General features: G+C 41.6%; 1 protein-coding gene across 1 annotated transcript; it reads left to right on the plus strand.

The window, feature by feature from the left end:
• The first annotated feature begins 4,843 nt into the window (after positions 1-4,843).
• On the plus strand, positions 4,844-25,566 carry LOC147633475 (uncharacterized). Its single transcript, XM_086806561.1, has 2 exons — positions 4,844-5,679; positions 25,413-25,566. The coding sequence occupies exons 1-2, from the start codon at positions 5,516-5,518 to the stop codon at positions 25,564-25,566; spliced, it is 318 nt and encodes a 105-aa protein (XP_086662687.1). The 5' UTR covers positions 4,844-5,515.
• The last annotated feature ends 46,523 nt before the right edge of the window (positions 25,567-72,089 follow it).

Below are 72,089 nucleotides of genomic sequence, written 5' to 3' on the forward strand. Positions count from 1 at the left end.
ATATAATATCTTCCTCGACATACGCATGGATGTCCTCAGCACCGCGAGCCCGTGCATCTCCTGGTCAAAACTCTCCAGGATCCTCCTTAGGTGTCCTGGCACTTCACTCAAGGACCGCTTCGTCGGTCCTCGTCCATCGTACTGAAAGCGCACCATTTTAACCATACCGAGGCTGGTCAAGACCTAGGCAGGCTTTGCCGCGTCAGCTATCCCTTGAACACTCCCCGCCAGTTGTTGCGACCGAACTTCCCTTAGAAAACATAAATGCCAAATGCTCCCTCTAGCATTCTGGCGTAAGATAGTCCTTTTAAGAAAAACAAGGTTTCTATGCAAGTTTTCAGTTTAGATTTTGTTTGAAAACCATGAATAATCTTAAATCCGTATCCCAATACTTCTAGATCCAGGTCTGAATTCCAAACAGAATTCCTCGAATTCTGTTAACTTGATCCTCAGATCAAAATAAAAGTCTTAACTAGTTTCTTTTGAGTGCATTTTTCTTGAACTGATCACATCGTCATTGACGAAGGAATTAGGTCTTGATCAATAGTCTGAATCAGAGTTTGGGTCTGAAAAGGTTCTTCCTAAACTATCTTTCTCGAAAGGTACTATTTCAATTTCTCTTTTTCTAAATTTTATTCCGACGAATATTTGCTTACAGATTTCTAAAACATGGATTTCTTAAGAGGAATAAAATAATCATTTATCTCGATCTCCGACTTCGATAGTTTAATTGAATTTTCTCATTACCATCTTAGTGAATATAAAATGGTAAAATTTTCTCTCACATATTATCTACCTATTCATTTTTCCAATTTTTACGAAAATTAACAGAAGATTAAAGAGAATCCTTAAAGATTCTATATGCATCTAACTATGCATAGAATCCAATTCTGATGAAAGTCACACTTTTATCATCATAAAAATCATTTATGATGGAAATCACTCTTTTAACATGAAAGAATTTCTTTTGTACATATATTTATGCATACAAATCATTTATGATGAAAATCACACTTTTAATATTAAAAAAATATCTTCTATGCATATGTTTATGCATAAAAATCTTTTATGATGAAAATTATACTTTTAATATAAAAAATATCTTCTATGCATATGTTTATGCATAAAAATCTTTTATGATAAAAATCATACTTTTAATATAAAAAAATATCTTCTATGCATATGTTTATGCATAAAAATCTTTTATGATGAAAATCACACTTTTAATAAAAAAATATCTTTTATGCACCCATTTATGCATAAAAATTATTTATGATAAAAGTAACACTTTTATAATAATAAAAATAATCTTTTATGCATACTTTTATGCATGAAAATCAATTATGATAAAAGTAACACTTTTATAATAAAATAATCTTTTATGCATAAAAATCAAATATGATAAAAGTAACACTTGTATAATAAAAAAAATAATCTTTTATGCATACTTCATAATAAAAGAAAATTATTCCTTTATGCATAAAAATCTATTTTGATGAAAGTAACACTTTCATAATAAAAGAAAATTATTCCTTTATGCATAAAATCTATTTTGATGAAAGTAACACTTTCATAATAAAAAGAAAATTATTCTTTTATGCATAAAAAACTATTTTGATGAAAGTAAGACTTTCATAATAAAAAGATTATTCTTTTATGCATTAAAAAATAATAATAATCAATATGCATCTTCTATGCATGAAAATGACACTTTTAGAGTATAGAATTGATAGGAATTACTCTTTTAGTATAATAAAAGATAATTCTTATTTCTAAAAATTTCGCCATAACCTCCTTTGTATGGCTGACCATTTTTCAATTTTTCCTACTTAATTTTTTCTTAAAAATTAACTCTAATTGATTTAAAGTAATCTATACTAATCAAAATTCACTTATAAAAGGAAAAACATTATAAAAAGTTTAATTCCAATAATTATCACTTTAACTAGGATAAGAAGGGTTGATTCCAAGAAGAGAGAGGGGAAAAGCCTTTCGATCAAGGCATAGCATCCATTTATCACTTCAAACAATCATAAACATTAGAAAAACATAAAATCAATAAAGAAAATTACAAGAATCTCTACTTACATAATTTCTTGGAGCTTTCCTTTGGCTTGATGGTTTGAGGGTTCAACTCTTGTTTGTAACAAGAGTGGCCACCAATCTTTGGAAGAGGGAAATGTCAAAAACTAGTGAATTATTAATAAATTCACAGTTCTTGGCTTGGGAGGAGTAGAGTAACAGTGCATAAGCACTATTGAGTTTCAACAAAGAGGAGGGCTTCTATTTATAGAAAAAAGTGAGCTTCTAACCAAGCCAACTGATTCTAGAATTTTCCAGATCAGTTTGGTCAAATTTTGACCATTTCTAGGTCAATTTTGCTCACTTTTTGGATCTAGTTGAAACAGGAGAGAGGAGAGATAAAAATATTTCATTATTTGGGAGTTTAAAACTCATTCAAGCATGTGAAATAGGCGCCTCCTTCATGAGGGAAATTCCCCCATGCAGAGGTGTCAAAAATGCATCATTTCACCTAAATATCTCTCTTTTTTAACTATTAACCTTGTCCTTAGTCAACTCTTCATCTTATGTGAGTATTTGCTCATTTTTGGGAGATTTTTCTTTTATTCTTCTATTTATCTCCTCCCTACATTTGGATGAATCTTATTTGTCCATAGGAACCTTAATTTAAAATTTCGAAAAAATCTTCACCCCCAAGATAATGCCTCTTCAACAGATTATACTTAATTTCTAATGCACCTTCTCAAAATCTTTTTGAACTTCTGTTTCAGGGGAACTTATTTTAATAAGATGAGAATTTTTTCCATCCAAAAATATTTAAAATCTGAATATTCTCTCTCCAGAATATTTTCTCTCTCTAGGCCAAAACTGGTAGAAACAAGATCTTTTATATTTCTGAAGAGGGAATTGATTACAGGGGAAGATGCTGGACATCTTGAGAGGCTGGGGAGGAATCTTACACGTGGCGTGTGCAAAGTCCGGAGAGAGAGGGGTAGAGTAGCCCCACCATCACCCATTAGTAAGATAGCATCTGTCTAGTCGGGGCACTTGTCAATCTTGGCCCACTTGCATGTTGGTCCAAATGTACATGCATATAGTGGCGGTGTCATCCACCTGGTGGCCTTCCATGAGAGAGCCTATGAGAGAAACTTTGGGAGAGGTGTTTCCAGGGCTCCTTCTTAGTTTGGACACATGCCTCCACACGAGCATGGGATCGATCTGCATGGCCCTTCACCATAACGAGGATGGCTCTCTCCCCTTCAAGGAGGGATCATAAATAATCCTTGTTTCAGTAAAATCGTTGGGTGCATAGATAGAGCATATAGTAAAATGAACAGTAGAGCTACTTACCTTTAGGGAAAGGGTATGCCCATTTTTATCCTTGTGTTGCTGCTCACAAGTCCATTGGGGCTTCATCAGGATGCTCGTCCCTCTAGTGTGGCTTCTAGGTGCATTAATGTAAAAAGAGACCCCACCCTTCTCGAGATTGAGGGAGAGATCGTCTCAACCATCGACACATGAAGACTGTCCATAGTAGTAGCTTCCATAGGGCCAAATGACAAAGTGTTAGCATAAGAAAGCGACACATGCATAATAGGGTCTTCTCTTTAAAAAGTGCAGGTGCTAGTAACCAAGGGATAAGTACATTCTCTTATGTTTCTTTGCATGCAGGTGTATCTTTACCTACCAAATCTTCATCATGTACTCGATCTACGCGTCTGGTTGCATGCCCTCAATGTTATGCTAGATGGGGCCGCACTAGAGGATAATCGAAGCCTCTCGGTTGGCATGCAATGAGAAGCGGAGAAAAAGAGTAGCATTCTTTCCGTGTATTGTTGGCACTTGTTGTTCCTTAACAATAAATTAACTTTGCAACTTCCACCTATACACACATTGGCACTCTAATGTCCCTACTTGAATGCCCCTTATAAGCAAGAGAGAGAGAAAGAGAGAGAGAAAGAGAGAGAGAGAGCTATTAACTTTGGTAGAATGCAACACGAAGGCATATACGACCAACGGTGGGACTTGAACTCGGTAGAATGCAACACGAGGGCATATACGACCAACGGTGCGACTTGAACTCAGGTGGATCATGGCCTTTATAAGCAAGAGAGACTTCCCATCAACATCATGGGCACCTATGTGAGGGAGAGAGAGAGAGCGCGAGATCCTAGCTGAATGATTGTAAATTGTAAGCTTGCTCTACCTAGGAAGGCTACATGGATTGGAGTGTGTCAAGCGAGACGATAGAAGCACTAGAATCAACAGCCGATGCCCCCTGCATGCCCCAAGAAGAAGAGGGGGGAACACCTGCTGCTAACAGCGACGAACCGGGTGTGCCCAACGTCGTAGAAGAGATCGTTACGGCATTCTGCGAGGTAGGGGAAAAGCTCTACGCCTCTGTGCTTAACTGGGCGCCGTGGAAAATTGACCAGAACCACCCGCCACCATCACCAGACTGCCCACCTGCAGATCTTCATCAATCTGCTAGAGAAATCCAGCTCACAGAGAGGACTCCGGCCTAAGGCATGCTGCAGGGAGAATGGCACTGTATTCTGAAATCCAGCTAAGTTTACCCTAGTTTGCCCCTGGAATAATAGTCCATTAATTTTCGTTTTTGTGTACTTGGGGTTCTTTCCTTTATCATTATAAGGATCTGCACGATTCTTGTCAAATTTCTTGCTCTCTTAAGAAGGTGTCGGGGTTCGAAGCCACGACCTTTGGGCCATGAACTCACCACTTGGGCACGTGCTTGACTTCTTGATCATTCAAATGACCCATGCAGCATTATTTTTTTGTGTATAGGGTTTTTAGCTGTTTAATTCTCAAATACACACATCCAAGGATATGCCCAATCCTTGCACACATTCAAATGAAGTATACCATGAATCTTTGTATGCAGGATTCTCATATGAAGTATCATGTTCACTTCTGGTGTGAAGCTTAACACAACCTTCTATTTTGAAGGCATGATAGCTTAAGAACAAAGGATGCAAAGAAAGTCTAGTGGTGTAAAAGTTGGATGAAGAGAGACTGATTGCTTTTGATTACTTGTATGTCAGTATGTTGAGCTTGCGTGTTTATGGTTCTCGTCACACTCGGAGGGTCCTTGGGGTACCATGTGGTCTGAAAATAATGTTTAATATGATCATAAGGATGTAATGAATGATTATATACGAGGCTTTTTGTTTCCTGTTTACATCTTATGTAAGGTCTCGGATCTATTGCATATGATATTACGAAGTTCTCGTTGTTAGCCTTGAACAAGCTTACTACGAGGGTATATAAAGCATTGTGATGACCAATAACTGTTGGCATATGCCAAAGGCATTGTTTGGTTTTAACAATTATTTTTCATTATCTTTTTGCAATTCAGAAGTGGCAAGTTTCTCTTTCATTTATTTATGCAAGTTAGGCCATCTACACACGAGTAGCAAGACCACATCGTAAGCACGCATACGTTGTGAGCCTTGCTCATGGTTGGGTGGCGAGTATGCCTGGACCCAAATATGTTTCTTCCGCTTTGCTTTCTAGGGTTAGGGTTTGTTGCTTTGTCTTTCTTTTCATGGCTTGTATTGCAGGTTTCCTTCTGAGAGAGATCTCGGGCTTTGACAGTGGTATCAGAGCGACTCTGAGATCGCTCAAGGAAAGATACAGGTAAGATATTTCCTGTTTTTGAAGTAGCATGTGTGTGCAAGGTTGTTGTGCCCTTGTACTTATGGGCAAGAGAGTGAGAGAAAGAGAGAGAGAGCGTCGGTTGTACAAAGACCCTGCACTGTTTATTTTTTGGACAGGTTGAGTTTTTTTTATAAAGCAAGCGCTTAATTTTTTTAATTTAAAAAAGCGAGCAGTTTATATATATATATATATATATATATATATATATATATATATATATATATATGCAGTATAGAATAATAGGTGCCTTGTATGCACAATGAGGATTGGGATGATAGTAGTGATTGCACTCAACATAAGCCATTTTGTTCCTCACTTTTAGAGGCATTAAGGATGTCTGGTTTTGAAGGTTTTCATCCTCTCTTAGAGATGTTGGTTGTAAAGTTTTAAGCAAGGTTGCATAAAATTCTGGGAATATCAATTTTGAGATTGATCTTTCTTTTGCCATTTCTTCACTTGGTTTAGATGAGGAACACCTCGTAGCATGATCATCTTTTCTAGCATGTTGTCATCTAAACATATTGCTTCTTTGCAACATTGATCGAATGTTTCTGGATTGGAAACAATGATCAAGTTGTGTAAGTTGTTATTCTTTAAGCCCATTATGAAACTATATATATATATATATATATATATATATATATATATATATCACTTACTTTCCCGAAGCCAATGGCACGCGTGGGGGTCCCTTACGTGGTCGCTTGGGCTACGGACGTGGGAAGGACTGTCGACAGCACTTGTGAACGGCTGTTGGAGTCGACCAGGGCTGTTGGCGGTTGCAGGGACTGTTGGGGCGCGATGGGGCTTGTGGCAGTCCACATGGGGACTGATGGGGACCCCTTTGGGATGAGGAAGACCAAATTTTTGGGGCTGCAGCCACGCATGACTTGTGTGCACGCACTCATGTAGATGCAAGGTAGTCTAGCAGAGCCGCACATGCCACAACTATCCGTGCTACCCGAGGTCTATCACACGTAGCCAAAGGTTGTGGACAGCCACATGTAGGTTGTCCGGACAGAGGCGTACGATCGTCAGTGGGCTGCCCTACAATAGCAAGTGATGGCGACATGTTTTTCTACGATCTCTCTTTAGATTCTTTTCTCTCCAAGATGTCTAGGTTGTGTATGGGACTTTGTAGTGTATTTGCGAACTTCGGATGCACGTGCTTCGCTCTATCTCAGTTTTGGACCAGCATGTTATGAGGTATGTGTTTGTTTTTCACACATGCAAGAAACATGCAAGGTAGGGTTTAACAATAAAAGCACAGTGTTGTACCGTGTTATGCAAGTACACATGTTTGTTCTGGGGTACACATGGGAGTTTTTACTCCAAGAACTTCACGTGCACACACACACACACACACACACGAGTTAGTCATGGCCTTGTACCATGCAAGACATAAACCTAATACCCTACAGATATTAGAATGACCATTGTTTTCGTTGTTGGGCTTTGATAGGCAAGACTTATCTACATATGTAGGATTGAGGAATAGTTGACCACACATTGCCATTGTGGCTACACGGATATTTGATAGAGGGCATTTAGATTAAGTTTACATGTTGGGATTCATTGTCAGATTGCATGACAAGACGGTTATGCGACAATACCCAATATGTATCTTTTTAGCCTTAGAGTCCTTAAGGTTTTGATGGTCCTCTAGTTTCATGTCCATAGCTGGAGTGTGTGTAGATATTCACACTATTCCAAGTATACCTGCCTATTCTTATACCAAGACTATTGAATCATGGTTATTCAAGAATTTGCGCTATGCGCATAAGTTTTTGGAAGCAAGTATTGGTTTCCAAGATTTTTTGGGTTTAGACAGATGCTTTGACTGGGACGCTGGTCAAGGTTGTTCTTCTTTGTGTACAGAGATGTTGTCCAATCCGTGGACCGAGTTATGATCACTAGTCTCGTTTGTAGTTCTTCCTTTCGAGAACTTGTTTCAGTTTGTGGCACATGGTCAGCCACCATTGGCATTTATTGTTTCTGATAGATCGTGACAAATCCACAAAGTGGTGGTTTGTAGTAATCGTAGCGCGGGTATGGGTTGTATCTTGTTGGTATGGGACACCATGATCCATCGCATGTTACGGGGCTACGCCAGAGTGTCAAGACTTCATTCGGACTCTCCGCCTGCAAACACAAGGCTATCTCAATAGTTTTGAGGGATAGATACTTTACTTTTGATGCATACAGTTATGATAGATGCTAGCTTGCGTCATAATCAGGTCTATTGGAACAATTGTTTCTTTCATGTCCAAGGTACTCATAGACTTTCCGAGGTCTGTTTGAGAAGTTAGACTTCCGAGGTGACGAAGTACAGCTTGATGATCTTTTCTAGAAGATCGGTTCTTCCCTTGTTTGGGAAGAGACTACTGTTGTGTTCCACTTGGCTCAAGCTTTAGTAGTAGGTTTTGGTTTTCCCAGTTTTTTGTTTTTTTTTCAGACTAGATTTATAGAGGACATCAAGAAAGCATGGTAGTCAAATGGAAGATACTTTTGGTTTCGGGATAACTCTTTAGGACAGTGGTTACTTACCTCTGGTATTGGTAGCATTGTCAGCTTCGAGTTACCCAGATGATCCCTTTGCTCCGGATTCGGCTTTTGTGACTAGGAATTGACGCTCATGTCATGTTATTTGAGCAGGTTGATCTCTTAGTCGGATTGTCCTTCAGACTATTGGTTTCGTCCAATGGAGGGTGTTTCTCTAGTGTTGCGAATGTGACAACTTCTCTTTGAGTTCTTTTTCTTGAGCTCAAGAGTGAGCTCTTTTGAGGAAGGGAAGTATGTCATGTGCATGCTAGGGACATGCAGATTGGCGAGCTAGAGTGTGATATGTTGTGGGCGGACATGTGCTTTTTGGTCCGCTATTGATAGCATGTGCTTTTTGGGCGTTCCTTCCCTATTTATTGGGGGGAGGGGTACCAGTTGGGCACGCATCTACAGATGGAGCACAGGAGTGTAGAGCGCGTGGAGAGGGAGCACCATCGCGTAGGAGGCCGTCGTCCTTGGGGGACAACCCCGGGTGGTAGAGGACACCAGATGAGGACGATGGCAGGGCACTCACGAGAGCAGGACGCTCTAGCTCGTGGCTCGGTGGGGACGACCAAGATTGTGAGCCTTGCTCATGGCTGTCATGGTTGGGTGGCCAGTATGGCTGTACCCAGATATTTTTCTTCCGCTTTGCTTTCTAGGGTTAGGGTTTGTTGCTTTGTCTTGCTTTTCATGGCTTGTATTGCAGGTTTCCTTCTTAGAGAGATCTCGGGCTTTGACACTATGGCCATTGGTTGAATCGGTTTTTCTGGCTTCATCAATGAAGCTTCTCTACTCCTTTGCACTTGAGTTTATGCAAGTTAGGGCATGCACAAAATGAGTGGCCATAGTTTGTAGTTTTTATCTTGAGCACAAACTTAAATGTGTGTTGTAATTCGTTCTTTACCTTGAACCATGACTTCTTAGAACCCTTCACAAGGTATTGCTTAGGGTGGCTTTGTAACACCCGCTTGGCAAGTTGAAACTAACAAATCAAATGGCAGTGGTACATTTCCAGAGGGTGGGCAACCTCTAGGGGTCACCTGATGAGCTGGCGGACCAGCATGGGTGCTTACCTTGTGGAGCCACTGTTAGTCTATTCATGGACCTTGCACACTAGTTGAGCCACATTCGCTCTCATTTTTATCTTTGGTCACATCTGGCATGGTGCAAGAACTAGAAGAGAACTTGAACTCAGCATTGTTCTAGGTCATTCACAGTTATCTGTTGGCGTTTTAAATTGTTGAACTGAACAATATTGCTTTCTGAAAAATTTGGGTGATTGTGTGGGTTTAGTTCTATATTACTTTGAAACAAGAAAAAAGTGTTACATAGACGAGCCATTGTAGAATGTGGCTTTAGCTGGTTACAACCAACAAAAAAATATCCAAGCATAGGATCACTGAAACCGATCCCGTCAAGTGGGAAAGACTCCGTTGGACACCCACACGCTTAATAGCACAACTTTAAAACCACAAATTTGAAATGGACAACTTAAAACAACTTGAAATTTAAATGAACAGAAATGGAAAGATGGACACCAGCACTGGGGCCGGAACGGGCCGACCCCCCCCTCAATATATGATATCTTTATTGGGAGTATTTAATGAATACAATGCTCCATGGGTTCTGAGAACCAGATAATGTCCATGTACATATGAAAACAGTACCAAACAAATAGGCTTGAATTTCGATGAAGAAAACTCGAAGCAGAACGACCACTAGTGTGGTCCAATCTCTACGGTCCTGTGCTTTCACTGGACTCCGCGGAGAGCGCCTCACTGGTGTTCCGAGACCACGCACAAACAGGCGCTCTCGTACTAACGCCTGGCTCTCCCGATCTCAGCACCTTTGGACCGAGGTTCGCCAATACAGCTTGGACAACCCGGCACCGAACGGGTGTGGCCGTAGAGGGATGAATCCCTTATCAGATTTAATCAGAAAATGCTTTACTCAAATCTGAAAATCACTTACTTGTAGATGGTTGATAAAGAAAGGCCATACTCGTGGTGTTTGAAGAAGATGAAGCCACCCTTGTTGAAGGAATAGTTGCCTCGTGTAGAACTAACAAGACAAGCACCACCACGAAGGGTACAGCCGCCTGCTGTGAGAGAAGAAGCATCCACTTGCAAAGGAGGAGAGGCTTGGCTGCAGTGTAGAGGAACCCAAACAGAGTTGCCTGAGGGCAATGTTCTTACTGGCCGGAACACAAACGCATAGCCCCAGCCGTCTGTAGGGACTTGCGTAGCTTGGAGAGATGCAGCCGGTAGAAGATGAGCAGCCCGCAGCCGGAAAAGGATGGGCAGCCTGCAAGTACTGTCACCTGGGAGAGTAGCCGCCTGTAGGAAGGGAAAGAGAAGTGATGCAGGCGCCTGCTGCTGTGGCAATCTGTTGGAAAACAGGCGCAGCCCTCTTGTAGTAAAATCAGCCGGCTGTAGAGAGACAGGCGCAGCCAGCACAGCAGTGGGTACTGCAGTCGTACAAGGAAGGCAGCGAGCAGCTTAGGAAAAACAAGCGAAGAGAAGATGGTTGCCGGTTTCTCCACGCAAGTTGGTGGTAGCGATGGGTGATGAACAAACGCAAGAAGCGATGGATTCTACACGCTTGAAGGAGGGAGTCTTTTTAATAAAATTTAATGTGGAGTTAACTAGGTGATACCCACGTTTGCATGTGGGTGGGGAGTTTGGGTAGGTGCCCATGCCCACCCCCACACTCACTTAAGTGGGGCTCCCCACCTTGGCCCCTAAGTGGGTGTCCAAAGGGGGTGCCCACATTTAAGTGAATGTGAACACCTAACCTTATAAATTAAAAGGTTAGAATTTAAAACATTAAAACAACATGTACCATATACTTACCACCTGTTCACATGCTCTGAAACTTGTCAGAATACAGGGCAGACTTCACGACTCACTGGCAGGCGTCCCCGCTCAGTAAGTAACACGTCAAGCAGGCAAACACACAAATACATGTCATGCGAAAACAGTTTCAAGCATGCAAAATATGTGTGCATGTGCAAATAGTAACATGGACATATCTCCCGTTCATGGAACAAGTACAAAATATCTGTCGGCACAAAACTGGCACGACATAAAACATAAAAACCTGGTCTTCCTATGGAGTGACAGTCCCATAGGTAAGACACAGTTCCAGGCACGAGTTTCCCTATGGTGTGACAGTCCCATAGGTAAAACACGGCACGAATACTGGCTCTTCCATGGCGTGACAGTCCCATGGATCGAACACAGTCCAGGTCATACACGGGTGGCACTGATCTGGCTCCCGTCCATACGACACCATCCTGCTAACACACGGGTGGCACCAGTCTGGCTCCCGTCCATGTCAGCAAAATACTGGCCTCTTCACACGAGACACCGGCCTGGCCTCAAGTGAACGAGACGCAAAAAAAACTAGGAATGGACCAAATGGTCGGCCAATTGGTGACATCCCCCCGGGCTTCTAAAGAGTTGACCTCAACTTAAAAGCCTCAAGATATGCCTGCAACAATTGCGGATAATCTGCAAAGTAATGTTCATTTACCCATTTGGCATCAATAGGCAAATAATTCTTAAACTTCACAAGGTATCTCCTGGAAAGCTTTCCTGCAGGTAGCTTTCTCTCCTTGTGAAAAACAATCTGTTCTGGCTGGAGGATCTCCTCAAGCTCTTCAATTTCTGGCGGATCTTCTGTGATCCTGACAGGCTCATCAGGATCTGGCCCCACATATTTTCGAAATAGACTCACATGAAAAGCATTGTGAATCTTCCAATGACTAGGTAAAGCAAGCCTGTAGGACACTTTATTGATCTTCTGAATCACCTTGAAGGGTCCATAATAGCGAGGAGAAAGCTTAGGATATGATCCTTCTCGTCCTGGCCTCTTCCGAAGCCTAGCCTTCTCAAATTTCAGCAATACCCAATCACCTTCTTTGACTTCCATGTCCCTTCTATGCTTGTCAGCAGCCATTTTATGCTTATCCTGAGATCTCGCAATGGCTGTCCGCACCTGACCAAAGGCAACATCTAAGTCACGAACATATTCATCAGCTGCAAAAATTTCATCCTTTGTACGAAGGATGGGTGGCAAGACCACTCTGCCATAAATAATCTCAAACGGAGCCTTTCCTGTGGAAGCATGGATTGTATTGTTGTAGGCAAACTCAACAAGTGGAAGATACTTCTCCCATGCAGTCTTTTGATCTGCCACATAACATTTCAATAAATCCAACACAGCTGAATTTGTAGCTTCACTTTGGCCATCCGTTTGGGGATGATAAGCTGATGAAAATTCAAGCTTAGTACCCATATTATCAAACAAAGCCCTCCAAAATAGGCTTGTAGTCCTGGGATCTCTATCCCCAACAATGGATTTAGGCATACCATGATGCTTGAAAATATTAGCAAGGAAAAGCTTTACCATATGATCAGCTTTAATGGTTTTCTTGACGGGCAAGAAGTGAGCGTGCTTGCTAAACCTGTCCACAATAGTCCAAATAGCATCATTCCCATGCTGGGATCTAGGTAAATCCAGAATAAAATCCATCGTGATACTTTCCCAAGGTTGCGAGGGAATAGGCAATGGCTGAAGCAAACCTGGAGGCTTTTGCCTATCAAATTTCACCTTTTGGCAAGTGATACATGCACGGACATAAGCCTCAATGTCTTTACGCATGCTTGGCCAATAGAAATACCTCTGAATCATGCGAGTAGTAGGCATAATACCTCTATGACCAGCATATGGTGGAGCGTGACATTCGTCCATAACCTTAGGACGCAAATCCTTCACCACACATAGGCAATTATCCTTCATGAGATAACCCTCGTTGATAACATAAGAGGCATGTGAATGACCAGCCATCAAATCAGTCCATATATGGCAAAAATCAGCATCCAAATGATACAAATCTCTCATAGCAGATAGATCTCCATGAGAGGCCACTGAGACTGCAACAACATAAGGCCTCCTAGATAGTGCATCGGCCACCACATTTTTCTTTCCTGGAGTATGCACAATCTGAAAATGAAACATGGAAAGAAAATTTGCCATTCTCATCTGCTTCTCTGAAAGCTTGGTTTGAGATAGAAAGTATCTCAAGCTTTGATGATCTGTCTTGACTACAAATTCAGTCCCAAGAAGGTAATGTTTCCAAATCTTTAAGGCGTGAATTACAGCCAAGAGCTCTTTCTCATAGATATCCATATGAAGCTCAGCATCATGCAAACGACGGCTCTCGTATGCAACTGCATGCCCTTCTTGATTTAGGACAGCTCCTATGCAATCACCACAAGCATCACATTCAACCACGAATGACTTGTGCAAGTCAGGAACAATCAATACTGGACCACATATGATCGCATGCTTGAGCTGCAAGAAAGCATCCTGTTCCTTTGAAGTCCATTTGAAAACAGTTTTCTTCTTCGTGAGATCATGTAGAGGAGTGGCAATCATAGCAAAATGCCTTATGAAACGCCTGTAATACGAACATAATCCCAGAAAACTACGTACTTGATGTACGTTTTGTAATTCGGGCCAATTCCGAATAGTCTCGATCTTTGCAGGATCCATTGTAACTCCATCCTTGGATACAATATGTCCCAGATAATGAATCTCTGAAAGGAAAAACTCACTTTTCTTGGCATTGACGAAAAGTTTATGCTTCCGCAACTCTTCGAACACTGTGACCAAATGAGTTCTGTGTTCCTGCTCATTCTTGGAGAAAACCAAGATATCATCAAAGAAGACTCCTGTAAACTTGCGATGGGATCGGAATATCCTATCCATCATACGATTAAAAGTAGCAGGAGCATTGGTGAGACCAAAAGGCATTACCAAGAATTCATATAATCCGAAAGCTGTCTTGAATGCAGTCTTATGGACATCTTGTGGTACCACGCGTATCTGGTGATAACCACTCTTCAAATCAAGTCTGCTAAAGCAAGCTGAGCCATCAAGTTTATCCAAGATATCATCAATACGTGGAATAGGAAATCTGTTCTTGATGGTAAGCTTGTTCAAAGCTCTATAGTCTACACACATACGGAATGATCCGTGCTTCTTTTGAACAAGAAGCACAGGAGAGCAGTAATGTGAGGAACTGGGTTGAACCAAACCTTTCTCTAAAAGCTCGTTGACTTGCTTCATAATTTCTTCTTGTTGTGCAGCACTCACTCGGTATGCGGGTTTGTTAGGTGGAGAACTACGTGGCACAAGATCTATACGGTGATCTTCGGGCCTTTGGGGAGGTAATTCACCTGGCAACGAGTCAGCAAAACAGTCTTTGAATGCATTAAGAAAATTCAGCCTATCATTAGACATAGCATCCACATTTTGATGATTTGGCACAAGACTATCACGCACAAAAACCAAGTACGCTGAAAGACTCTTTTTCATTGCTTTATTAATTTGGATGTGTGATACAACTGGGATGGAATCCCCTTCTTTGCCAGCATCAATAAAATGCATGCGGCTTTTATGCATAAAAGAAATCATATTGGACTTGTAATCTTTGCGGGGCTCAAGCCTATGGTGCCACGGCTTGCCCAACAATACATCACATCCATTCAATGGAGCAACTAGGAAATGCTCATTATCAAGATAACCCTGTATATGAATGCGCAACTTCCCTATCAAAGGGGTAACCTGCACCTCTTTACCAATAAATGCAGCTTCGGCTTCAATCTGAGGTCCCATGTTTTCAACTTCAATACCCAATGCAGTTGCCATTTGCATAGAGATGAAATTGTCAGTTGCACAGTCATCAAACATGAAGAGTGCGGGCTGATCCTTGATTTGCCCCCAAGCCTTGCAAACCATTCTCTCTTTAGCATCATGACCTGTATTACCTTGGACATCAAGAACTGTATGAACATTTGCTTTGGTGTGCTTGTCCTCGTGTTTTGATTTGCGATCTGGGCATTGCCGAAACATGTGGTCTTTGCTACCACAAGAAAAGCATTTTCCATCCTTAGCATATTGCTCTCTTTGCTCCGGGGTTAATCCAAATTTGTTCTTTCTTGGGCCCTGTTCTTTAGATGTGTTATTTTCAGCTTTACCACCCTTGTAAGGCTCCCGGAAGTTCTTTTTAGGTGGCTGTCCACCCTTTTGCTGATTTGGGGCAGCCTTGTCCTTCGCCTTGGAACCTCCTTGATCCTGCTTGATCTTGAGCACCAATTGCTCTGTAGCAAGGGCAGAAGCTGTGAGTTGTTGCAACGTATGTTTTGGGTGCAATTCAATACCCGATCTATATGCTGGTTGCAATCCAGAACGAAACTTCCTCTTTCTTCATCTTCTGAGATTAGCATGAAGGGAGTCACTTCCAGCAACACTTTCCAGAATTTGTTAACATACTGTTGCACACTCTCATTATCTTTTTGCTCCAACCTGTCCCACTTTTGAGTGAGAGTTTGCTCTGCATTGGGTGGCAAGAACTGAGCATAAAATCTATCTTTGAATTCCTTCCAAGTAGAGATGGGATCCTTGGTGATCTTTTCAGTGATCCACCAATGGGCAGCAGTCCCTTTCAAAAACATGCTAGCATGGCGCACCTTTGACTTTTCTGTAAAGTCCTCATCGCTAAAAGCAATGTCGAACTGTGCCACAAACGCTAACACCTTAGAAGCATCATGTTCACCATGAAAGACATCAAATTTGACAGATTTATCACCTGCTTTGAACTCCTTGAGCTTCCTGGCATGAGGCTCATGGTCCTCTCTTTTTCTTTTCCCCTTATCCAACGGGGTAGCCCTGTCTGCATGGGCTCCATGGGCCGTCATAGAAGCTTCATGGGGCACGGTGGCATGTGCTCCACGAACTCGAAGCTCAGATGCATGTGACTTACCGGCATATGGCATGGTCTCTCCATGAGACAACTCAGAAGGCAAAATTTTTCTGGAAGTAGACCTGTCACCATGAGATACATATCTTGCATGCATGTGACTTTCGTGCCCTCCATGAGCACTGGCATACATATATCTGTCAGGCTTAGTGCCTTGGGGAGAAGATGCATGTCGAGAGGTGACAGTCACCTCTTCCTTTTGCATAAAAGATTTCAGCCTCTGGGATGCAGGATCTCCATGCTTCAAACGAGGTGGATTTCTGAATTTCAGCTCTCCGTCATCCCCCTCTTTGATATCACCTTTGCGAAGGAGATAGGCAAGTGCCAACTCCCTTGGTTTCTTGCCCACTTCACGAGCCATTGATTCAAAGGTTACATCAACCATAGCATCAGCCTTCCTGGCTTCAATAGCACTTTGCAGATGTGGATCTTCATGCAGAAACTTTAATTCTTGCTCTTGAGCCTGCAAAAGTTTTTTCATATGTTCCATTTCAGCCCTCATAGCATCAGGGTCTTGTTCAAGCATAACTGTCTTTCCTGGAGACAGTTGACCCTTGGATTCACTATCCATAACCCTTTCAAGGGGCTTGTGTCTACCACGCAGGGCATCAGACCCACGAGAAGCACTAGATGGACCCCTCGAATTTGGTACTTCCAAAGGGTTGCCTTGGCTGTCCATTGTGTTCAAAGTTTTTGCTAAAAGCGGGATGTCCAGTACACAGGTTCGTTTCCCCACTAAGAAGAGGGAAACAACCTGGCTCTGATACCAATGAAACCGATCCCGTCAAGTGGGAAAGACTCCGTTGGACACCCACACGCTTAATAGCACAACTTTAAAACCACAAATTTGAAATGGACAACTTAAAACAACTTGAAATTTAAATGAACAGAAATGGAAAGATGGACACCAGCACTGGGGCCGGAACGGGCCGACCCCCCCCTCAATATATGATATATTTATTGGGAGTATTTAATGAATACAATGCTCCATGGGTTCTGAGAACCAGATAATGTCCATGTACATATGAAAACAGTACCAAACAAATAGGCTTGAATTTCGATGAAGAAAACTCGAAGCAGAACGACCACTAGTGTGGTCCAATCTCTACGGTCCTGTGCTTTCACTGGACTCCGCGGAAAGCGCCTCACTGGTGTTCCGAGACCACGCACAAACAGGCGCTCTCGTACTAACGCCCGGCTCTCCCGATCTCAGCACCTTTGGACCGAGGTTCGCCAATACAGCTTGGACAACCCGGCACTGAACGGGTGTGGCCGTAGAGGGATGAATCCCTTATCAGATTTAAACAGAAAATGCTTTACTCAAATCTGAAAATCACTTACTTGTAGATGGTTGATAAAGAAAGGCCATACTCGTGGTGTTTGAAGAAGATGAAGCCACCCTTGTTGAAGGAATAGTTGCCTCGTGTAGAACTAACAAGACAAGCACCACCACGAAGGGTACAGCCGCCTGCTGTGAGAGAAGAAGCATCCACTTGCAAAGGAGGAGAGGCTTGGCTGCAGTGTAGAGGAACCCAAACAGAGTTGCCTGAGGGCAATGTTCTTACTGGCCGGAACACAAACGCATAGCCCCAGCCGTCTGTAGGGACATGCGTAGCTTGGAGAGATGCAGCCGGTAGAAGATGAGCAGCCCGCAGCCGGAAAAGGATGGGCAGCCTGCAAGTACTGTCACCTGGGAGAGTAGCCGCCTGTAGGAAGGGAAAGAGAAGTGATGCAGGCGCCTGCTGCTGTGGCAATCTGTTGGAAAACAGGCGCAGCCCTCTTGTAGTAAAATCAGCCGGCTGTAGAGAGACAGGCGCAGCCAGCACAGCAGTGGGTACTGCAGTCGTACAAGGAAGGCAGCCAGCCGCTTAGGAAAAACAAGCGAAGAGAAGATGGTTGCCGGTTTCTCCACGCAAGTTGGTGGTAGCGATGGGTGATGAACAAACGCAAGAAGCGATGGATTCTACACGCTTGAAGGAGGGAGTCTTTTTAATAAAATTTAATGTGGAGTTAACTAGGTGATACCCACGTTTGCATGTGGGTGGGGAGTTTGGGTAGGTGCCCATGCCCACCCCCACACTCACTTAAGTGGGGCTCCCCACCTTGGCCCCTAAGTGGGTGCCCAAAGGGGGTGCCCACATTTAAGTGAATGTGAACACCTAACCTTATAAATTAAAAGGTTAGAATTTAAAACATTAAAACAACATGTACCATATACTTACCACCTGTTCACATGCACTGAAACTTGTCAGAATACAGGGCAGACTTCACGACGCGTCCCCGCTCAGTAAGTAACACGTCAAGCAGGCAAACACACAAATACATGTCATGCGAAAACAGTTTCAAGCATGCAAAATATGTGTGCATGTGCAAATAGTAACATGGACATATCTCCCGTTCATGGAACAAGTACAAAATATCTGTCGGCACAAAACTGGCACGACATAAAACATAAAAACCTGGTCTTCCTATGGAGTGACAGTCCCATAGGTAAGACACAGTTCCAGGCACGAGTTTCCCTATGGTGTGACAGTCCCATAGGTAAAACACGGCACGAATACTGGCTCTTCCATGGCGTGACAGTCCCATGGATCGAACACAGTCCAGGTCATACACGGGTGGCACTGATCTGGCTCCCGTCCATACGACACCATCCTGCTAACACACGGGTGGCACCAGTCTGGCTCCCGTCCATGTCAGCAAAATACTGGCCTCTTCACACGAGACACCGGCCTGGCCTCAAGTGAACGAGACGCAAAAAAAACTAGGAATGGACCAAATGGTCGGCCAATTGGTGACAATCACTACTTTCCAAAGGAGTTGTAAATGGCACCAAGGACATTGCTCGGTTTGCATTATTAACAGAGCCATGGAACACATGCCTTGTAGTAAATTCAATGGCAGCTAGCTTCATTCCATAGTTGATCAGATTAGCAATATGCTTAGTGGCATTGGGCAATGTGTCTGAGATAACAAATTCATCTTCTTTGAACTCTATTTCTTCATTGAGGTGGCTGTTAATGAAGGTGAGAATGGCCCAAAGCTCATGGCACCCCCGTTGATGCGTTCATTTTGCAGCTTCATCACCATGCGCTGAATTGTTTCATAAATGTGTGTTCACGTTATCGTGTTGAATATCCAACACATGAATATGTAGGGGTTATCATGCCTGAAAGAAAGTGAAGCAAATAGAAAACATAGATGGCCTAGGTACAAGACCTGTAAATGCTGGAGACTGATGTTTATTGCTGAAAACTCAGCACGAGGGAAGCCCGTAGGTGCTGTACAATGGTAAGAAGCAGAACCAGCTACTAATGACCTCAACAAGATGCAAAAGAATGAGATGTACCGGGGGAAAGGGGGTCAGCCCTTATATACTCCCCTAGAGTGCTGGGCGGCCAACTGAAGGAGGCCGGGCGAAAGTAGACCAGCAGTTAAAAAAATGCGTAAAAATGGTAGAAAAATGTTGAATAACATCTGCTAAAATATGCCAATGCAGGGTCTCATAAAATGACCAGTACAAGCATGAAAAGGTGATGTAGACCCTCTAGAAATGATATAATCCAACACCTCCTCTTCAGCGCCAGAGGGGCGGTCCAATACCAGCACACTGAAGAAAGAACTCCAAAAGTAGCCGAAGTTTGGTCCGGGGGATCCTTTGGTCGATCAATGTCTTGTAAAGTATATAAGATTGAAAAGGATCGACGAACACTGGACGAAGAAGAAGAACACCACCTCCTCTCAAATTGGAAGGAAGAGGTACAAGTTGTAATGGACACATCCAAAGTAGGTGATGTAGAAGCAGCACTGGGATCAATCCAGAAGAAGTTGTTCTCAAGAAAGGGAACCATTGATAACTCCAAGGAAAATGGACAATGGTACCTCCTTTGTATCTGCAACAAGTATCGGTACCGTAGTAGACTCTTCCTCCTCCTCTGAAGAATTGATGAAGTAGGAGTCAGTGACACCAAAATGCTTGGAGAAGGGCTAGAAACAACCACCAATAGAGCAGTCACTAGATAAACCGCAGAGGTAGCAACTCCAAAATCCACCAAAGGTATGCTAGATGAAAATATTGTCTAGGGTAAAGATTCTCCAACAATAGGAGAAAGATGATCTTTAGACAATGAATCCTCCTTTGGAGGAGGAAATGAAGTAACCTCTGGCACAAGAGGATCATCAGGGATAACTGAATCCGCCAGGGTTGAAGTCTAAACCAAAATAGACTCTAAAATAGTGGAAGTAACCACCAATGAGAATTCCATAGAACCCTCTGAAGATGCCTCCTCTGGAACATAAGAAGCGGAATCCTCCTCTGAAAGCATATCTTGTAGCATAGGAGGGGAACCTAGAGAAATATCATCAACACCATGGAGAGGGTAGGCATGAACATCTGCAATGTTAACGGAGGAAGAAATCAGTGGATGATCCTCAACCTCATCTGATGCGACCCTAACCTCTACTGAAGAAGTCATAGCTGTGGTCACTAGGATTGTGTCCTGTGGAGAGAGAGAGAGAATCTGAAACTAACATTGGCCCTAGTCTCTTGATGCTGTGAGGAGGCAATGTCTGAGTCCTAATATTGCCTTTGAAGTTCAAGCCGCAGCTAAGAGGCATCATAAGAAGCAGATAAAAATTCCACTTGTATGGAAGGTGATAGAGATTGGATGATAACCATCTTGGCAGAAGCATCATAAACTCCCTGATAAACAGGATCCAATAACTGAGGAGAAGCAACAACAGCCCAAAGACAAGAAGCCTCCAAAGTTAACTGAGTCCAGTATGACCAAATCTGATAGTTGGTAGAAGTAAGGGGAGGGTTTCCAAAAGCCATCACCACCAAGAATCCAAACCTCCTCAAGAAAGACTAGAAGAGAGGGTGGGTGGGAGATCTAGGCATTGGAGAAGAAACTGTAGAAAGAGCAGTAGGAGAGAAATCTCTTGAAGTCTTGTCCTCTGACAAGAAACCTTCTCTTAAGAAAGGGGCTGAAAAAATCAGCAAATCCTCCTCTCAGGCTGTGCACAGCAAGAAGAAAGGGAGGGAGGGTGGGAAACTGAAAGGAGAGGAAGAAAAAAGATCTCTCCAAGCTGAAGATCCCTGTCCTCAACACCTAGAAGAGGGCTTCAGCAATCCAATCAGCATAAAAATCAGCAATCTTTGCTGAAAATTCAGAAATACAACAGTCCCAAGGGTCAGATGAAGAAAACGCAGCAATCTTGAGGAAGCCTTTCCTTCTGGAAGAAAACGCAGCACCTTCTACGCTGAAATCTGCAGAAAACGCAGCAAACTATCGAAGCCTCTGCTCCAAAACAGAAAACACAGCTCTCTGCTCACAGGTCCGCGTTTTTCTCTGATACCATGAAAGAAAGTGAAGCAAATAGAAAACACAGATGTAGGCCCAGGTACAAGACCTGCAAATGCTGGAAAGTGATGTTTATTGCTGAAAACTGAGCATGAGGGAAGCCCGTAGGTGCTGTACAATGGTAAGAAGCAGAAGTAGGTGCCAATGACCTCAACAAGATGCAAAAGAATGAGATGAACCGGGGGAAAGGGGGTCAGCCCTTATATACTCCCCCAGAATGTTGGTCGGCAAGCTGTAGTTGGCCGACAACAGAACGGTAGCATAAAATGCTAGAAAAATGCCTAAAAATGGTAGAAAAATGTTGAATAATATCTGCTAAAATATACCAATGCAGGGTCTCATAAAATGACTAGTACAAGCATGAAAAGGTGATGTAGACCCTCTGGAGATGATATAATCCAACAATGCCTTGTTGGCCAGGTCTATTGCCGTCGATCGCTAGAGGACATCCCCGACTTGCATAAATGCTGCTGTTTTCACATGTGTGGCTGCTGGACACCTGGGTGCTGCTGTCCAAGCGTCACGTGCATCCTGTATTTGTGGACATACCATACCAACTCAAATGCAAAGCCCTAGGGCCCGGCACCATGCATTTTGTGAACAGTTGTCCAGGGACAAGTTACTTGTGTACTGCCAAGGGGTAGTCAGAGTCGTGCACGTCCCACACATTAGTGTTGTGTCCATCCGAACTCATTGTAACCCTCTTGTATGATTCAATGCGTCATGTCATCCCAGGCACTTATTAGGTCAGTGGTCGGGTGCCTATCGTCATGTCAGAGTCAAATGCATAAGTTCTGGTGTGGAAAAGGTACTAGCAACACCATCTTGGAAGGGGTCATGGATAAAGTCGGTCATGGATAAAGTCATCCATAGGGCTTTTGAGCAGCCTATTGGCCACTCATTTTGAGGGGCCATGGGATAGTTGGGTGCTCAGATCGCTGATCCTATGGGAGATGCTTGCAAAAGCGAAGTGTTACATGTGTCATCCTCATATGTCATGCGAGGCTACAAATTAGGGTTAAGGTTAGGGTTAGGTTTCAACAGACGATATCAGCCCAAGTTGTGAGGCCCATTCCTTTAAAGGAAAAAAGAGACTTTGTGCAATTAACGTTAAGCACAAATTAACACAAAGTTAGCCAACTAGTTGGCCTACATTTTCTAAATTAGGACTCTCTACTGTCACCAATTGGCCGACCATTTGGTCCATCTCCAGATTTGTGTCTCGTTCACTTGAGGCCAGGTCGGTGTCTCATGTGAAGGGGCTAGTATTTTGCATAACATGGACGGGAGCCAGACTAGTGCCACTCGTGTGTTAGCAGGATGGTGTCGTATGGACGGGAGCCAGACTGGTGCCACCCGTGTATGACCTGGATTGTGTTCTATCCATGGGATGTGGGTGTCCAACGGAGTTTATTCCCACTTGATGGGATCGGTTTCACTGTGTTTTGGACACCTCGCTTCTAGCACACTTTACACAATGGACAGCCAAGGCAACCCTTTGGAAGTGCCGAATTCGAGGGGCCCATCAAGTGCCTTGCGTGGTTCTGATGCTTTGCAGGGAAGGCACAAGCCCCTTGAGAGGGTGAATGATAGTGATTCGAGGGGACAACCGTCTCGTGGAAAGACAATTATGCAAGAAGAGTCTAATGCAATGAGGGCTGAATTGGAGCATATGAGAAACAAGAGCATGAAATTTTTGCATGAAGATCCCCATGTGCAAAGTGCCATTGAAGCAAGGAAAGCCGATGCAATGGTGGACATGACTTTTGAGTCCATGGCACGAGAAGTGGGCAAGAAGCCAAGAGAGTTGGCACTTTCCTATCTCCTCCGCAAAGGTGACATCAAAGAGGGGGAAGATGGAGAGCTGAAATTCAAAAATCCACCTCGCTTGAAGCATGGAGATCCCGCATCTAAAAGGTTGAGGTCATTTATGCAAAGGGAAGAGGTGACAGCCACCTCTCGTCATGCATCTTCTCCACAAGGCACAAAGAGTGACAGGTATATGTATGCTAGTGCTCATGGAGGGCATGATGGTCACATGTATTCAAGGCATGTATCCCATGGAGGGGGTGACCGGTCTGCCACTAGAAGAGCTTTGCCTACTGAATTGTCTCATGGAGAGACATTGCCTTATGCAGGAAGGTCACATGCATCTGATCCTCAGGTTCGTGGAGCACATGTCACCGTGCTTCATGAAACTTCCATGATGGTCCATGGAGCCCATGCAGATAGGGCTGCCCCGTTGGATAAGTGGAAAAGAAAAAGAGAGGACCATGAGCCTCATCCCAGAAAGCTGAAGGAATTTAAAGCAGGTGACAAGTCCGTTAAGTTTGATGTTTTTCATGGAGAGCATGATGCTTCCAAGGTGTTAGCATTTGTGGCACAGTTTGATATTGCTTTTAGTGATGAGGACTTCACTGAGAAGTCTAAAGTACGCCATGCTAGCATGTTCTTGAAGGAGATAACCGCTCATTGGTGGATCACTGAAAAGACCACCAAAGATCCCATTTTCTTTTGGAAAGAGTTTAAGGACAGATTTTATGCCCAGTTCTTGCCACCTAATGCGGAGCAAACTCTCACTCAAAAGTGGGATAGACTTGAGCAAAGAGATAATGAAAGTGTGCAACAGTATGTCAATAAGTTTTGGAAAGTGTTGCTTGAGGTAACTCCTTTTATGCAAATCACTGAGGATGAAAGATAGAGGAAGTTTCGCTCTGGATTGCAACCAGCTTATCGTTCAGGCATTGAATTGCACCCGAAACACACTTTGCAACAGCTTATAGCCCCTGCTCTTGCTACGGAGCAATTGGTGCTCAAAATTAAGCAAGATCAAGGGGGTTCAAAGGGCAAAAATAAGGCTGTCCCAAATTTGCAAAAAGGTGGACATCCACCTAAAAAGAGCTTCCGGGAGATCCAGAAGGGAGGTAAAGCTGAAAATACCTCATCTAAAGATCATGGGCCAAAGAAGAACAAATTTGGCTCGACCCCCGAGCAAAGGAAGCAATATGCCAAGGAGGGAAAATGTTTTTCTTGTGGCAGCAAAGAGCACATGTTTAGACAATGCCCTGACCGCAAACCAAAGCATGAGGACAAGCAAACCAAGGCTAATGTGCATGCAGTTTCCGATGTGCAGGGAAACACAAAACATGATGCAAAAGTGCGGATGGTATGCAAACCATGGGGTCAAATCAAGGATCAACCCGCCTTATTTATGTTTGATGATTGTGCAACCGATAACTTCATCACTATTTAGATAGCAGCTGCCTTGGGTATTGAGGTTGAGAACATGGGACCTCAAATTGAAGCAGAAGCTGCCTTTGTTGGTAAAGAGGTGCAGGTTACCCCACTATTAGGGAAGTTGCGTATACATATCCAGGGTTACCTTGATCATGAGCATTTCTTAGTTGCACCACTTAATGGATGTGATGTATTGCTTGGCAAGCCATGGCATCATAGGCTTGAGCCCTGTTGGATAAATGTAATCCCAACTCCTTAGTCCAAATTAATATGTGGTTGATAGGCTAGTGGTCAGTGGTTGGTGTGTAAAGCCTACAAATGGTTGGTACATGTTGTTCATGCAACTCATGCAACTAAAAATAGGGTAGAGGAGTCTCTAAATAAGGTATAAGTCGTGATCAAGTGATTATGTAAGTTTGGTTCATGTCTAATCATAATTAGTGTCTTCTTGTGTTAATCTCATATCATTTTTCTGCATATACCAATTTTTGTCCCTCATATTCATGATGTCTTGTACAATCTTTGATCCACCTTGAGTATGTTTTTGATCAATCTTCATAGCTTAGTTATCATATCCAACATTTGGTATCAAAGCTTGACTCAATTAGGCTTAGTTTATTAGCAAAAACCCTAATCAATTTCCTAATCACCATAGCCAGTTTTTTTCTGTTTGAACCACTTGCTGTAGTTTGCTTCGGTGCTTACACCTGAGAGATTGAAACCCTAATCTTTTGATATAGGCTCTTAGCCTTGGTTCCACGCATGCTACAACTCGAAGCTCAACGGCCAATTTTGACGCAGCTCGACGAATTTGTCATCGCCATCAGCGCAGCCCGTTTTTTGTTCAGCGCGGCAATTCGCCTTCGTCGATTCGAATTGAGCCAATTCCTCTAAGGTGTTGCAAGTCCATCATGTGAAGATTCAGCACACAAAATCTTGGAGCATATGGTCTGTCGTAGCTACTGTACGGAGCTGATTTCCAATCGCCTATTTTTTGCAGTTTCTGCTTCAACTACATGGTGATACCTATTTTGATTTATATTGATGATATTTTTGTTATTTGGGCTTAAATCATCTATGTGAGCAAGTTTTCAACATCAATCATCATATTTTATCATCATGAGTTCCAAATTTTCCGACAAATTCAACGGAACTGGGTTCCATACCTGGCAAATCAAGGTGAAGGGCTACCTCATGAAGAAAAATCTGCGGAGTATGGTCAAGCCACGTTCTGATGATGAAGCATGTATTTCTGCTGCAGTTACAAGAGCTACAACGGCTGCACTTCAAGCAAAAGATGAACAAGCACTTGGTATTATCATTACTGCTTAAGAAGATGATTTTATTCATTGTATTGATGATGTTGAGTCAGCTATGGAAGCTTGGGAATTATTAGAACGTACTTTTGGTGCAAAGCATTCCAAAATCAGTTTTTGAAGATGCAACTCTTTGATCTAACCATGGAGAGTAATGAAAATTTAGCAACTTTGATTAACAGGTTGAAGAGCTTAATGACACAGTTGGTTTATGTTAAATCTCCTGTTCCTGAAGAAGATGCTATTGCTATCCTGCTTAAAAGCTTACCTTCAAGCTTTAGACAAATTGTGACGGTACTTAAAGAGAAGGATCCAGTCCCTTCTTTGGAAAGTATCATAAATTCTTTGCAGGAAGAAGACAAGAAGATTACAAAGGATGTGATAGATCCTTATGCATATACTGTTACTACGACATCGGCAAAGAAGAAGTGTACTATTTGTGGTCGTACAAATCATCTTACTAAGGATTGTTTCTCCAAACATCCTTGTGAGTATTGTGGAAAGACGAATCATCCATCCTCAAAGTGCTACCAAAAAGATCAAAAGCAAGCAAAGGCACATGTGGTTGAAGAAGTCAACCAACAAGAAGAAACAAATCTTTGTTCTAGTCTTAGTATAAAAGATGTAGATGAGGAGTATGCTTTTTAGATTATGTCATGTATGTGGTTGAGTCAAGACTTATGTTGTTCCAACTTGATAAGTTGTAGAGGAGAGTACACTACCCTATGTTGTTGTTCAGGGGGGACTCTTACTCATTGTGTCAAGGAGGTTTGTTAGACTTGATTCATGTTTTGTAAGAAGTTGGTCTTAAGGGGGGATTGTTGGATAAATGTAATCCCAACTCCTTAGTCCAAATTAATATGTGGTTGATAGGCTAGTGGTCAGTGGTTGGTGTGTAAAGCCTACAAATGGTTGGTACATGTTGTTCATGCAATTCATGCAACTAAAAATAGGGTAGAGGAGTCTCTAAATAAGGTATAAGTCGTGATCAAGTGATTATGTAAGTTTGGTTCATGTCTAATCATAATTAGTGTCTTCTTGTGTTAATCTCATATCATTTTTCTGCATATACCAATTTTTGTCCCTCATATTCATGATGTCTTGTACAATCTTTGATCCACCTTGAGTATGTTTTTGATCAATCTTCATAGCTTAGTTATCATATCCAAAAAGCCCCGCAAAGAGTACAAGACAATTATGATTTCTTTTATGCATAGAGGCCGCATGCATATCGTTGATGCCGGCAAGGAAGGGGATTCTATTCCACTTGTATCTCACATCCAGATTAATAAAGCAATGAAAAAGAGTCTTTTTGCGTACTTGGTTTTTGTTCGTGATAGCATTGACCCAAGTCATCAAAATGTGGATGCTTTGATTCACGATAGGCTGAATTGTCTTCATGCATTCAACGATTGTTTTACTGATGCATTGCCAGGTGAATTACCTCCTCAAAGGCTCGAGGATCATCACATAGATCTTGTGCCAGGCAGTTCTCCACCTAACAAACCCGCATACCATGTGAGTGCCGCACAACAAGAAGAGATCATGAAGCAAGTAAATGAGCTTTTAGAGAAAGGTTTGGTTCAGCCAAGTTCCTCACCTTATTGCTCTCCCGTGCTTCTTGTTCAAAAGAAAGACGGGTCATTCCGCATGTGTGTGGATTATAGAGCTTTAAATAAGCTCACCCCATCAAGAATAGATTCCCAATCCCGCGCATTGATGACATTTTGGATAAGCTTGATGGCTCGGCTTGTTTCAGCCGTCTTGATTTGAAGAGTGGTTATCACCAAATACGAGTGGTGCCACAAGATGTCCACAAAACTGCATTCAGGACAGCTTTTGGATTATATGAATTTTTGGTGATGCCTTTTGGTCTCACCAATGCTCCCGCCACATTCAATCGTATGATGGATAGGATATTCCGACCCCATTGCAAATTCACAGGTGTATTCTTTGATGACATCTTGGTTTTCTCCAAGAATGAGCAGGAACATAGAACTCATTTGGTCACAGTGTTCGAAGAGTTGCGGAAGCATAAACTTTTCATTAATGCCAAGAAAAGTGAGTTCTTTCTTTGAGAGAGATATTATTTGGGTCACATTGTATCCAAGGATGGAGTAACAATGGATCCTGCAAAGATAGAAACCATTCGGAACTGGCCAGAGTTGCAAAATGTACATCAAGTACGTAGTTTTTTGGGATTATGTTCATACTATAGACGTTTCATAAGGCATTTTGCTATGATAGCCACCCCTCTACATGATCTCACAAAGAGGAAAACCACTTTCAAATGGACTCCAAAAGAACAGGATGCCTTCTTGCAACTCAAGCATGCTATCATATGTGGACCCGTATTGATTGTTCCCGACTTACAAAGGTCATTCATAGTGGAATGTGATGCTTGTGGCGACTGTATAGGGGTTGTTCTAAATCAAGAAGGGCATGTAGTTGCATATGAGAGCCGTCGTTTACATGATGCTGAGCTTCATATGGATATCTATGAGAAAGAGCTCTTGGCTGTAATTCATGCCTTAAAGATATGGAAACATTATCTTCTTGGGGCTGAATTTGTAGTCAAGACAGATCATCAAAGCTTGAGATACTTTCTATCTCAAACAAAGCTTTCGGAGAAGCAAATGAGAATGGCAAACTTTCTTTCTATGTTTCATTTTCAGATTGTGCATACTCCGGGAAAGAAAAATGTGGTGGCAGATGCATTATCCAGGAGGCCTTATGTGGCTGCAGTTTCAGTGGCCTCTCATGGGGACTTATCTACTATGCGAGATTTGTATCATTTGGATGCTGATTTTTGCCGTATATGGACTGATTTGATGGCTGGTCACTCACATGCCTCTTATGTGATTAAAGAGGGTTATCTTATGAAGGATAACTGCTTATGTGTGGTGAAGGATATGCATCCAAAGGTTATGGACGAATGTCACGCTCCACCTTATGCTGGTCATAGAGGTATCATGCCTACTACACGCATGAGAGATATTTCTTTTGGCCAAGCTGTCACGTGCATCCCGCACTTGGATGCCACGTAGACATTTCTGTACAGAAGGTGCAGGACCTGGGATGGTGAACTGGTCCCATGTGAGCCCAGTCCGGGACGAGTCAGCCAGGGATCCATCTCAGTCGTCCGAGGTCAGGTGTGCATTGTCCTGCACATGAGTCCAAGGTCAGGTGTGCATTGTCCTGCACATGAAGCAGTGCCAGTCCGCGCTGTGAGTCTCCCTCTGGAATGATGTCAGATGTGCTGAGTATTTGGTTTGCAACTGGATGCCAGGCCTCTGTAGGCATGTAGTTTGCATGTAGAGATGGGGCCAGCCCATAGGGCTACCCCAGGGCAAGGATTTGCATTTGCATACTTAGTCTGGGCATGGGGGAGGTGTAGAACCACCCCCAAGGGGCCAGGAGGGCCCAAGATATTGCCCACCAGCCAAGGCAAGGGCTGGAGGGGCTGTCGGCCAGCTCCAGAGCTTCTGGACAGGCAGCCGACAGAGATTAAAGCCCTAAACAGCAGGCGGCCAGGTGTGGGGGGCAGTCCCACACCCATGCGCAGCATGCCCAGCAGCCAGGGTGCTGTCCAGAAGCATGCGCAGGCTGGACAGCAGGGATTACAAGTGTGAAAACACTTTATTAAAGTGTGTGAGTATTTTATTAAAAATACTCAGTCGTGGGCTGTCCTGAAGCCAGCCGACTGCATGAAGGGAGTAGTATAAAAGCCCAGCCCATAATTCATTCATCCCATCTCATAATTCACCAAGAGCTCCAAGCAACCAAGGGCCAGGACAGCCAAGAACATTGCTAAAGCTAAGGGGTGAAGGACTGAAGGTCAAGGGCAGGTTTTCCAGCCAAGAAAAGGTCAAGTACTTTGTATTTGTTTCAGATTTACATCATTCTAATAAAGCAAATACACCATCCGTGGTGGGGGCCCTACAGAGGGTAATTGGGACCCAATACTGTGTCCTTCTCCATCTCCCCCTTCTCTCTCTATTTTCTGCACATCGTCTTTCAGTTTTGTGCGTTAATTCCGTTGCGAAGAGAGTGCTGTTTTCTGATTTTTGAAGTACCGATCCTTCTCCGAAGCTTCCGCATATTACAGTGGTATCAGAGCCTACTTCAAGGACAAAGATTCAGCAAAGAAAACCAGAAAATTTTTCGCTCGTGTGGTTGGTTTTTAGACGCCGGTGGACTACCCCTTTCGGAGTGACTCCTGTCCCTCGAAGGACGGTTGGTTTTTAGCCTCCGGAAGCCTCCGGAAGTCTCCCACACAGATAGTGGATGGTCAGATTGCGTTCCGGAAAGAAACTGCATATTCCCGCTATGGCGAGCTTTGGCGACGAGAGAGAACCAGAACCATGGGACGAGAGTGCACCAGGCAGCCCAGCTCGGGCACCCGGCTTGAGTGTACAAGACATGTTCCAGCAGATGATGCGAGCAATCGCAGACCAGACTACCAAGTTGGATGAGCAGAAGGCGCGGATTTTGGCTCTGGAGGAGCGTTCTCGCTCTCCAGCGTCACGTTTTCCATCTCCTCCTCCCTCTCCTTCCGTACCCCAGATACCAGATCCTCGTCACAGGGACCCTCTCGAGGGGTCACAGCCGCAGCCAAGCTCCTTGCTTGAGATGCAGATGCGTGCATTGGAGATTCGACAACGAGAAGACGAAGCCATGCGACGAGTGGAACACGAGCGTTACCTCCGAGCTTTGGACGCCAGATTGACACCGGCGGCGCCCTCGAATCATTTTTTCGAGAAAATGAACTTCAGTAAGTATAATGGTAAACTTGATCCCACTACTCTGTATTCATGGTTACATCAATTTGAAGCTTACTTTGCCGCAGTTAGGAAATCAGATATTGACAAAGTGATCTTAGCCAGTTGGTATTTGGAAGGTGAGGCCATTCCTTGGTGGACTCAGTGGGCTCATGCCCACACCAGATCAGGTATGGCGGCTTATGGGTGGGACGAGTTCGTCCGTGACCTTAAGCAGCGGTTTTTACCGCCCCACTACCTTGAGCGACTCGAAGACGAGTTCAGGGGTGCGCGTCAGAATGCGCAACCAGTCCTTCAGTTTGCCAATAGAATTTCGACCTTGTGTCTACAATTAGGCTTATCTGATGCGGACAAGAAAGGGCAGTTTTTGTATGGCCTGGACACGCACATCCAATGGGAGGTGCGTATGTTTAGACCAGCCACCTTTGAGGACGCACTCTCGCTTGCGCAGAGTGCAGAAATGAAACACAATGGTGGCAAGCCCAAGACTTCCCAGCCGGCTTCTCCCAAGGCTAACGCTTCGCGGGGCAAAAGCCAGAACCAGACGGGGTCTTCCCCAGGACAGAGCCCGGGAGCCTCTGGCTCCAAGAACTCGAACAATGCGTCTAAGCTTACTCCAGACCAGAAAGCGGAGGCAGGCAAGTCAGGTGGCAAGTTGAGTGCTGAGGAGCTTGCTCAGTACAGGAAGGAGGGTAGATGTTACTTTTGTCACACAAAAGGACATACTTCTCGGGATTGTCCGAAGAAGCCTGCAAAGGCCGCCGCCGCCTCCACAGCTTCCGTGGTGAGCACAGCTCCCACACAGACCCCAGCGGCTACCCCTAGTTCTTCAACCCCCGGTGCTTCAGTTGGAGCAATTATTAGCCGGGAGCTCGAAGATAAGCAGAAGGGCGCCCATGACCAGGAGTATGAGCGCAACGAATTGCTCAAGTCCTTTGGCTACATAGGTGGCCAGAGAGTCGTTGTCTTGTTTGACAGCGGCAGCACGGAGGATGTGATCACGGAAGAGGCCGCTAGGCGTGCCCGTTTCGAGCTAACTCCGGTGGACAAACAAGTTGAGGGTTTTAGCACAGGTATGACAACGAGCGTCAAGTATGAAGCTCTAGGTGCTAAATTAGTGATTCAGGGCATAGAGTTTGTGCGTGACTTTATGGTTGCCCCTCTTGTAGGAGCAGACATAATTTTGGGTATCCAGTGGTTTCACAAGTTTCTTCCTGATGTCAAGTGGGACAAGCACACGTTCCAGATTGATCGGAATGTGTCAAACACCCCGGTGACCATTAAGTGTGAGCCAGGTATTCCAAACTTTAAGCTCATAAGCCACTTGCAGGCTAAGCGAGCAGTTAGGAAAGGCGCACAGTGTGCGATGATTTACATCCAGACAGCCCAAACGGTGGCCAGTGCTTCCGAGAAGTACTCGGTTCTCCATGAAAAGTTCCAGAAGATTTTTCTTCGGGACAGTCTCCCTCCCCAGCTTCCCCCGTCCAGACCGGAGGATCACAAGATTGATCTCCTCCCAGGCTCGGAACCCCCGAGCAAGTTTCCGTATCGCCTTTCTAAGGCAATGGAATTGGAGTTGGACCGCCAACTCCAAGAATTGTTGCAAGCTGGCTTCATCCTTCCAAGCGTGTCGCCATTTGCAGCACCGATCTTATTTGTCAAGAAGAAAGATGGGTCTTCTCGGTTGTGTGTTGATTATCGTGCACTCAACAAGCTGACTATCAAGAGCAGATTCCCGATGCCTCGAATTGACTATATTCTCGAGAGGCTGAATGGAGCTAAGGTGTTCTCTAAATTGGATTTAAAGAGTGGGTACCACCAGGTTCGGATTGTTGAGGGGGACATCCCCAAGACAGCTTTCCGTACAGAACGGGCCCACTATGAATTTGTGGTCATGCCATTTGGTTTGACGAACGCCCCAGCTACATTTAACCGCATGTTGATGCGTATTTTCCGGGAGTTGATCGGAGTGTGTGTGTTCATATTTCTGGACGACATACTCATATTTTCAGCTACAGTTGAGCAGCATGACATTGATGTGGAGAAAGTCCTCAAGTTGCTGGAAAGCAACGAGCTCTATATCAATGAAAAGAAGTCAGAATTTTATCTGTTCCAAGTACATTACTTGGGATATATAATCAGTGCCGAAGGCATTCGACTTGATCCGGCTAAAGTGGCCGAGATTGTTAACTGGGAAGTACCTCAGACTGCTTATGACATTAGATCATTTGTGGGTATATGCCAGGCATATTCCACCCACATTGACAAGTTTTCTGATCTCTCGGCAGACCTCACCGATCTGCTAAAGGGAGTGAAAACAAGGAGGCAAAAGATTCGAATGACTCCACGAGCGTTGGAGGCATTCCAGAACCTCAAGGTGGCTTTGTCAGAAGCGCCTTGTTTAGCCCTTGCCTCGTGGGACGAACCATTTCAGGTGATCACCGATGCGAGTAACATCGCAATTGGAGGTGTATTGCAACAGAATGGTCATCCAGTAGCTTACATGTCTTGTAAGTTACTGCCCGCCGAAAAGAACTATTCAGTCTATGATCGTGAACTCCTAGGAGTTATACAGGCCTTGAAACATTGGAAACATTTCTTGTATGGCCGTGACTTCGAGGTTCGCACTGACCATCAGGCATTGCGCTAGATTCAGACGATGCCCAGTGCACAGTGGAGTGATCGACAACACCGCTGGAGTCAGATATTCCAGCAGTTCGGTGGAATGATTGAGTACCTTCCAGGAAAGGCCAATCCAGTGGCCGATGCTTTGAGCAGGAAGGGACAAGTATCTGCGATTCAGACCACTAGACTTGACCTTGTTGGTACAGGACTAGAAGACATGAAGCACAGGTACGCGGATTCTGAGGAATTCGGTACACAGTGGGAACAGGCATTGGATGCCACAGGACCATGCCATTTTCTGATACGCGATGGTTGGCTTTACTACAAAGGCCGACTGTGTGTCATGAAATCATTCCGGGCAGCTCTTCTCCATGATGCCCATGACGCCATTACAGGTGGTCATAGGGGCATGAATTCGACTCTGGAGAAGTTAGAACGGCAATACTATTGGCCAAAGATGAGGCGTGATGTGTTTACATATGTACAACGCTGTGACATTTGTCAAAAGGTGAAAGCTCCTCGTGGAAAGAAGATAGGGTTGTTACAGCCTTTGCCAATTCCTGAGGGTCCTTTCCAAGACATTTCAATGGACTTTGTCACAAATCTGCCTCCCAGTCCGAGTAAGCGTAATACACAGTGTTTGACTATTGTTGATAGGTTCAGCAAATTTGTGATGCTTATTCCTTGCAGGGCCAATGTGACCGCCGAGGATGTTGCCCAGCTATTCATTCGGCATTGGTACCCGATTGGTGGGATTCCTAGGACCATAGTGTCAGACCGAGATGCCAAGTTTACCAGTCATTTTTGGAGGGCATTGTTTGATAATTTTGGTACTAAGTTGAATTTTTCCAGTGCATTCCACCCACAGACAGATGGCCAGACAGAGATATACAACCAGTTGGCCTTTGATGTGCTGAAGTGTTATGTCCACGATCAGCAAGGTAAGTGGGAATCGTTTTTGCCTTTAGTTCAAGCTGTTCTGAATGACTCTTTTTCTTCAGCTATTGGCAGGACTCCATATGAGGCAGCGTTTGGAAGGCCTTTCCAGTCGTTAACCAAGACTTCGTCTTCAGTACCGGAGGCGAACAGAGTGACGGAGTCTTACCAGGAGATCCTAGAGTCCGTTAAAGACAGATTGGCTAAAGCGCAAGAGGCCTACACTCGACAGGCCAATAAAGACCGAAGGGACATGAAGTTTTCGGAAGGAGATTGGGTATATCTTCGGATTATGAAGCAAAGATTAAAGCAGGTGGGCAAGCGATGCCCAAAGTTGTCTTTCAGGAGCTTCGGACCATTCCCCATCCGGAAAAAGATTAATGAGGTGTCTATGCAGTTAAAGCTACCTCCGAGTTGGACTATGCACGATGTATTTCATGTCAGTTGGTTAAAGCCATATGCAGGTCCACCCCCTTCAGAGGTCAAAGACGAAGCGGAACCAGACATCATTGATGAAGCAGAAGTAATGGTTCCAGAACATATCCTTCTGCACCGTTTCAAGCATGGCTCAGGCCGAAGACTACGACAGTTCCTCACGAAGTTTCAGGACCGAGGAACTCATGAAGCGGTATGGCTCGACAAAGAATTTTTCGAAGACTACCCGGCTTTATTGACGGATTATTTGGAGGCTATGCAGCTTCCGTCAAGTTAAGCAGAAGGGGATGTCACGTGCATCCCGCACTTGGATGACACGTAGACATTTCTGTACAGAAGGTGCAGGACCTGGGATGGTGAACTGGTCCCATGTGAGCCTAGTCCGGGACGAGTCAGCCAGGGATCCATCTCAGTCGTCCGAGGTCAGGTGTGCATTGTCCTACACATGAGTCCAAGGTCAGGTGTGCATTGTCCTGCACATGAAGCAGTGCCAGTCCGCGCTGTGAGTCTCCCTCTGGAATGATGTCAGATGTGCTGAGTATTTGGTTTGCAACTGGATGCCAGGCCTCTGTAGGCATGTAGTTTGCATGTAGAGATGGGGCCAGCCCATAGGGCTACCCCAGGGCAAGGATTTGCATTTGCATACTTAGTCTGGGCATGGGGGAGGTGTAGAACCACCCCCAAGGGGCCAGGAGGGCCCAAGATATTGCCCACCAGCCAAGGCAAGGGCTGGAGGGGCTGTCGGCCAGCTCCAGAGCTTCTGGACAGGCAGCCGACAGAGATTAAAGCCCTAAACAGCAGGCGGCCAGGTGTGGGGGGCAGTCCCACACCCATGCGCAGCATGCCCAGCAGCCAGGGTGCTGTCCAGAAGCATGCGCAGGCTGGACAGCAGGGATTACAAGTGTGAAAACACTTTATTAAAGTGTATGAGTATTTTATTAAAAATACTCAGTCGTGGGCTGTCCTGAAGCCAGCCGACTGCATGAAGGGAGTAGTATAAAAGCCCAGCCCATAATTCATTCATCCCATCTCATAATTCACCAAGAGCTCCAAGCAACCAAGGGCCAGGACAGCCAAGAACATTGCTAAAGCTAAGGGGTGAAGGACTGAAGGTCAAGGGCAGGTTTTCCAGCCAAGAAAAGGTCAAGTACTTTGTATTTGTTTCGGATTTACATCATTCTAATAAAGCAAATACACCATCCGTGGTGGGGGCCCTACAGAGGGTAATTGGGACCCAATACTGTGTCCTTCTCCATCTCCCCCTTCTCTCTCTATTTTCTGCACATCGTCTTTCAGTTTTGTGCGTTAATACCGTTGCGAAGAGAGTGCTGTTTTCTGAGTTTTGAAGTACCGATCCTTCTCCGAAGCTTCCGCATATTACACAAGCATGCGTAAAAACATTGAGGCATATGTACGTGCATGTCTTACTTGCCAAAAGGTAAAATTTGACAGGCAAAAGTCTCTAGGTTTACTTCAGCCATTATCTATTCCCTCGCAGCCATGGGAAAGTATTACTATGGATTTTATTATGGACTTGCCTAGATCCCAGCATGGGAATGATGCTATTTGGACCATTGTGGACAGGTTTAGCAAGCAAGCTCATTTCTTGCCCGTCAAGAAAACCATTAAAGTTGATTATATGGTGAAGCTTTTTCTTGCTAATATTTTCAAGCATCATGGTATGCCTAAATCCATTGTTGGGGATAGAGATCCCAAGACTACGAGCCTCTTCTGGAGGGCTTTATTTGATAACATGGGCACTAAACTTGAGTTTTCATCAGCTTATCATCCCCAAACGGATGGCCAAAGTGAAGCTGCAAATTCAGCCGTGTTGGATTTGTTGAAGTGTTATGTGGCAGATCAAAAGACTGCATGGGAGAAGTATCTTCCACTTGTTGAGTTTGCCTACAACAATACGATCCATGCCTCCACGGGAAAGGCCCTGTTTGAGATTATTTATGGCACAGTGGTTTTGCCACCCATCCTTCGTACAAAGGATGAGATTTTTGCAGCTGATGAGTATGTTCGTGACTTGGATGTAACCTTTGCTCAGGTACGGACAGCCATTGTAAGGTCACAAGATAAGCATAAAATGGCTGCTGACAAGCATCGAAGGGACATGCAAGTCAAAGAAGGTGATTGGGTTTTGCTGAAATTTGAGAAAGCTAGCCGGAAGAGGCCAGGACGAGAAGGATCATATCCTAAGCTTTCTCCTCGCTATTATGGACCCTTCAAGGTGATTCAAAAGATCAATGAAGTGTCATACAGGCTTGCTTTACCTAGTCATTAGAAGATTCTCAATGCATTTCATGTGAGTCTTTTGCGGAAGTATGTCGGGCCAGATCCTGACGAGCCTGTCAGGCATATCTTGAGGCTTTTCAGTTGAGGACAACTCTTTAGAAGCCCGGGGGGATGTCACCAATTGGCCGACCATTTGGTCCATCTCCAGATTTGTGTCTCGTTCACTTGAGGCCAGGCCGGTGTCTCATGTGAAGGGGCTAGTATTTTGCATAACATGGACGGGAGCCAGATTGGTGCCACCCGTGTGTTAGCAGGATGGTGTCGTATGGACGGGAGCCAGACTGGTGCCACCCGTGTATGACCTGGACTGTGTTCTATCCATGGGATTGTCACGCCATGAAAGAGCCAATATTTGTGCCGTGTCTTGCCTATGGGACTATCACTCCATAGGGAGGCTCGTGCCTGGATCTGTGTCTTACCTATGGGATTGTCACTCCATAGGAAGACCGGGATTTATGTTTTCTGTCGTGCCATCATTGTGCCCAACAGAAATGTTTAGTACTTGTTCCATGTACGGGAGATATGTCCATGATACTGTTTGCATATGCATTCATGTTTTGCATGTTTGGAACTGTTTTCGCGTGACGTGTATTCTTGTGTTTGCTTGTTTGACGTGCCACTTACTGAGCGGGGACGCCTGCCAGTGAGTCGTGAAGTTTGCTCTGTCTTCTGACAAGTTTTGTTGCGTGTGAACAGGTGGTAAGTGTATTCCATTTGTTTATTTTATGGCATTATTTCTAACCTTTGTTTTTTATAAGGTTGCAGGTTCACACCCATTAATGAGTGGGCGGCCTCCCTAATACTTCATGGTGTTCTTTTTCTAGGGTGGGCACCCTTTATGGGCACCTACACTTGGGCCATGGTGGGGAGAGAAGATCTCCCTCAACCGTGTGATGGTGGGTGCATGGTCACCTAACCACCCTCCCTTAGAAGCCTTTAAACTGGCCGCCTCCCATGCAAAGGGAGAGTCGGCCAGCTGTTCGTGGCTCGACTACCTTTGCCTAGGCGACTCTCTTGCCAGCTGTTCGTGGCTCGGCTACCTTTGCCCAGGCGACTCTCTTGCCAGCAGGCGGCTATGCCCAGGCGCCGACCTCCTTCTTTATCTTGCAGGCGGCTGCGCCCAGGCGCCACCTCTCTTGCTAGCAGGCGGCTGCGCCCAGGCGCCACCCTCTCTTGCCCAGCAGGCGGCTGCGCACAGGCCCTCCTCCTTTTGCCCGCAGGCGGCTGTGCCCAGGTGTCCTTCTCTAGCCTCCATGCAGCTGCACTCAGTCACCTCTGATACTTGCTCTGCCACTAGCGAGCTACAGGCGACTCTCTCACTTGCGGGTTGGCAGCAACAACAATAATAGAGACTTCTCCTTTCATACGTGGGTGCCTATAGTACTTCTGAAGGCCATATCCATTATTTTACAAGGTAAGTGGATTGAGATTTAAGCAAAGGTCTTTGGTGTAAATCTTACAAGGGATACTCTCTGCTGCTAACACCCGCTCGGTGCCGGGTAGTCCAAGCTTCTGGAGAACCACGGTCCATGGGTGCCGAGATCGGGAGAGCTAGGCGTTAGTACGGGAGCGCCTGTTTGTGCGTGGCCCTGGAACACTAGTGGGGCGCTCTCTGCGGATTCCAGTGAAGGCACAGGACCGTAGAGATTAGACTTCTTCAAGTGGATTGCTCTCCTTCGAACGTCTACTTCAAGTCTCTTGTTTGGTAACTGTATTCATCTCAGTTGTCCATGGACATCATCTGATTCATTGAACCCATGGAGCATTGTATCACTTAAATACTCCCAATAATATATCATATATTGAGGGGGGGGGGGGGTCCGCCCGTTCCGGCCCCAGTGGTGGTGTCCATTGATCATCATTTCATTTCATTTCAGTTTTCAGTTGTTATTGAGTTGTCCATTTATATTGTGATATTTAAGTTGTGCTATTACGCGTGTGGGTGTCCAACGGAGTCTATTCCCACTTGACGGGATCGGTTTCATCTACTCATTCAAATCATGTACTACAAGTCTCTTGGAGCACCTAGCCAAGGGAGAGGAGAGAAGATCAAGTCATCGAGAGTAGTATATCAGTCCGAATAGGAGCAATTATTGCAAATTAGCAATTGGGAGGGGACTACATGCAGGTTTCTTGCTTTGCTCGTAGTTAGCTCAATATACACGTTAGTTTCCAGCAGATCTAGGAGGTTCCTTTGTAAACATTACCACTTTCTTAAGTGGAGTAATATATACCATAGATTAGGTTGAGAGAAACTAGTCTTTCACTGTCATTCTGTTTTCTCTCTTTTTATGGTACATATATTTTGAGTTTTGTGTTTTGAAGTGATTGAAGAAGTAGGCTTCCTTTAGTGCAACCCTAACAGGGAGCCTTGTCATTTATATCGGCTGGAATTTAAGAGACTCCGTGGATGATTGTCATGAAATTGAGAACAACCCGTTGAGTGCTCATCCTCCAACTGCTCATCTTCTATGTGCTGGAATCCAAGAGTCTCCGTGGATGACTTGTCATGCAAACGAGAACAACCCCTTGAGTGCTCATCCTCCCAACTGCTCATCTTCTATGTGATGGAACCACGACCCTGACTGTGGTATCAAACCCTGATCCTTCTAAGACTGGAGCTCTTTCAAAATAAATGAAGGGCAGCCATCTGTACAGGGAGTTGCTTATGGTCATTAGCAAAGCTGGCAAAATATTCCTTTGCTTTCCGGCTAAAGCTAAATGCAAAAGATGTTTTCCTCTCTCGTAATGCTAAGGCTGACCCTAATCAGCGAACCAACATTGAAGGAACGGTTAGATTTTGAAAAACCCTAAGCTCTGATACCAAATGTAAGGCACTATGTAAGTGCAAGGGAACATGAGAGAAATAGAAGCATTGGACAACTGGAGAGTACTCACAATCAAACATAGATACCTAAACTACTGTGAGCGGTATTATTGCTGACAATACAAGTCCCTATGATTCCTTGTGTTCGATGAAAGCTGGCTGCTGCTGGTTTACTGCTGTTTTGTGGCCCTTACGTGCTAAGGAGGGGGGCTGGAACAACAAGGCCGAAGCTAGCAAAAGAATGGGGTAAGGGGGGCCTATTTATAGAGCCCTGAAGTCCAATTTCTCTGCTCAGATGCTAGCTGGCCAGCTCATACCTGACTAACCTGATCCGGGCACTGCCTGTGCCGCCTGCCTGGCCTGTCTGCACCCTTCTTGGCCTGTCCATATGCCATTGACTGCTTGGAAGGGTGTGAACAGTGCCTGGGAGCTGGACCAGCCTGGACATGCTCCAAAAGCCTTGATGGAGGTTGCCTGTGTCCAGACCCACTTTATCTGCAGTCTTAACATTGTCTTGAGCATGGTGTGAGACTTTGTCACCAGTTTGGCTTTGTGTCCAGGGTTTGCACTCCCACTTTTTGGGAAGCATTTTTCTTCTAAGTAGATGTGCATATTTCTCTCACACCCAATATCAGAATAATATGATATGGTAACAGATAAGTTTTTCTGTTTTCTGCTGAATGAATTAGGGTTTTGCCATTTTCTGTGCTGTGTAAAATTAGGGTTTTGCATTCTGTGCGGAATAGGTTCTCTCTCTCTCTCTCTCTCTCTCTCTCTCTCTCGGTCCACTAACACCATCAGCATCCTCAAAGCCGGAGATCCACTTGATCTGAATAACTACAGCCTACATGATGATCATGATTGGCCACAAAACTCTATGGATCGGTGCTAGAGGCGGAGCTGAGTTCATTTGCAGAGAGATGGATGCCGAGCCTCAAGACTGGCAGGCTTTGCGAGGAGCTACTCTACCCTTGACCACATCTTCACTCTCCATGCCATCATCGAGGAGGGTAGAGCATGACATCAGAGGATATACTTCTGCTTTGTGGATTTTTGCAAAGCTTTTGATACTGTATCTCGAGCCCGCCACCTACACCATCTACAAGAGAGAGGAATCCTATCTGACATGGTTTGGAGCATCATCACCCTCTATGAGAGAGATCCCCAAGAGGTATGTCGCTGGAATTTCCAGCACTATTGAGGTGAAACATGGCTGCCCTCTATCACCCACTCTTTTTTGGCCTCTACATTGATGAGATTTGAGCTTCATTGACACATTAGGCGAGGCTGGTTTCACACTGGCAAGCATATTGATCCCCCTACTACTCTGTGCAAATGATGTCCTCCTCCTTTTAGATTTAGCTGAGGGGATTTAGAGACATTTGGATGCCTTGCATGATTTCTGCACTCAGCGGGACGTCACTGTTAGCTTTGGTAAAACCAAGGTAATGGTCAATACCTCCCGTCCCTTCACATACAGACTGAGCTTCATAGATAGAGGGATCTTGTGGAGATTGTGCCATCCTATGTCTACCTTGGTGTCACTTTTTGTGCCCACCCTTCACAATGGTTTCTGCAGCACATGCTAGAGTGACACGGGGATATGCAGCCTTGAGCTTACTTGAGCGGTAGTGTCTCTAGGTACATTTCCAAAAGCTGAGGGCAAAGGGTTGGCTTTTCGACACCCTCATCACACCGGCATTGATGTATGGAGTAGCGTTCTGGGGGTTAGATATCTGATGAGGTTTGGCAGCAAGTTGTGGGGTCCCAGGTCATGATGTTTTCATGTATGATTCGCACCAAGCTATTAGTTCCACACGAGATTATCTAGGCAGAGTTTGTTGTAGCCTCGATGGTAGCGGATGCAGTCTTCCACATCCGTGAGATGGATCCCCACAGGTACTGGAGGCTTGCCTTCTTAGTAAAGTGGAAGTTCTTTCCTCTAGAAGACGCCAGGCGAAGGATTACCTCCACTTTGCGAGATGAGGACATCTCGCGTTTTTCAAGTGGGAGAGGATGTAAGATTCCTCCTCAGTCTGAATATCAAATAGGCCTCTTCTTCAATCCCTTGTAATTATTCTATGTTTCTGAATACAAGAAAATATCATTTTTCCTTGTTTTGCCTAGTGAGATAAAAATTTCTAGAGGTAAATCAAAATTGGGATATTTTTTGGATAAATAAATTCTATAAATATCAAAAAAATATTTCCTTGAAACAGAAAATCAAAATAGATTTTCCAAGGTGCAATAGGAATTATTTAAAATTGATTCAGAAGACCTTAGCCTAAGGGTCTAGATTTTTGAATTTTTTTTTATTATGGTCCAATTAAGGTTCCTATTGATCAATAAGATTAATCCAAGTATTGGGACAAGATAAATCCAAAGAATAAAAAAAAATACCCAAAAATGAGTAAATATCCATATAAGATGAAGAGTTGACTAAGTACTAGGTTTATTAGTTAAAAATTATGAAGTATTAATAAAAAAATGAGATATTTTGGAGTAATCATTCATTTTTGACACGTGTAAGGAAAGAAAAAGGGAGACCTTCAAGGAGGCGCCTACTTCACATGCGTGGATGAGCTTAAAACTAAAAAATAACGGGATATTTTTATCTCTCCTCTCTCCTGGATCTAACCAAATAAAAAAGGAAGCCAAATTGTCCAAATCTTGTCTAAATTCAGCCAAATTGACGCTGAAAAATTCTAGAACTCAGTTGGACTCAATTAGTGGCCTCCCTCTCCTATAAATAGACCCTCACTTCTTTGTATTATTATTCGTGAACTAAACTATATCAGTATTACTCTAAGTTAAGCTTATTTTCTATTATCCTCTAAAAACCTCTACAAAATTGAAGAGATTGAAGCTTCTCTCGCTCTTCAATCTTCCTTGATGACTCTTACAACATACCAAACCAATTGATTGGTTGGGGGTCTCTACTGTGATCAAAGAATCAAGTAAATTAGAAGGTAAAGTGTGGATTATTGTCTTTTTCTTATTAAAACTCCAAATGCTTCTCTTCTCAACCCCTCTCAAGCTTGAGAAGCTTTAATTTGAATGGATTTTGATTACTATTGAAGTTCTTTTATGAATTTTAATGAAAAAACACATAAATTTTTATTTATGCTTAATTTTAATGGTTTTTAAGTATTTCTCTCTCTCCTCCCAAAGAAAGGTCATTCTTATGATCTATTCTCAATCCAAATGAAGCTTCTCATGAAGCATTTCTCTAATCTAAAAGTAATTTCTATGCTTGTTTAATTGGAGGTCAAAATAATAGCTTTTTAATACTTTTATGATATTTATTTCATAGAAAAATTATGAATTAATCCATAATTGAATAATGATCCAATTAGTGGTCATTCTAATGATATCAATAATATTAAACTTCATTCTTTCGATTAAATTGAGAATTGTCAGTAATAGCAGTGGAGTTATAGTAAAATTTTTGTAAAATAAACACAACATTATTCAATTAATCCATAATTGGATAATGATCCAATTAGTGGTCATTCTAATCATATTAATAATATTAAACTTCATTCTTTCAATTAAATTGAGAATTATCAGTAATAGCAGTGAAGTTATAGCAAAATTTTTGTAAAATAAACACACAACATTTTCATTCATATAATATGAAAAGAGGACTTCCTACCATATTCTAAGAATTATCATCCTAGATTAATTAAATGATTTTCATTGTAATCATGGAGAAATTGATTTTTATGTTTATGCATAATTAGTAAATTAGAAAAGAGAAATTTCTAGTAATTTATTTTTATGCTAAAAGAGTAATCTCCATGACATTGGAAATCCATGTATTCCAATGATTTAGAGAAAAAAATTGAAATACTAAAATAATGTATATTTTATGAAAGATTTTAGTTAAATTTATCTTTTTGTATAGATAAATTTTTATGATGAAAGAGAAATTCTCACCATATTGAAATTCAAATATTTAAATAAAGAAAGTATAATTTCTAGTGCAAAGGAATTAATGAAGATTTTTATTTTATTTTTAAGAGAATATAGTTAAATTTATCTTTTTGTATAGATAATTTTTTATGATGAAAGAAGAACTCCCACCATATTGGAATCTAATTAATTAAATAAAGAAAGTGTAATTCCTAGTGCAAAGGAATTAATGGAGACTTTTATTTAAATTTTAAGAGAAAAATTTAGTTAAATTTATCTTTTTGCATAGATAAGTTTAAATGATAAAAGAGGATTTCTCACTATATTGGAATTCAAATGTTTAGATGAGAAAAATGGAATTTTTAGCTTAAAGGAATTAATGATTGTTTTTATGTAATTTTAAAAAGAGTTTGAATTTTCATGATAATTGTATTGCACTCATTGAGAAGGATTTCAAGTTTATTCAAAAAAATAGGTATTGATATTTTAGTTAAAAGATGAATTTCCATGATATTTGAGATAAGATGGATTTGAATTAAATTCTAGGAATCTCACCAATTCAGTGGTCGGCTAATCCACGGGTCGGATGGGATTAGGCTGGATTGGAGGATTCCTGAGAATCAACTAGATACGATTAGTTATGTTAATCAGTTTAAATCTTGAGAATACCTTGTTCTGTGGGGAAGGGATCATCGGGATGTGCCTCGGAAATGAGGAAAAAAGCGGTGATTCCATGGATCAAGTGCAAGTCTCTTCTTGATCTGACCATGTGACTTCAGGTTTGGTCAGATCAGTTTAATTTAGTCAAGACTTGACTCGTTAGAGTAATCTCCTAGTTAAAAGATTTTTCACCTTCCTGGAGGAATCGCCCGTGCCTTCCGGGCGAGGGGAGTCTTCCGGGATCGCCTCCCGAGCTAGCCTCTTGTCTCGCACATCCGCGGGCGAGGCCCCGAGTGTGTAGGACCCCTGCCCTGCACGGGAGGCCGACGTCGCTTCCGCCCAGTAGGAGTCCCGAAGCGGGCGGGACCTCACACAATTGCTAACTTTCTCAGCTAGATAGATACAAGAGAACAAGCAACAAGAGTGTCCGACGAGTTCCAAGATGCAGACCTGCTTGGGGTGCAAACGGTTGACATCGGAAGGAATTGGTACTTTGACATGCTGTAATTTGTTTCAGAAGGCACTTTCCCAACTGTTCATGAGACCAGAGATCAGAAGGAAGAAGCTTGCCCTCAAGAGCAAGGGCTTCTCAGAAATAGCAAGAGCCCTGTACAAAGTGGGAATAGACCAAGTAATCAGAAGATGTGTGCCTGATCATGAACAACTGGCTGTGTTGAACAGAAGCACATAAGGAAGTGTCAGGCGCATACACTATTTTGGAGACACAATGGGTAGGAAGGTCATGCAGCCGGGCCTATGGTGGCCTTGACAGTGATGAAGGATGCATGGAATCATGCCAAACAATGTGATGTGTGTCAGAGGCTGGGTTAGCCCACTGTTGCTGCAGACATAATGCCTCATCAGCCCATACTCCCACTAGAATCTTTCCACCAAAAGTGGGGGTTAGAATTATGGCGTAGGCGTCACATCACAACGGCCACAACTGCCACCCTGATAGGCAGATATTGTATACTCCCCTGCTCAATCTTGCTTCACTTTTGCTTTTGCGCTCGCTCAAACCTCTTCACCCCTTCTGCCCTCTCCAGCAATTAGTTGCACAGACAACATCTATTATGGCAGGAAGCAGCAAGTCCATTGAATTCGATGCTTGCACATCACTGATTGACCCTCTCCATCATGCAAAATGGCTGGAGAAGACAAGCCTTTATGAGTTTGCTTCGCTCTACTGGGAGGACCTGCAGAGCAGAATCTGAAAGCAGAGGTCTAGGTTGCTAACCTAGCCACATACAACAGGGTGCAAACTGGAGATGCCAGACCCATCCATGGGACCATCGACACTATGGCGAGAGCTCTACATCTCCCAACCACTGGCATAATGAATGCCAATTCCTACCAGGCCGACATCGATAAGGAGCTCGACAAGGTCGGTAGGGGATACTCAATCTCCATCTGTGCAAATCCATCCAGGCAAAGGGAGCTACGGTTCTATCTCGACATGATATGCATGTTGGCCAAGAACACAAACATCAGCCATACCAACTACAAGCTATTGAGGGCTGCCGAGATGGGCCTCAAAGTAAACTCGGCAGGTGTGGCTGCCCAAAATCTTTAGCAACAAGCACAAAAACTGGTGATGTCAATGGGACATTCCAAGATGGCCGGCCACCTCAAAGCTTTAACACAGTTGGGGACACTACCAGAGCATAGCTCGAAAAAGCAGCAACAGTCCAAAAAGGAAACCACTCAGAATTCACAGGAGGAGGAAAGAAGAAAGGCTACAGAAGAGGCAGCAAAGAAAGACGCCAAAGAAGCAACGGCTCAAAAAGCCAGGGAGGAGGAAACTACCAAGAATGCAACGGAAGCTAAAGAGACAAGAAGGTTGGAAGAAGAATTCAAGAAGGCAACGGAAGCTGAAGAGACAAGAAGGCTGGAGGAAGAAAGGAAGAAGAAAGCAGAGGCAACAGCTCAAGAGGAAGCCAGAGCAAAGTAGAGCAGACAGAAAATGAAGCTAGCCCAAAGTCCACCAAGAGACAAATCGACTAGTTGGCCTATGCCATAACTCTGCAAACTAAGAAGGCAAAGGGAGAAGCTACTGCTACAGCTAACCAGCAGGAAAAGCAGCAACTCTCTAACATCGGTAAGCTCTTGGCAGCCCAAGGGGCCTCCTACATCAAACCAGCCACCGAGTTGAAGGGAAAGTCCCCTCCGTCGACCCCTCTCAAAGCTCACATGTCAGAAACAATAACAGAAGCAGAGGGACCAACCAGTCAGGCAAGTTTTGCTGCCTTGGGGGATCCCCTCAACATGTTGATGCACAAAGAAAGCTTACACACGCAAAATGTACTATCCTCACTGGCTGTCATAACAGATTGCGTGCTAGACACATTGGAGAATGAAGAGGCAGTTGCCAAAGCAGATGAAAATGAAATATTAGGGGACATTTGGGCTCATTTTTGGGCCCTCTAAGGAATGCCACATCATAAAAAATGGGCCATGGTAAATTTTTTGTAAATCAACTCCAATTTTTTTGGAGTTTGCATATATAGAATCTACTCTTTAAGATCTTTCCATTGATATATAACATGATGGGGTTTGGACATGACCCATGGAAGATGTACAAAAAGTAAGTTCAAAAGTGATGATGTGGACCGTTAGCCTTTAAACTTGATTTTGAGGAAAATGGTATATCTTGAGCTTAGCAAATCTAAATTTTTTAGAGTTTGAAATTATAAGATCTAATTTTCATGATCTTTCTAATGATATGTCATATGATGGGGTTTTAACATAAGGTAAGAAATGTTCACCCCAGCTCCCATTTTCAAGGCAAAGACGACAAAAAATCCGTTAGAGGGCCCAAAAATGAGCCCAAATTTCCCCTAATGGTGAACTTCAAGCCTTGACTACTAAGCTGAGGGAAAACAAGAAGATTACTGCTGAGCAGCAGCACCAGCTTGCAGCAAATGATAAAACAGCTTGAAGCTGAAGTCAACAAGCAGACCAGCAAGACAGTGGAGCTAGAGGCTGCTATGGATGAACTATGGATTAGAAATGTAGAGTTCAGCAATAGATTAACTGAAGCAGAAAAAGCCGCTGAAGCAGCAAAGGAAAAGGCCACAAAGATCATTGACCATGCCATTCAGATAATCAAGAATGTGGAGACCATAGCAGAAACCACCCACAAAGGAATTGCTGATGGTGGCTAAAGGGAAGTTGCAAATCCAGCAAGCTGAGGCAGCGAAAGAGGATTTGGCAGTGGTAGAAATGCCACTAGAGCTGATGAACCAGTGGGAGCAAGAAATGGCAGACATGCAGAGGACATACTGGCAAAGCAACCTTGAGCTGCTTAAAAATTACATGGTCCTGCCACCCCCCACTTGCCACTCCCCCTATTTCTCCAAAAGACAAGGATGGTGCTAGCGGATCAGGACAACAAGGCTCAACCCCAGGTAGATCTAGCCACCAACAACAACAGCAGCAGCCAGCAGGGTCACACTAGCAGCACAACCACAACCACAACCACCACAATTGGCACACATCATCATCAGAGCAGCTGCACAAGAATTGCAGACCCAAGTAGGAAACTTGGGGCAGCAGCTCAGTGAGACAAACAAGCCCTGCAAAGGCAACTGGTGAAAATGAAATTACAGCTGAAGGTCAAGCAGACCTTAGAGGCTGAACTTGAGATATTGAAAGAGAGGCTGAAAACCATTGTGCCAGAGCCAGACACTTAGCAACAACTGGCAAAGCAACAATTGATATCCACCAGCAACTTAAGCAATAGCTTCAGGCTGAACAGATAGGACAAAACAAGCACTAGCAGAGCATGAAAGAAGCCGTAGCAAGCTGAATCAAAGAAACAGCTTATTCTGAGTCAGCTCTGCCCATGGATTCAATGACCCCCAATCAACTGAAGGAGAAGATCCTCATTCTAGAGTAGCAACTCACAATTTAGAAAAATGAGACTGCAACCCATCAGATTGTAGCAGAACTAAGGAAGGAGTACGAGGCCACAGGGGAGGAGCTACAAACCACCTATGCTAAGCTGGATACCTTGAAGGCCAAGTACATTGAGCTGAAGGATCAACATGGAGAAGAGCCCACACCACCAAGAACACGGGCATAAAAGAAGAAGGCCACTGGCCAGTAGGAGCTCCCCATGGAGACAATCTCAGGGAAGAAGCTGCCTCCGTCTGCTCAAAGTGGAAAATGCAGATTCAAAAGACAAGCTATAGTAGGCACAGAAGGAGGTTGCTGAGCTCAAAACACAGTCAAACAAGCAGCGTGCGCCACAAGAAGGCCCCATCCAAATCTTTGAACCGCACGAAAGTAGCTGATTGAACTACATCAAAAAATATAGGGCAAGGATAATCAGCCTGCCGAAAGCTGAACAGTTGGTGCCCGACCGCCAACAATTGTAGAAAAAGCTCATGCAGGAACAAAGAAAATGCCAGTCCATCCATAGAGAACTCCTGGACTTCAAGCATCAGATGAAACAGAGGGCACCCCCATCTCCCCCAATCAGTAGGTGGCTACATTACATCAACAATTGAGAAACATAGAAGCAAACCACCTTGCTGAGAGAAGAAAACTGAAGGAGAGGCTGCACGTTAGGCAGCACAACTTGGAGTACACTGCCATTGCTTTGCAAAAGGTTAGGGATGAATATGAGCAGCATGATGTGGCTATGCTTGTTAATCAGGACAAGCTAAAAGATTTTCTTCTTGATTACTTTCCTGCCAACAGCACGTTTGCTAGGCCATCCCCCCCAGCCTTCTACGACTGCTCCACAATGATGATTTGTAGAACCACATAAAGATGATGACTAGCCTCTGCCAGTAGAGCTGACTCAATCAGACAGCATCTAGCTATCCGTTGCCCTATTTTTACAAAGCATGAATTATACAATCAAGCATACTAATACTTTGATCATGTTCAGCACAATGAACATCAAGGGGGACTTGGTTGTGATCCAGGATTGGCGGAGAGATACCACCAAGAGTAGGAATGGAAGACCAGAAGAGCTACCTGGAAGCCCCCTGCTGATCCTGTACCCCCGTCCCCATTGTATCAGAGCTTCAGAGCTACAAGATCTGTTGTCGTAGAGCCACTGGGCATGCCAAGTGTTGGCTGTCCGTCTACCACATCGGACGATTGGTGGGACATGCGCCAATGGCCGTTGGATGATCCTCAATGGCCCCACAAAGGCGCAAAACATGTCTGGCGGAATGCTCAAACTACCATGTAATCATATGAGTTGTTGTAACTCTACAATCTTGTAACAGGAGCCGGGCATTATAGCTGAGAGGCATCTTGTAATCGTAGATTCAGGAGAGTAGAAGTAGGAGGAAGAAAGAGGTAACATCTTATGCAACTGGGTATCTTTTTGTATCTGAATTAGAAGAGAAGTACATTATCTCCTTCTGTGCATCACTTATGCTGTCAGAGTGAGAGAGTGAGTGAGAGTGAGAGAGTAAGAGAGTGTTGTGTCTAGCATCTTCTGTGTAGATCAGCAATGTGAGGCTTAGGTCGAACCTGTGGGCACCAGGCAGCATTGACAGATCTTCAGCGAGACTAATTTCATCTTGCTAGTCGGATTGACCACCGATACTTAGCAGCCTGAATTAAGCTTCACATGTGGTTGAGGGCTGTCTCTTTCGAGACACTTGTGATCTTTTGTGCCCTCTCTTCCTAGAGTTATTGTAAAATTTCTCCACGGGCTGATTATTGATTAAGCCTTTACTTTAATCTCTTGTAATCATTCTATGTTTCTAAATACAAGAAAATATTATTTTTCCTTGTTTTGTCTAGTGAGGTAAAAATTTCTAGAGAGTGGTAAATCAATATTGGGATATTTTTGGATAAATAAATTCTATAAATATCAAAAAAATGTTTCCTTGAAACAAAAAATCAAAATAGATTTTTCAAGGTGCAATTGGAATTAATAAAAATTGATTTAGAAGACCTTAGCCTAAGGGTCAAGATTTTTAAATTTTTTTTATTATGGTCCAGTTAAGGTTCTTATTATGGACCAATAAGATTAATCCAAGTGTTGGGACAAGATAAATCCAAAGAATAATAGAAAATACCCAAAAAATGAGTAAATGTCCACATAAGATGAAGAATTGACTAAGTATTAGGTTGGTATCGAAAGTAGAAAACGGTACTAACCGTGAATGCGATGTGATAAGATGTGAATGCGATGTGATAAGATGTGAGTGGATGTGGAGGAGATGTGATGTGATGTAAATGGATGTGGATCTGGATGTGATGAGATGTGGATGAGATGTGATGTGATGTAAATGGATGTGGATGTGGATGTGATGAGATGTGATGTGATGTGATGGAAAAGAATGTGGATGTGGATGAGATGTGATGTGATGTAAATGGGTGTGGATGTGGATGTGATGAGATGTGGATGAGATGAGATGAGATGTGATGTAAATGGATGTGGATGTGGATGAGATGAGATGAGATGTGATGTAAATGGATGTGGATGTGGATGTGGATGTGATGAGATGTGATGTGATGTAAATAGATGTGGATGTGGATGCGATGAGATGTGAATAAGATGTACTGATATGTGAAAGGATGTGATGTGATGTAAATGGATGAGCATGAGATGTGATGATATATGAAAGGATGTGATGTGATGAGATGTGATGTGATAGATATGTATGTGAATGAATATGGGATGCGAATGGGTGTGATGGATGTGATTAGATGTGAATGTGATGAAATGAGATGTGAATGGATGTGATGTGATGTGGATCTGGTTAGATATGAATGGATGAGATATGATGTGGATAGGTGAGATGTGATGTGATGTGGACTTGGGTAGATGTGAATGGATGTGAAGTAATGTAAATAGATGTGAACGTGATGTGATGATATGTGGATGTGATGTGGATCTGAATGAATGTAGATGGATGTGATGTGATATGAATGGATGAGATGCAATGAGAATATGTTGTGATGTGATGCGGATATATGTGGATAGATGTAATATGATGTGATTGGATGAGAATAGATGAAGGTTGATGGGAATACATATGATTGGATGTGGAATAAGCAATGTGAATTGATGTAGAAGAATGTGGAATAACGAGAAATGATGTGGAACAATGTGGAAAGATGAGAGTTCCTTAGAAACTTTGTTTTTAAATGACTAATTTATGTCAAGAATGCTGGGAAGCATTTTGACCATCTTGTGAATGAGGTCGTGAGACCTAAGTGATAAAGTTATAACAGACGGCGGAGAGTGAACGGAGGACGTCTCGCGTAGCAAGGTCGGCTGAGGTCTTGACTAGCCTCAGTTCGATTTAAATGGTGAGCTTCCGGTACGGTGGATGAGGGACCAAGGAAGCGGCCTATGAGTGAAGTGCTAGGTGACCTACGAAGGAGCCTAGAGGGTGTTGACCATACGGTGCTCGGGCTCTGAGTTGTCGAGACTCAATTTTGGGGTTAGGCTGGACTGATGAATCCCTAAAATGAGACTCAATTCTGTTAAGTTATGATAGTTGAAGTAAATCCCGGATAACCCTTGTTCTATGGAAAAGAATCAACGGCTGTGCCTCTTGAGATGAGGAAAAAAGCATTGGACTCTATGATCCAAGTTCAAGACTCTTCCTTGATCTGACCATGAGACTTATGAGCTCGGTCGGATTAGTTTGGTTAGTGATGACCTTGACTATGTTAGAATAAAATATCCTGGAGGAATCGCCTGTCTGCTGGGCGAGGGAAGTTTTTTCGGGTTCGGTTTTGGAAGAACCGAGAGATTAGTCTCTTGTCTGGATATCCATGGGCGAGGCCCCGAGTGAGAGGTTCTGTCCTACGCAAGAAGTGCTACTTCCGTTGGCTAGCACCCCGAAATTTGTTGCGTGGAGGAGGTAGGGATCTTTTAGCTAGTATCAGAGTGAATTGGCTAAAGTAGATCAACCGAGAAGCAAGAAATGTCAAAAATTTATGAAGTACCAATAAAAGATTGTAATTGTGTGATGAAATTCATATAAATTGATGTCCAGAATGAAGATTCATAAATTGGAAATTGGGTCTTCAGATGGAAGTACCGCGATTGTATGGAATCCTCGACTTGCTTGAGGCCTAGATATGATGGTATTTACCTCATAGCTCCAAGGACCGTGACTACATGTATATACTGTGGATATATGTGCAGCGCTTTATTGAGATAATATATACGAGTAAATCTAAGACCTTGAAGTTATAAGCAAAAATGCTATCCAGAGGATGAATTCGAGTGCTGGTTGATATGATTTTTGAATTTTGGTTGAGAATTGATGAATTGATTTGGATTCTGATTGAAAGATGATGATTTTTGAATTCTGGTTGAAAGAAGATAAGTTGAACAAAGCCACAATGAATGAGGATGAATGGCACGAATTCTAGTGATGATGTTAGTAACTAGAAGATGATTATGACTTCAGCAAATCACTATGAGATTAATGGATTGTGCTGACAGATTGTTGCTGTTTGACCTTTGACCCAGTGGATCTAATTAAGGAATGTCAAATTAAGAATTTGCATAACTGATATTTTCGTGAGGAATGTTCAGATGGAATTTTCGGTCTGATGGACCATTATTATGTTAAGAATATAAATGATTTATTCTCTGATAATGAGTTTTGTTTGTTCTTCTTGTAGAAGGGATTTTATCCCAGGGTTCTGTGGGGGGGGGGGGGGGGAAGGGGGGGGGGGGGGGGGGCGGACCAATCTAAAGAACCCCATAATCAGTTGGATCTAAAGTCGGATTTGACTTATAAATAAAGTGATCTTTTCACCTGAGCGGCTTGGTTAATTTGGGAAAAAGGGACTTAACAAGAATTCTCGTATTGATAGGATCATGGATCGAGGTTGTCATGGTAGGAATGTTAATCCCCAACTCGATGAGGAAGAGCTCGACCCGGATGTTTGTAAAATTCTTCATAGATCGCAGCCTGGAACTTTCAAGGGTGAAGGGAAAAACTTGGGCGAGGCTGTGGAGAAGTGGATCGAAGCAATGGAAGAATACTTTGATGTCACCGGGTACAATGAGAAGAGTAAAATGGCTCTTGCAAGGCTGAAGATAGTAGAAACAATGAGAGTGGCATGGAGAAACCACTGCGAGACAAATCGTCTATATCGGAACACCCAGACATGTAATGATCTCAAGATTTACCTAAGAAAGATATTATGTCCTCCCAGCTTTTTGGAAACCAAGATGAATGAATTCTTAGAATTAACCCAGGGAAGCAGAACTATTGAAGTGTATCACCAAGCGTTTGCTCTCCTCCTCAAGTACTCGCCATCGCTGGGGATGAAGAACAGTTGTTTATGGCCAGGTTCATTTGGGGACTGAACGAACCTTTGAATGTCGTAGTGAAGAATGCCAAGTCAGTTTCCATGGCCGAAGCAGTGCCGATCGCGAAGGATTTCGCCAAGGACTTTGATGTCAAGGTCTCGCCAAAGTCAACACCATCACCTTTCAAAAGATTTCTATCTCTGGAAGGTGATTCCAACTTTCCACCACCTAAGAGACAACAAGGTCAATCTCAGGATATGGGAAGTTCCAGAATGGAAGAAGGGTCCTTTTTCTGGAACTCAATCCCCTGGAATTCAACTTCAGAAGTTCCACCCTTGAACAAAGTAAAATGTTATATAACTGTTAAGGATTTGGACATCACAGTATGGATTTCCCAACTCCTTTTGGATCAAGGTTTGCGGGGTAGGAAAGTCAGGGACCAAGATTCCAGACTCCAGCTCCTTCCTTCCAAAGTAATCAGGTTCCTTTCCGTTAAAATAAGGAAAATCCCAGAGGTAGACCCTCTAACCAACCCTCAGTTTCAATCCAAAGTAATGCAAGACCTCCGCCTCAGAATAGGGGAAGTCAAAGAGAGATGTTCCTAAATTGGCCGTCCACTTCCAAGGCAGTAACGTTAGAAGTGATTGAAGAGGAAGAAGATGAAAGAGATTATACTCCACTTGTGAGATGAGGACATCTCTCGTTTTTTTAAGTGGTGTAGGATGTAAGATTCCTCCCTTCAGATTTTGAGGTGTAAAGGTGTAAGAATCTCCCCTTCTGTTCTTGTAATGATTCCCCTCTCTAAAATAAAAGAAAGATCTTCTTTTATCCTGTTTTGGTCTAGAGAGAGAAAATATCTAGAGAGAGATAATCCAAAACTGAGATATCTTTGGATATAAAAATCCTCCTAGTGTCTAAAATGGTTTCCCCTGAAACAGAAGTTCAAAATGAACTTTCTAATGTGTATTAGGAATTAATTGAAAATAGTATAAGGGACCTAAGGGTCTATATTTTCAAAAAAATTTGGATTATTAATCCAAGTGTTGGGATGAGATAAATCCAAAGAATAAAATAAAATACCCAAAAATGAGTAAATGATCACATAAGATGAAGAGTTGACTGAGTACAAGGTTTATTAGTTAAAAATTATGAGATATTACTAAAAAATGAGATATTTTGAAATAATGATGCATTTTTGACACCTTGGTAAGGAAAGGGGGACTCTTAAGGTAGGCTCCTCTGTCACATGTGTGGAAGGATTTTTAATTCAAAAAAATTGTAATATTTTTCTCTCTCCTCTTTGCTGGATCAAACCAAATCAAAAAGGGAGCCAAACTGGTCCAAATCTTGTTCAAATTGAGTCAAACTGAACCTAGCAAATTTTAGAACCCAGTTGGACTTGGTTAGTGGCCTCCCTCACCTATAAATAGACACTCAGTCATTTGTAATAAAATATTAGATTAAATCAAATCAAAAAGGGAGCCAAATTGGTTCAAATCTTGTCCAAATTGAGTCAAACTGAACTTAGAAAATTCTAGAACCCAGTTGGACTTGGTTAGTAGCCTCCCTCTCCTATAAATAGACCCTCAATATTTGTAATAAAATATTAGAGCTATACTATGCTAGTATTATATTAAAATAATCATATTTTTTATTATCCTTTAAATTTTCCTCTCTTGGGAGCTTGGAGCTCTCTCTCTCTCTCTATACAACAACTCTTGGAGTTGCTCTTCTCCTCCTGGTGGACCAATTGATTGGTTGGAGGCTTCATTGTCAATAGAGAATCAAGCCAAACTTGGAGGTAAAATTAAATTTTATGGTCTTTTTCAATTTATCTCAATGACTTTCTTCTTCTCAATCCCTCTCAAGCTTGAGAAGCTTTCTAAATAATTGTTTTAATTCAAATTAAGCTTTTTCTTAAAGTCTTAATGCTTAATTAAGAGAAAGTTAATCTTTATGCTTATTTGTAATGCTTTCTTTAAGTAAATCTCTCTCTCTAAAAAGAATAGCTATCTGTATGGCTAAATCCCTTGAAAAAGGATGCTTCTTAATGATAGTCTCTTAATTCAAAGCTAAACTCTAGGCTTGTTAAGCTAGATATTAAGAAAATGGTATTTTTATGATTTTTTTGTTAACAAAATAATGGTTATTTCTTTTAGATTATTTATAAGTAGTTAAAAACTACTTTGATTGATTCTAAATGAGAAATAGATTATCCTTTTTTGTGTATCCCTAAACCACTCACCCATGACTGGTTATGTGGTTAGAGGCACCAAAATCCACATGTGATGTAAATGGATGTGGATGTGGATGTGGATGTGATGAGATGTGGATGAGATGTGATGTGATGTAAATGGATGTGGATGTGGATGTGATGAGATGTGATGTGATGTAAATGGATGTGGATGTGGATGTGAATGAGATGTGATGTGATGTAAATGGATGTGGATGTGATGTGATGTAAATAGATGTGGATGTGGCTGTGATGAGATATGAATAAGATGTAATGATATGTGAAAGGATGTGGATGTGGCTGTGATGAGATATGAATGAGATGTGAATAAGATGTAATGATATGTGAAAGGATGTGATGTGATATAAATGGATGAGAATGGGATGTGATGATATGTGAAAGGATGTGATGTGATAGATATGCATGTGAATGAATGTGGGATGTGAATGGGTGTGATGAATATGAATGGATGTGATGAGATGTGAGTGGATGAGGTGAGATGTGGTGAGGTGAATGTGATGTAATGAGATGTGAATGGATGTGGATCTGGTTAGATATGAATGGATGAAATATAATGTGGATAGATGAGATATGATGTGATGTGGACTTGGGTAGATGTGAATGGATGTGAAGTGATGTAAATAGATGTGAACATGATGTGATGATATGTGGATGTGATGTGGATCTGAATGAATGTAGATGGATGTGATGTGATATGAATGGATGAGATGCAATGAGGATATGTTGTGATGTGATGCGATGAGGATATATGTGGATAGATGCGATGAGATGTGATTGGATGAGAATGGATGAAGGACGATGGGAATACATATGATTGGATGTGGAATAAGCAATGTGAATTGATGTAGAAGAATGTGGAATAACGAGAAATGATGTGGAACAATGTGGAAAGATGAGAGTTTGTTAGAAACTATACTTATGAAACTTGTTTTTAAATGTCTATTTTATGTCAAGAATGTTGGGAAGCATTTTGACCATCTTGTGAATGATGTATTGATGGGGAGACCTAAGTGATTAAGTTGTAACAGCTGACGGAGAGTCAATGGAGGACGTCTCGCATAGCAAGGTCTCGTCGGTCGAGGTCTTGACCAGTCTGGGTTCGATTTAAATGGTGAGCTTCCGATGGTACGGTGGATGAGGGACCAAGGAAGCGGCCTATGAGGGAAGCACTAGGTGACTTGCGAAGGAGCCTAGAGGCTGCTGACCATACGATGCTTGGGCTCTGGGTCGCCGAAGATACCCACGCGTGCATCGGGAAAAAAAATGGAACAAGGTGTTAGAGTTGTTTTCTGAACTCGCGCATGGATCTGGTTGATTGTCTTTGCTGGTCCTCCATGGATACATCCATGGCTCTTTTATATGGATCTGTTGGTTGATCTTGTTGATCTTCAATAGAGAGTCCATCTGGATTTTCTTATGTGATCATATTTTCGGATACTATGAGCTAGGAACTATTGAAAAGGCCCCTGAGTGAACTGGTGGTGAGCGTTCTGGTTGCCAATGATGCCATAGGTACACCGATGAAGGAATGATTAGAAATTAGAATTCAAGCTGGATATTTTGGAGGATTATGATCAGTGATACTATGGTTTCATTAAAAGATTGTTTTAAAGACAGCTGAATCTGTGAAACATGCAATTTCAAATTGGGTGTGTAAGTGGTACGACTATCTTGAAGTTTGCTTGAAGCGCTGGTTAGGGGACCTGGGAAGTCTTTTCGTTGGTACTCGGGGCAAAACATAACCAAATTTCTAAATGGATCTTATCACTACAGTGGTTGGTGGCTAACCCATGGGATTGGATGGGGTTAGGCTAGACTGATGGATCCCTAAAATGAGACTCAATTCTGTTAAGTTACGATAGTTGAAGTAAATCCTGGATAACCCTTGTTCTATGGAAAAGAATCAACAGCTGTGCCTCTTAATGAGGAAAAAAGCATTGGACTCTATGATCCAAGTGCAAGACTCTTCGTTGATGTGACCACCATGAGACTTATGGGTTCGGTTTGATTAGTTTGGTTAGTGTGATGACCTTGACTACGTTAGAATAAAATATCTTGGAGGAATCGCCTATGTTTGTTGGGCGACGGAAGTTTTTTCGGGTTCGGTTTTGGAAGAACCGAGGAATTAGTCTCTTGTCTGGATATCCGCGGGGGGCGAGGCCCCGAGTGAGAGGTTCTGCCCTATGCAATAAGTGCTACTTCCGCTGCTAGCACCCCGGAATTCGTTGCGCGGAGCGGGCAAGGATCTTTCACTAAGAACTGCCAAGTAGCTCTACAAGGATGGTTGGTGTTTTTTTAAATTAAAAAAATCCTTTTACTGATAGGTTTTTGGCTGATTGAGATCCCAAATTCACATCAAAATTTTGGACTGTGTTCTTTGAAGCAGTAGGAACTTTCTTGGATCTCAGCATAGCCTATCACCCCGAATCAGACAGTCAAGTAATTGAAGATATCCTTCGGTCATGCTGTAGCAGGGAACCCAAGAAGTGGTTAAGTCATCTGCATTTGGTCAAATTCGCTTACAATGCTTCTTATCCATCGGAGCATTAGGATGAGTCCTTTCAAAGCTTTGTATGGACAAGATTGCCTTACACCATTGACTTGGTCTGATCCATTGATCAGACTCGAAATGTCCAAACGACATGGACCAGCACATGCAATTAATCCATAAAGATATAAAGGCAGCCCAAGACAGGCAAAAGCAGTATATAGATAAAAAGAGATCTCAGAGAGAGTTTGAAGAATCAGATATTGTCTTCATTCGAGTACGACCAAAAAGAAGTTCCTTATCCTTAGGGAAGTACAAGAAGCTCTCTCCCAGATACTGTGGGCCGTATACTGTCATAAAGAAAGTGGGCGATCTAGCCTACAAACTTCTTCTGCCTCCCCATCTCAAGGTACATGATGTATTCCATGTCAGCCCGCTTAAGAAATATGTACCTAGCCCGAGTCACGTGCTTGATGATGAGCAATTGATCTCTTCGACTCAAGGCCAAATGGTACTCCAACCTGAGAAAATCCTTGACATTCGGGAGAAGATTCTCAAGAGTAGAGTCCTCAGAGAATTCTTAGTAAAGTGGAACTTCTTCCCTCTAGAAGAGACACCACACCTGGGAGAAAGAAGAAGAGTTGGTGAAGGATTACCCCCACTTTGCGAGATGAGGACATCTCGCATTTTTCAAGTGTGGGAGAGAATGTAAGATTCCTCCTCCTCAGGCTGATTATTGATTAAGTCTTTACTTCAATCCCTTGTAATCATTCTATGTTTCTGAATACAAGAAAATATTATTTTTCCTTGTTTTGCCTAGTGAGATAAAAATTTCTAAAGAGTGGTAAATCAATATTGGTTTATTTTTGGATAAATAAATTCCATAAATATCAAAAAAATGTTTCCTTGAAACAAAAAATCAAAATAGATTTTCCAAGTGCAATTGGAATTAATAAAAATTGATTTAGAAGACCTTAGCCTAAAGGTCAAGATTTTTGATTTTTTTTAAATTATGGGGTCCAATTAAGGTTCCTATGGACCAATAAGAGTAATCCAAGTGTTGGGACAAGATAAATCCAAAGAATTAAAGAAGATACCCAAAAATGAGTAAATGTCCACAAAAGATGAAGAGTTGACTAAGTACTAGGTTTACTAGTTAAAAATTATGAAGTATTAATTAAAAAAATGAGATATTTTGGAGTAATAATTCATTTTTGACACATGGGTAAGGAAAAGGGGGCCCTTCAAGGAGGCACCTATTTCACATGTGTGGATGAGTTTTAAACTCAAAAATGATAGGATATTTTTATCTCTCCTCTCTCCTGGATCAAACCAAAAAAAAGGGAGCCAAACTGGTCCAAATCTTGTCCAAATTCAGCCAAACTGAAGCTGGAAAATTCTAAAACACAATTGGACTCAGTTAGTGGCCTCCCTCACCTATAAATAGACCCTCATTCCTTTGTATTCTCTGGTGTGAACTAAACTATGCCGATATTACTCTAAGTTAAGCTTATTTTCTATTATCCTCCAAAAACCCTCTACAAATTGAAGAGATTGGAGCTTCGCTCTCTCTTCAATCTTCCTTGGAGATTCCAACAACATACCAAACCAATTGATTGGTTGGGGGCCTCTACTGTGATCAAAGAATCAAGTAATTTAGGAGGTAAAGTGTGGATTATTATCTTCTTTTTCTTAAATCTCCAAATGTTTCTCTTCTCAACCACTCTCAATCTTGAGAAGCACTAATTTGAATGGCTTTTTGAATACTATTGAAGTTCTTTAATGTATTGTAATGAAGAAATACATAAATTTTCATTTATGCTTAATTTATAATGGTTTTTTGAGCAATTCTCTCTCCCCCCAAAAGAATGGTCATTCTTATGACCTATTCTCAATTCAAATGAAGCTTCTCATGAAGCATTTCTCTAATCTAAAAGTAATTTCTATGCTTGTCTAATTGGAGGCCAAAATAATGGCTTTTTAATACTTTTATGCTATTTAATTTATGGTAAAATTAAGAATCAATCCATAATTGGATAATGATCCAATTAGTGGTTATTCTAATCACATGAATAATACTAAACCTTATTCTTTCAAATTTATTGAGAATTATCAGTAATAGTAATGGAGCTATGGTAAAATTTCTAAAAAATAAACACATAAATCATTTTCATTCATAATATGAAAAGAGGACTTCCTTCCATAATAAATTAGGAAAAAGAGAAATTTCTAGTAATTCACTTTTATGTCAAAAGAGTAATCCCCATGACAATGGAAATCCATGTATTCCAATGAATTAAGAGAAAAAATTAGAATGCTAAAATAATGTATATTTTATTTAAATTAAGAAAAGATTTTAGTTAAATTTATCTTTTGGCATAGATAAATTTTAAATAATGAAAGAGGAATTTTCACTATATTGGAATCCAAATATTTAAATGAGAAAAGTGTAATTCCTAGTATAAAGGAATTAATGAAGATTTTTATTTAAATTTTAAGAGAAAATTTAGTTAAATTTATCTTTTTGTATAGATAAATTTAAATGATGAAAGAGGAATTCCCACTATATTGGAATCCAAATATTTAAATGAGGAAAGTGTAATTCCTAGTGTAAAGGAATTAATGAAGATTTTTATTTAAATTTTAAGAGAAAATTTAGTTAAAATTATTTTTTTGTATAGATAAATTTAAATGATGAAAGAGGAATTTCCACCATATTGGAATTCAAATATTTAAATGAGAAAAGTGGGATTTTTAGCTTAATGGAATTCATGGATATTTTTATGTAATTTCTTAAAGAAGAATTTTAGAGAGATTTAATTTATGGTAAAAGAGGAATTCACATGACAATTGGATTACACTCATTGAAATGAGAAAAAGAAGGATTTCAAGTTTATTAAAAAAAGGTATTGATATTTTAGTTAAAAGATAAAATTCCATCATAATTCTACCTAATGAATTAAGGTTGAGAAATTATGTGGGGGGAGAAGGAATATCTTTGGATGAAACTTGCAGTTGGATCATAGAGATCAACGCTTTTTTCCCTATCGAGAGGCACAGCCGCCGTTGATTCCTTTTTCCATAGAACAATTACTATCCGCGATTTACTTCATCTAGCATACTACAATAGAAATTGAGTCTCATTTTACGGATCCATCAATGGGTTAGCCAACTGCCAACCACTGTAGTGATGGGATCCAATTTAGAATTTGGTTAGGTTTTGTCCCGGGTACTAGGGAAAAGAGTTCCCAGGTCCCCTAGCCAGATTTTCAAGCAAATTTAACTCCAGTCACACCACTTACACACCCAACCAATATGAAATTGCCTTTTTCCCAGATTCAAATGTATTAAATCAGTCCTTTAATGAAATCATAGTGTTACTGATCATAAACTTCCAAGTATCCAGTTTAATCTTAGTTTCCAATCATTCCTTTATTGGTGTACTTATGGCATCATTGGCAACCAGAACGCTCACCACCTGTTCACTCAGGGGCCTTTTCGATAGTTCCTAGCTCATAGTAACCGGCAATATATTCACATAACAAAATGGAATCTCCGTGGGAGATTAGCAAGATCAACCAACAGATCCATATAAAAGAGCCATGGACTCATCCGTTGAGGACCAGCAAGGTCAATCAACCAGATCCATGCCCGGTTTCAAAAAACAACTCTTACTCCTTATTCCAATATCTTCCCCGACGTACTTGTGGGTATCTTCCGTGACCCAGAGCGCGAGCACCGTATGGTCAGCACCCTCTAGGATCCTTCGCAGGTCACCTAGCGCTTCACTCATAGGCGACTTCCTTGGTCCCTCATCCACTGTACCAGAAGCTCACCATTTTAATCAAACCAAGGCTGGTCGGCCGACCTTGCTGTGCGAGACATCCTCCATTGACTCTCCGTTCAGCACTTGTAACTTTATCAGTTAGGTCCCACGACCTTAATCTCACAAGACGGTCAAAATGCTTCCCCATCATTCTTGACATAAAACAGTCATTTACAAACAGGTCACAAATACAGTTTCTATAATGAACTCTCATCTTTCCACATCAATCCCTATTACTTAACCCAATTCCAAATCATATGCGTATCCATTCTTAACCAGATACAACAATTTCCATCCCATCACATCAGATTCACTCACTTCACATAACACCCATTCTTATCTTTCTTAAATTACATTACATCTCATCACATCCATTTCTCATTACATCTCATCTCATCCATTCGCTCATATTGACGTCATATCCATTCACATACATATTCGCATTCATTAATTCACATCCGCGTTCACATTCATACATCCACATCCATACATCCATACATCCATATCCATATCTATATTCACATCCACATCCACATCCACATCCACATTCACACATCCACATCCACATTCACATTCACATACATCCACATTCCATTTCCATATCCACATCCACATCCACATCTACATTCATACATCCATATCCACATCCACATCCATACATCCATTTTCACATCCACATCCACATCCATACATCCATTTCCACATCCGCATTCATACATCCATATCCACATCCACATCCACATCCATATCCACATCCACATCCATACATCTATATCATACATTCACATCCGCGTTCACATTCATACATCCACATCCATACATAGAAATTTCTCTTTTTTTTAATTTATTATTTATGCATAAACTTAAAAATTAAATTTTTCATGATTATAATGAGAATTATTCAATTAATCTAAGATTATTAGTCCTAGAATATGGTAGGAAGTCCTCTTTTCATATTATGAATGAAAATAATTTATGTGTTTATTTTTCAAAAATTTTGCCAAGCTCCGCTACTATTACTGATAATTCTTAATAAATTTGAAAGAATAAGGTTTAGTATTATTCATGTGATTAGAATAACCACTAATTGGATCATTATTCAATTATGAATTGATTCTTAATTTTACCATAAATTAAATTGTATAAAAGTATTAAAAAGCTATTATTTTGGCCTCCAATTAGACAAGCATAGAAATTACTTTTAGATTAGAGAAATGTTTCATCAGAAGCTTCATTTGAATTGAGAATATGTTAGGAATGACCATTCTTTGGGAGAGAGAGAGAGAGAGAGAGAGAGAGAGAGAGAGAGAGAGAGAGAGAGAGAGAGAGAGAGAGAGAGAGAGAGAGAGATGCTTAAAAAACCATTATAAATTAAGCATAAATAAAAATTTATGTATTTCTTCATTACAATATATTAAAGAACTTCAATAGTATTCAAAAAGCCATTCAAACTAATGCTTCTCAAGCTTGAGAGGGGTTGAGAAGAGAAACTTTTGGAGATTTAAGAAAAAGAAGACAATAATCCACACTGTACCTCCTAAATTACTTGATTCTTTGATCACAATAGAGGCCCTCAACCAATCAATTGGTTTGGTGTGTTGTTGGAGTCTCCAAGGAAGGTTGAAGAGAGAGAGAAGCTCCAATCTCTTCAATTTGTAGAGGGTTTTTGGAGGAAAATAGAAAATAAGCTTAACTTAGAGTAATACCGGCATAGTTTAGCTCACACTTGAGAATACAAAGAAATGAGGGTATATTTATAGCTGATGTGGTTTGATGTGTGAATGATGTAGATTAATGTGGATGGATGTATGGATGATGTGGTTTGTTTGATGTGTGAATGATGTAGATTAATGTGGAAATGGATGTGTGGATGTATGAATGTAGATGTGGAAATGGATGTGTGGATGTATGAATGTAGATGTGGATGTGGATGTATGAATGTGACTGTGGATGTGAATGTATGAATGTGAATGGAGATGTGGATGTATAAATGTGGATGTGGATATGGATGTGTATGTATGAATGCGGATGTGGAAGTGGATGTATGGATGTGGAAGTGGAAGTGGATGTATGGATGTGGATGTATGAATGCGGATGTGGAAGTGGATATGGATGTGTATGTATGAATGCGGATGTGGAAGTGGATGTATGAATGTGGATATACGAATGTGGATGTGTATGTGGAATAATGAATGCGAATGTGTATGTGAAATGATGTGACATCGATATGAGTGAATGGATGAGATGTGATGAACATGTGAATTGGGATGTGACTAAATGATATGTGATGTGAATGAATCTGATGGACATCCTGAGAGGCTGGGGAGGAATCTTACAAATTTGTACCCAAGAACTTGACTCATTTCCTGAGGAGTCTTGCTTTCCTGCATCAGAAGGGTAGCAATAGGGGCAAAGAATTTGTCCTGCATGATTTTCTCTTTTGCTTCATTGATCAATGGATTTGACACATGTAATTGCAAAGCAAGGAGGCTTTCCTGCTGAGCGCATCTTCAAACCACATTTTCTTTCCCCGGCCAATACTTTATTTCAAAATCAAATTCCTGCAGGGTCTGCATTCATCTCCTTTGATGCATGTTGAGATCCCTTTGGGGTGAAGATCCACTTCAAACTTTGATGATCTATCATCAAGGTGAACCTTTGTCCCAAAAGATAATGTCTCCACAACTTCAGAGCATACACTACTGAGAGTAACTCCAAGTCATGGACGGCATAATTCCTCTCATGTGTTCTGAGTTTTCTAGATTCATAGGCCACTGCATGACCTTTTTGCATTAGAGCACCGCCTAAGGCAAATCCACTGGCATCAGTAACTACCTCAAAGGGTTTGATAAAATCTGGAAATTTAAGGATAGGGTTGGTTACTAAGGCTGTCTTTAGCTTGTCAAAGGCACTCTGACACATTGCAGTCCACTGAAAGAGTGTACTTTTCTTGAGAAGGTTAGTCAAAGGGGACACTATTTGAGTATACCTAGGTATAAAGATCCTATAACATCCGGTTAACCCTAGGAATCCTCTGACTTGGGTTCTGGCCATTCAACTACTACTTGGATCTTTGCGGGGTCAGGAGATATCCCATCCTTTGACACTATGAATCCCAAGTATTCAACCTGCTCAATAGAGAAGGAACACTTGCTCTTCTTTGCAAAGAGTTGGTGTTTCCTTAGGATTTTCAGGACTTTGCGCACATGATCTTCATGGTCTGCAGTATTCTTTGAGTATACCAAGATATCATCAAAGAAGACAAGAACAAAATCATCCAAGTATTCTCTGAGAATATCTTGCATAAGACGATTAAATGTCACCGGGGCATTAGTCAATCCAAATGGCATGACTATGAACTCATAATGCCCATAGCGAGTATTGAATGCTGTCTCTTTGGGATGTCTTGCTCCCTGATTCTGATATGGTAGTAACCGGATTTGAGATCTATCTTTGTGAACATTTGGGTCCCACTTAATCGATCCAGAAGTTCATCAATCCTAGGAATAGGATACTTATTCTTAATTGTTAATTGATTCAATTCTCTGTAGTCAATACAGAGTCTCAACGTTCCATCTTTCTTCTTTTGAAAGAGAACGGGCGCACCCCAAGGTGAGACACTGGGTCTGACGAATCCTTGCTCTAATAGTTGTCTTAAGTGTTCCTTAAGTTCTATGGCTTCAGGGACTGGCATTTTGTATGCATGTATGCATGCTGGGCTACTAGCTGAGCTCCGGGGGTTAATTCAATCTCCTGATCTACTTTATGAGACGGAGGCATCTCAGTCAGCTCTTCAGGAAATACATCTGCATACTCACTTAACCACTCTGATTCTTTAGCCTTGCATTTTATGGCTACTGGATTCATTTTAACGACATACACAGCTTGCCTTTTTCTGAGCCCTTTTAATAATTTGGAAGCCTTGACTTGCAGCACTGGGGATCTGGAAATTCCAATTCCTTGAACTTTATTCCTGTGAAGGTCAAGGAAAGAGATGGTTCCTTTGTGACAATGAATGTGAGCCTCTGATTCTTTTGGGAGCCAATCCATTCCAAGGATTCCATCATATATTCTGAACTGGCACTGTGCTACATATTCATCTAGGCTAAACTGAATAAGGTCAGTTTCAAGGTGAGTGAAAAAAATCTTCCCACACTGGCTAATTCCACTTGCATAGGTTTCATTGATTTTTTATGTAGGACTAATTTACGCAGACATTGCGGGAAAATAAAAGAATGAGTACTGCCTGAATCAATCAAAAGCTTGAATTGCTTATCGTGGTACTCTGCTGGAGTTTGGAGGATTGAGAACTGATGTGGTTATTATTATGGACCTTGGTGTCTCTTTGGAGGTGGAAAGTTGGAAGAACTTCTCGGACTCTAAAATCTCTTGAAGGATGAGGGAACTAGCTTTGGCGGGACTTTTACGATGAAGGCTTTGGCAAAGTCCTTCGCGCCATTCTGACAGGTTCAACCATGGACACTGGCTTGGCATTTCTAACCAGTGTGTCCAAGGGTTCGTTCATTCCCCGAATGAATCTGGCCATGAGTTGCTCTTCATCTAGAGGTGGAGAATATTTAAGTAGAAGAGCGAAGGCATGGTGATATTCCTTGATGGTTTTGCTCCCCTGCTTCAGCTCTAAGAATTCGTTCATTTTGGTTTCCAAAAATCCAGGGGGACAAAATCTCTTCCTTAAATAGGTTTTAAGGTTCTTCCAGGACTGAGTATTTCTGTCCAGACGGTTGGTGTCACAATGGTTCCTCCATGCCACCCTGGCTGTTTCCACTATCTTCAGCCTGGGCAAGAGCCATTTTGCTTCGCTCATTGTAGCAGGTGACGTTAAAATATTCTTCCATGGCTTCCACCCATTTCTCCACAGCCTCGCCTAGGTTCTCCCCTTCTCCTTTGAAGGGTCCTAGTGGTTGAGTTCTACGAAGAGCCTTGCAAACGTCAGGGTCAAGATCATCATCTTCAGAGAGAGGGTCTGGCTGACGGCCATGGTTTTCTTGTCTCATGATTATGCCAAAAATGATATATATTATTAAATGTTTATTTTAGATATCGTTCATGAGATCCTAATCGGGTACTATGAGCTAGGAACTATCGAAAAGGCCCCTGAGTGGACAGGTGGTGAGCGTTCTAGTTGCCAATGATGCCATAGTGAAGAAAAAATTGAAAATTAGGATTCAACTATATATTTTGGAGGATTATGATCAGTGATACTATAGTTTCATTAAAAGATTCTTTTGAAGATAGATGAATCTGTGAAAAAGGTAAATTCGTATTGGGTGTGTAAGTGGTGTGACTAGTTCTAAGTTTGCATGAATATCCGGCTATGGGACCTGGGAACTCATTTCCCTGGTACCCAGGACAAAACCTGACCAAATTCTTAAATGGATCCCATCACTACAGTGGTTGGGCGGTTGGCTCACCCACGGGACTGGATGGGGTTAGGCTGGACTGGATGGGGTTAGGCTGGACTGATGGATCCCTAAAATGAGACTCAATTCTATTATGGTATGATAGATTAAGTAAATCCTGGATAAAAATTTCTCTATGGAAAAGAATCAACGGCTGTGCCTCTCAATGAGGAAAAAAGCATTGGTCTCTATGATCCAAGTGCAAGACTTTTCCTTGATCTGACTATGGGACTTACGGGCTCGGTCAGATCAGTTCAGTTAGTTAAGGCTCTTGACTACGTTAGAGTAAAAATATCTTGGAGGAATCGCCCGTGCTTTCCGGGCGAGGGAAGTTTTTTGGGTTCGATTTTGGAAGAACGGAGGGATTAGTCTCTTGTCTAGATATACGTGGGCGAGGCCCCGAGTGAGGGACCCTATCCTGTGCAAGAAGTGCTACTTCCACTGCTAGCACCCTAGAATTCATTGCATGGAGCGAACTGGCTAAAGTGGATCAATCGAGAAACCAGAAATGTCAAAAAATTATGAAGTAGCAGTAAAAGGTTGTAATTGTGTGATGAAATTCATACAAATTGATATTCAGACTGAAATTCATAAATTAGTATTTGGGTCTTCAGATGGAAGTACCGCAATTGCATGGAATCCTTGACTTGCTTGAGGCCTAGACATGATGGTATTTACCTTATAATTCTAAGGACCGTGACTACCCGTATATATCGAGGGTATAACTGCAGCTCTTTACTGGCAGTATATACGAGTAAGACCTTGAAATTATAAGCAAAAATGCTATCTAGATGATGAATTCAAATGCGGTTGATATGATTTTAAAACTCTGGTTGAGAACTAATGAGTTGATTTGGATTCTGATTGAAAAATGATGATTCTTGAATTTTGGTTGACAGCGACAAGCTGAGCAAAACCACAATGAGGATGAATGGGACAAGTCCCTATGATGATGTTCGTAACTGGAATGATGATATTAATTGGAATGATGATATTAACTGGAATGATGATATTAACTTTAGCAAATCACTATGAGATTAGTGGATTGTGCTAAACAGCTTGTTACTGTTAACAGTTGACCCAGTGGATCAAGTTAAGGGATGACAAATTAAAAACCTGTATAGTTGAAATTCCCATGGAGGAATGTTCAGATGGAAATTTCGGTCTAATGGGTGGACCATTATTGTGTTAAGGATATGAATGATATAATCTGAATGAATTGTTATCTGATGATGAATTCTATATAAGGGATCTTTATCCCAGGATTCTATTAGGTTCATCAGACTATAAGGAACCCTAGAATCAGTTGGATCTTAAGGGAAAGAGTTGTTCTCTAGTTTGCGAGATGAGGATATCTCGCGTTTTTTAAGTGGGGTAGGATGTAAGATTCCTCCCTCCAGCTTTTGAGGTGTGCAGGTGTAAGAACCTCCCTTTCTGATTGTATAATTATTCCCCTCTTTGAAATAAAAGAAAGATCCTGTTTTACCCTATTTTGGCTTGGAGAGAGAAAATGTCTAGAGGGAGGTAATTCAAAATTGAGATATTTTTGGATATAAAAATCCTTCTAGTGTCTAAAATGGTTTCCCCTGAAATAAAAATTCAAAAAGAACTTTCCAATGTGCAATTGGAATTAATTGAAAATAGGTATAAAGGACCTTAGCCTAAGGGTCCAGATTTTCAGAAATTTTTAGATTATGGTTGATGCATTAACTTTTCCCTCCCCTCTCTTTTTCCTTTTTTTATTTTTTATTTTTAAGGAATGAGGGATTATATTAAATCAAAAACTTCCGAATACAAGAAGCTTTTTGCACAGAGAAGCATAACTCTTTAGCGGATAGCTCTTTTAAAAGCTACAAGTTTTGACATTTTTTCTACTACTTTTTCATCCCTCTGGTTGATGATCCTCATCTCTTCTTCAATTTCCTCCGAGGCTTGATTGAACTTGGAGTTTGTTGCTTGGGTTCACTTATCTAGTTTCTTGTTTTGTTGACTATTGGTGCTTTCTTTGAATCTCTTTTTCCTTTTTTACAAATTCAAATCCCCTCTCCTTAGGATTCTTTCCCTACATTAAATTTCCACCCCCCCTTGCACCCATTAAACTCCCTTTCCCCTTTTTCATTTACTACCCACTTACACACATTAATGGTGTTTATGCACTATTACTCTACTCCTGTCCTGAACCATCTACATTGAGTTTTTTAATAATTCAATTGTTTTTGGCCTTATCCTCTCCAAAGTGAATTGGTGGCCACTATTGCTTCAAACAATAGTAGAACCCTCAATCCCTCAAGCTAAAGGAGAGCTTACAAGCTCCATGTAAGCTAATTTTCTTACTTTGTTTACGAATTTTAATAAAAAATCTATAGTTTCCTTGTTTTTTATGTTTTGCAAATGATTGAATTAAATTCAAATGCTATGCCTTTGATGAAAAGGCCACCCCCTTGTCTTCTTTACATTCTAACCTTTCTTAATCCTAGAAAGATTAGCTAAGTGATTAATTAAACTCTTCTTATTGTTTACTCTCTTGAATTTAGAAAATTAAGTAGATTAGAGTTTTATAATTCTAAATTGGGTTAATTAAGTTAAATAAAGAAAGATAAAAATGAGAAATGGTCAGCCATACAGAGGAGGTTATGGCAAAAATTTTTAAAATTTTGAGAAAAAGAAAGTTTGTTTTTATGCTATTCCAAAAGAGTAATTCCCACCATTTTTGCATCTAAAAGAAATATTCTAATTACTATATGTACATATTCACCTATGAATATGCATGGATATCACTGATATTAATTATTAAATTTGATTTTTATGCATACAAAGATGCATAAAGGAATTTCTTTATTAAAAGTATTATTCTTATTAAATTTGATTTCTATGCATAGAAAGATGCATAAAGGAAATTTTTTTATTGTAAAAGTGTTATTCTTATTAAATTTATTTTTTATGCATAGAAAGATGCATAAAGGAATTTTTTTATTATAAAAGTGTTATTCTTATTAAATTTGATTTCTAGGCATAGAAAGATTCATAAGGATTTTTTAATTATAAAAGTGTTATTATTATTAAATTTAATTTCTATGCATAGAAAGTTTCATAAAGGATTTTTTTCTTAATTATAAAAGTGTAATTCTTATTAAATTTGATTTCTATGCATAGAAAGATGCATAAAGGAATTTTTTTAATTATAAAAGTGTTATTCTTATTAAATTTGATTTTTATGCATAGAAAGATGGATTTTTTTATTATAAAAGTGTTATTCTTATTAAATTTGATTTCTATGCATAGAAAGATGCATAAAGGATTTTTTTAATTACAAAAGTGTTATTCTTATTAAAGTTGATTTCTATCCATAGAAAGATGCATAAAAGAATTTTTTTACAAAAGTGGTATTCTTAAATTTGATTTTTATGCATAGAAAGTATTATTATAAAAGTGTTATTCTTATTAAATTTGATTTCTATGCATAGAGGAATTTTTTTAATTATAAAATTGTTATTCTTATTAAATTTGATTTCTATGCATAGAAAGATACATAATGGAATTTTTTTATTACAAAAGTGTTATTCTTATTAAATTTGATTTTTATGCATAAATAGATGCATAAAGAAATTCTTTTTATTTTAAAAGTTTTTATTCCTATTAAATTTGATTTTATGCATAAAAGGATTTTTTTAAATAAAAGTGTTATTCTTATTGAAGTTGATTTTTATGTATAAATAGATGCATAAAGAATTTTTATATCAAAATTAGAATTCTTTTAAATTCTATGTTTAAACTCTATGAGTATTTGATAAATGAATAATTAAATACTCGAAGAGAGAAATTTCTATCGTTTTATATTCACATGGATTATAAAAAGAAAATTCAAGAAATCTATCAAGATCAAAATATTCAGATAAATGATTAATTTATTCCTCATTGGAATTCATTTCTAATTTAGAAATCAATTAAGTGAATATTCAAAGAAAGAAAATCAGTAAAATAGTAACTATCAAACCTTTTCGAGAAAGATAGTTCAGGAAAAATCTTATCCTACTCGAACCTTGAATCAGACTATGATCAAGACCAAACTCATTCGTCAGTTTTTTCGAGGAAAGAAGGTGTGACCAGTTTAGAAAAATACACTCAAAACTTCGCCAAATCTGAAACTAAGTTTGAGACCCTTCGAATTGATCTGTGGATCAAGGATATAGAATTAGAGTAATTCTAGTATGAAATTTAGAATATCGATCAAGAAGTTTTAGGGAAACTGATTCAAGAAATACTCCTTATATTCAAAAGAAAATCAAACTGAAAACTTGCTTAGAAACCCTGTTTTCTTAAAGGACTATCTTACGCCAGAATGCTGGAGGGAGCATTTGGTATATGTTTTTCTAAGGG

Source organism: Cibotium barometz, chromosome 12 (assembly GCF_041138505.1).
Source record: "Cibotium barometz isolate CiBa-2024 chromosome 12, ASM4113850v1, whole genome shotgun sequence".
Lineage (NCBI taxonomy): Eukaryota > Viridiplantae > Streptophyta > Polypodiopsida > Cyatheales > Cibotiaceae > Cibotium > Cibotium barometz.

Bases quoted from the DNA above. Each gene is read 5' to 3' on its own strand.
- LOC147633475 (XM_086806561.1), top strand. From the start codon at position 5,516: ATGCCTGGACCCAAATATGTTTCTTCCGCTTTGCTTTCTAGGGTTAGG. The intron at 5,680-25,412 runs GTAAGATATTTC...CTTTTGATATAG, and splicing joins TCGCTCAAGGAAAGATACAG to GCTCTTAGCCTTGGTTCCAC.